Here is a 72,089-nt window from a genome sequence, read left to right as displayed (position 1 = left end):
TAAGTTTCCCTCAGGTATATGACTCTCCTACAACTGCTGGCAGTGCACTCGACTCACCCACCACTCTCTGTGTAAAGACTCTACCGTTGATATCTCCTCCAAACCTTCCTCCAATTGCCTTAAAATTATGCCACCTAGTCATAGATATTTCTGCCCTGTGAAAATGCTTCTGGCTATTCACTTTCTCTCTGCCTCTCATCATCTTGTACACCTCCAGTGAGAAAAGCCCTCGCTCCCTCATGGTTTCATCATAAGACCTGCCCTCCAGTTCAGGCAACATCCTGGTAAATCTCTTCCTGGTAAATCGCACTTAACGAGTATTAATTATGACCTCTACACTTTTTGGAGTCATTCACGGCACAAGGAAAGATGATTATCATTGGTGGGTATCAATCATCTCAGCCGTGGGACACATCTGCAGGAGATCCTCAGCGTAGCTTCCTCAACCAAGGCATCTCCAGTTTGTCACCACATAATCCCTACAGTGTGGAAGGAGGCTATTCAGCCCATTGAATCTAAACTGAGCAGATTAGATTCCCTACAGTGTGGAAACAGGCACTTCGGTCCAACCAGTCCACACCGACCCTCCGAAGAGTAACCCACCCAGACACATTTCGGTCTGACTCATGCACCTAACATAATGGACAATTTAGCATGGCCAATTTACCTGGACTGTGGGAGGAAACCGGAGCACCCGGAGGAAACTCATGCAGACAAGTGGGGAATGTGCAAACTCCACACAGACAGTTGCCCAAGGCTGGAATCGAACCTGGGACCCTGGTGCTGTGAAGCAGCAGTGTTAGCTACTGAGCCACCGTGCCAGCAGAAGAGAGGGCATTCACTGAAATTTACAAAAAAATTCCAGGACAAGTTGTCCCTCTTCAGCTCTTGAAACAGCCTGTGACCATGTACAGCAAGACGTGGACAACATTCAAGACCGTGCTGTTAAAGTCTGGGTAACATTTATGTAAAAGCACAGCACATTTCCACAGTAAAAGGAGGAGTTCAATCAGCACCTCAATTTGGTTTCACAAAAATGTGGGGAAGCCATTCATCCCACCAAAACTACTGGGCAACAGAAGCATAGACCATTCAGTCCCTCCTGCCTGTTGCACAGGAAGACAGGGAGTCTGCTCTCTCCCACATGTCACGTGCATGGGAACAGAAAGAACCATTTCATACCCGGAGTCACTTACAAAGGAACAGGAAGAGGTTATTCAGCTTGTCAAGCCACTAACACAGGAACAGGAAAGTATCAGAAATGCTCCAACATCACAAACAAATGGAGCAGGGGCTGCACAGACAGACTGCTCCAAATTGATCCACATGGCTTAATTACTCATGGTACATATGTGTTACTTCAACATGGTTTTCTGGCAGTCGGAATGAAGCCAACATTTTTTAGCCATTCTCCAAGTTATATTCCATCTCCAAGAAGGCAGTCCCATGGTGTCCGTGGAGGTCAGAAACCGGTGGGGAATAACTAACTGTTTCAGAATGATGGCATTTTGGCTGCTCACGGGATTGTGTACAAAGTGATATTCAATGCAGTGTCACAAAGTAACTGTGCATTAAACTGTTTAGAGTTCATTCAGAGTCTGTACCTCTTTGTCAATCGACATGGGGACTCTGCAGATGCATGTAAACTGCCGTGAATCAAACATCCAAAGGAAAGTATGAAATTTTCACCCTATTCAGCTGTTTGGGACATAATGAGTTTCTGTCCAGACCCATCAAGCTTCAACTTCTTATTCTCTCACAGCGCTACAGATTAAGCACATAGTTACTGCACTCTCTCCTCATGGTAACATCATGCCAGTGTTTAGTCTGGTCAAAATACTTTCCACGCTCTCAGTGACAAAGGGATCATTGTTTATAAAGCAGACTAAATCTTTACACAATGCACCAAATACTCTCTGAACAAAACACGATCAGTGGGAAAGATATTCTAACTTTTGAACTTCAATCATTTTGCATGAAGAGCCACATATCTTTTACTTCCTGCCCCTGTATGAATTCTGTCAGTGACTTATGACCAAGGACATCCAGGTCCTTTACAACAAAAGCACTCGGCAACCTCTCTACCATTTAATAAATATAAATGTATATGATGATATTTGTTGTTCACATCTGAATCATTTTTATACCTTGTGAACAGCTATTGCCCAAACACTGATCCTGCTGCCACCCATCAATTCTTCAGTCCAGAGAAAAACAGTATTCTTCTCGTATCCCCATTACTCAATTTTTAATCCATGTGGTATATATTCCACCTCTACCTACCCATGGACTCTGACATTCCCCATTCACCTGTATTCAAACATGTCAACGTCTTCTAAAAATACAAATACTCTACTCCCATTGGTTCTCAACTGTCGATGTCACAACAGACAATCTCCATAAACAGGTTTATCAAAAATCATTTCCCTTTCCTGAATCTAGGCCGAATGTACCAAATTATATAATTATTCTCCAAGTTTCTCGTTGTCACATTCCTTATAAAAGGTTCCATTTTTTTTTCTCACAGCTGACATCAAGCTATTTAGTTTTCTGTTTTCCCTCTCCATCCTGTTTTAAACAATGAAGTTTACAATAGTTGTTTTCCAGTCTGCAGCATTCTTTCCAGAATCTAACTAGCTTTGAAGAATAACCAGTAATTCTTTCATTAGCTCTGTTTTCATCTCAATCACTCTGGGATGTAGCTCATCAGATGCAGCAACTTATGAAACTTCAATTCAACTAGATTTTCAATAACATACTCTTCATTAATTCTGGTTTCCTGCAGTTTCCCATTTTTACCAGCCACTCTGTTCCCCAATATTTCTGGAAATTAGTTTCTGTACCTTCCTCTGTGGAGATGGAACCAATGCATTCCTCTCATGAGGTAGATGGCTTCAGTTAGCTCGTGAATACATTGGAGGACTGTACTTCAGAGATGGTACAGTCAGAAAGGTTCCAGAATAAATCAGTTTAATTCATCGTGAGTGTCAGCACAGTCCTGTCCCTGGTATGAGACGACAGGTTATAATGAAGGAGGGGATACAGTGACAACCTCACCTTTGAGACAAGCTGGTTTTATACTTTACGCCTGAATGGGTGCAGCTTGGACAAATGTTCCTGGAAATCCCAGAGAGTTTAGAACAGTGCCCTGCTCCTCCCAGTTTACATAGCTTCCCTTCTTTGTAGTCTCAGCTCCATTTGTTTACCATGGACCCAGACACACTGTAAATGCAGTATTCAGAGTGGGGTCCCCAGACCCTCGGGGCTCCCTGAATGATCCCAGTAGCTGACATCACAATCCTGAGAACACCATCCACAGAGCCTCCACTGGCTTTCTAGATGACAGCAGCAAGTCAATTCCCCACACCCATAGTGCATCCATTCAATGTTGAAAATGTCTCGGTCTCCTCAGTTTTGCTTCTTGGCTGAGAAAGCTGTTACATCTCCACACTGTCGCACAGTAACAGTTCCTCTCTCCAAAGAAGCAGTTGACAATGGAATATTACGTTTCTCTATATCTCAGCGACTATAAGTATTGCTGATGGAGTTGATCACTACACTCAGAGACGAGAGATAGAGGGAATATAACTCACGGTAAGCAGGGGCGTCCCATAATAAATATGATATTCAGGAATATGTGAAAAGGGGAAATGTTAGAATAACTTCCCATTCTGTTTTCCTTCCAGTCCATCATCAGCAATCCTTTAGCTTGCTTTACCTTTCTCTCTCTCTCTCTCTCTCTCTTACACACACACTCTTTCTCTCTCTCTTTCTCTCTCTCTTGCTGGACATCATCTATTCAACACAAACCTCCCGCTAACCCTTCCAACCATCCCTGATACAATATTACTTTTTCCCAGTTGCATTCAGTTTTGATAGGTTCACTGAACTCGAAACGCTATTTGTGTTTCTTCCGACAGACTGCCATACCTGCTGAGATTCTCCAACATTCTTTCAGACGGTGGAGAATTTTATTTCAGATCACCAGCATTCACATTTCCTTGTTGTTGTTACGCGGGATGCCAGCATCACTGGCAAGGGCAGCATTTGTTGTCCATCCTAACTGCCCTTGACCACGCGGCCATTTGTCAAGGCAATATGGAGGCAACCACATTGTTGTGGATCGGAGGTGACACTTAGTTCAGACAAGGCAAAAATGTTAGGTTTCTTTACCAAAGATTATCAATAAAATAAGAAAAGAAATCCTGATGTTTTGTGGTTACCATGAGTGAAATTAGGTTTCATTCCAATTTTTGTCACTGGAATTTAAATTTAGTCATCGACTATGGTAGGATTTCAGACAATGCTTCTGGAGTCATAACCCGTGCCTCTGAATTACCGTCAGTGACATTATTACTCTGATACAGTGATACAGAGTCCCTGTTGTGAAGTAACTGTAGAGACAAGAACAAGTTTGTGGTCAAACTATTTGTAACTGGAAGAGAGGTCAGTAGAGAACTGGAGCGATAAAATCTGTTGTTAACGAAGGGGTAGATGATGGCGAAGTCAGCAACAGAACTCAGGCAGAGCTGGTGATTGGGGATATTATGAAGGTGGGTGTCGGCAGGTTTGATCACAGAGAGAATATGGAGACATAAAACAGTTCACGGTAAAAAGAAGACTCAAGGTTCCGAACAGTCTTATTCCTTCTCAGTTGTTTATGAGTAAGGAGTTTGGAAATGCAGGAGAAGGAAGTGGCATTTGTGACTGAAAGTTTATGTATTTGTTAAATATAATCAACCAGAATAGCAAAACTTTCAGCACCATTTATAGAATCGACAGAGCTAGACTTACCAGGAACACCAATAATGGCGAGGGTGGGATAGTACCCAGCTTGAATAATCAACAGTACGGCTTCTATCCGCAACTCTAACCGTGGCCAATCCCGAGAAAGATAGTAAAGACCCCAGGATAAACTCCTGTCCATTGTTGGAACGTTCCAGTCTAATATTCTCAGATTCTGATCCATTGTTGGACCATTCTAATGTTCTCAGATTCTGATCTCTCTCTCTTTCTCTGTAGCTGCTGATCCCAGTCTTGTTGAGGTTGACTCTGTGCCAAATATTTTGGCATAACAAGGTGAAGTAAGTCCCTAATTATGGAAGAGGGAAATCGTCCAGTGACCCAGTTAGATCCAGGAAGACCGATATTAATCACAGTCACTGAACAAACAGTTCCAGTTAACCCATTTCACGGCAACTCTGATATATCACAATAATACTTGGTGTGGCTGGGATTTTGATATCGCTGATTATTGGGCTCATGGCACATCTCCAGTTGTAAACATAGAGGTGAGGGAGAGAGAGACAATTCTTTCTCTTCACAAGCTCGATGATTCTGCTGTGTTTTGGTAGTATTGGAATTGCTGGGCTCCCGAGGCCGTCTGTGTCTGATCACCAGGCTTGCTTCATCTTTCCGTTTTATTTATTTATGTTTAACTTTGACTTTTGTCTGTCCAGCATTAAACGGCTTAGGTGGGATTAGGCATTTTTGAGAGACACGTACAGGGCCATAGACGATGTAGATACAGTCCATTCCTTGTGTTCTTGCAGCCGCGGCCTGGTCCTGTGGAGTGATCGTCAAACTCTCACAGAATCAGGATTCTTAGTTTTACCTTTTGCCAGTTATTGCTGGAGTCTTAGCAGAATTGGAAGGCAGGAAATCTCTCCCGGGTGCTACACATTGTCTCTGTGATTTCTCTCCGAACTGTCTTTTGATGTTCTTACCTCCTGGATTGGAGAACTGCATGTGAGACAATCTGTTTCCTGTATTTCTTTTCTGACATTTGTGTGCTTATTGGATGATACCATATTGGAGCAATTACTGTATAGTAGTTAAATAAACTATTATTCTGCTAAGTTTTCCAACAGAATTATGTTATTGCAAGCTCCTCTTCCTTTTGTTGTTGTCTTTTATCAACAGTTTTCGAATAAATTGTGCTTTGCTTAATGTCGAATATTTTGACCAAATAAATTCTATCTCAAACACAGCACCTCACATATACCAGCGGAATGGGCCGAGCTGGGGGAGTGATAATCATGTCAGGAATTATATCGGATACTCAATCCACCTCTCAGATCCAGCCCAGACACGTATAAGCCCAGATGAGATACCTGCTCAGCATGAAGCACTGCGTAGACCAGGCTAGTGTACTGCTCAGCAATCCGTCGAGGATTGAACACTACTTAGAGCTCACCAGTTCACGACTTATCTGTCCAACAGTGCACTGATCTATAAACTTGTACTAGATGATCTGTTCAGCACAGGGCGCTGTACAGAACACACAAAGGCATTGTTCTATACACACGGAATGGATATCTGTGCAGCATGGGGAGCTGTGCAGTGAATAGCGGTGAATTTATCTATTAATCTGGAGCAGTTGCCTTCTCAGTATACACAGCTGTGTACACCAATCGCTGCATTGCTGAGTAACACCGTGTTAGATCACTGCCCAGCGTGGGGAAATTTGCAGCTCATGCTGGAAGAGACAGGACATGCAGTTCCCTCCATTTACAGTTCCATATCTACATTGTGGCATGACACAGGGCTGCTGTGGATGTGAAACTCACTGCCAGAGAGAGATGGGAGGAGCTTGGTTAAAAGAGAGGGGGAGATTGAGATAGAATTTCAGAGAAGGATCTGATGGTAGGTTAAAAATTATGAAAGGAAAACGTTTCGATAGCAGCTTGCAATATAGGCCACTGTTTACAGGAATGGTGGGTGAGCAGGATATTGGTGTAAGTTAAGATGATGGAGAGTTTTGGATAAGCATTTGTCCTGCAGCTTTGTAATTGGGAGTAGGGTCAGAAGAGTCTTCGACTCATTGGGCTGAATCTGACAATAGTTTGTCTCAGCGCCATTTTCATTGAGTGTGACAGAAGGATTGTCTGCACGAGGCTGAGCTAGTTTCCTGGTGTTATCATATCGAACTCACCTCATTAACTATCCACCCCACTCCATGGTGTCCCTCTCATTCAATGCCAGCCCGATTCTCCCACCCATCATGTCTGGAGGTACACACCATCTCCCGGATGCCCCTGGATATTCAGTGATCCCTGGTACTGTTGCCATCATTAAAAGGCCAATGGGCACACGGTTGAGCTTTCTCAGTTTGGAGCTGCCCTGCATAGTTTACCGAGCAAGGTAGATAAGGGGAAAGTACACCACAGGTTGTCGACAGGGCACGGAGGTGCCTGGTGAATAGTCTAGTACAGAGGGGGACAATTCTCTTCCCAGAGAGAGCTGCACCACCAGACCCACCGAGCATGGTCTGAGCACACCACCCAGCTCAGTGCAGTACCTGCGGTCCGAAGAAAAGTCCAGCAATACTGGAAAAGCACCTTCCCCGCTCTGTCAGGATACGGGACACCGTATTCTCTCTACTCTCTCACACAATCTGTATATCTGTTGGCGCCTTCACCAGAATAAGGCTCCATGACTCTCACCACTGCAATGCAGCACCTTCTGTCTGTCTCTCTCTCTCTCTCCTCAATCCTACGCAATACCTCCACATGATTATAAAATGTTCTTATGAGTACAGTTTCTAGAATTCTCTGGATGATATCATTTGTACAATGTTCCAGATAATTTTAAAAATAATTCAACTTTAGCAAAATGTTCAACCCCCAGTATGTGACACATCAGAGGAAGGAGCAGAGTTTTACTTTTTTTGTACAATCACTCAGGATGAAAGTGCATCATGAGGACATTAAGCCGCTCAAATATGCTCCACTATTCAGACAAAGGGAGAACCTAAACACTTGAAGACTCACTCTCTTCTTGAAGACAGGCGCCACATTGGAGTTTCGCCAGTTTCACTGGGGCACTCCTGTAATCCCGAGAGTTATGGAATATTTCACACAGTGTCACCAGTCACTCTGCAACCACTTCTATTAAAACAAGCTATGAATTGCTGATGAGCTGTTTACCCTGGTCTTTTCTGTTTGAGGAAAAGCCTTGTTCGTTTTGTTGGAGACAGTGCAAAACTTTCATCTGATTACAATTTTGTTTATAATACTGAAACACGTTGTGCATTCCCCTGTGAGGAAAGATGTAAAATACTGTTTTAAATTCTCTGCGTGTTCCCTGAAACCAGTTCCCCAGTCACATCCTCCAGGTGTCCCATATATTCTTTCCTGCCTTTCTTCCAAGGATCACACGCACATCATGAACGTTTTTTTATTCGATATGAGAAAACTCTTGTGGTTAGTTTTTCTTTTCATATTTCTTGCCAGTTTTGGAAATTTTTTTTGTATTTTGTTTTGTACAATCTGCTTCTGGTTCCAAAAGCAAACTTCCCAAATGTGGCCGACGCTAGAACTCACCAATTTGAATTCTTTAGTTTGTGATTGATTAGTATCCTTCACAGCCTTTGTGTATCATGGGGGCGTTCATCTTCACATCTTCATATCATCTTCTTTTTGACCAGAGTCAATAATAGCTGAGCGTTATTAAGCAGTACCTGCTTAAATGTTCCCCCACCCACCACACATCTGCTGACCTTCACCTGTGTCTATTTTCACACTCTGTATTTGATCAGATATATTACATAAATCTGCATTTGAAATGCCTGGCTCTTTTCAGTCATTCAGGGGGAATCTACGTATGTGGCTGAGCACATGGAGAGTGACTCCATTCTCTCAGTTTTTCTCGCTCTCTGATTTCTGTTCAATGATGTCACATTCCAGTGGGAAGCTTCCTACATGACATCCTTTTCTCTCAAACAATAAATCCCCTCACTCTGATGGACTGAGCCTTCAGCTGTGACGGTCCCGTCTCCCTCACTTCTGCCCTCACTCCATCCCCTCCTTCGCAGAACAATGATAGATCTCCCCTTGCCCTCACTTCCTACTATTCAACCACAATATAATCTCTCAGTCTACCATTACCATGAAGCTGATCTCTGTTTCAGTGATGAGTGTGGGTGAACCTGCCACGGTCAGGACCGTGTGTATCTAAACCTGATGACAACCCATTCAAGCTACCGCACTTACTGCTTACATTATCAAACAGTAGAACTAACATCTGATAGAGAGGGCGCAATGACCTCAAGGCTGTGACCACTTCTTTTAAAACCAGCTGTGAATTACTGCTGGCCTGTCTACTCTTGCTCTTAACTGTTCGAAAAATCCTTTTTTCTTTTGTTAAAGACGGTTCAAGAACTTCCCTCCTATTAGCATTTTGTTTACATCATTGAAATACTTAGTGTGCCTTCCCCGTGTGGAAAGATATAAAACATGGGTGTAAATTATCTGTCTGTTCCCTGTAGCCAATTCTTCAGTCACACCCTCCAATTATCTGCAATATACTCTCCTGACGTAATTTCTACCTAAGGTCACACACTCATCTTGACCTTTTTATATGCCCGGAGAAGTTCGTGCTGCTTGTTTTTGTATTTCTTGCCAATTTACTACATCATGTCTTTTCTCCCCTTTTCCTCGCTTTCTAAATTGATACAGTCACATAGCACACAAACAGACCCTTTGCTCCAACTTGTCCATGCTGACCAGATTTTCCAAACTAAACTAGTCCCATCTGTTTGCATTTGGCCCATATGCCTCTAAACTTTTCCCATTCATATGTTTGTCCTAATGAGTTTTAAATGTTGTAGCTGTACTTGCATCTCCCACTCTTCCTCTGACAGCTCATTCCATATACACACATCACCCTCTGTGTGAAAACATTGACCCTTCGTCCATTTCAAATCGTCCCTCTTTCACCTTAAATCTATGCCTTCTATGGTTGAACTCCCCCATCCCGTGGAAAAGACATTGGCTGGTCACTCTATTCATACTTCTCGTGAATTTATAAACTTCTACAATGTCATCCCTCAACCGCCTACATAATACCTGTCATAACTTTACGAACAAACATTTAAAGATTAGCACAGCACATTTCCACAGTAAAAGGATTCCCTGAAATAAACATTATAAATCTGGCCCTCCACTAATGCTCATCAATAGTATCCTTGAGAGCTTTTGTCAACCACTGGAGGAGAGGACTCCATAAATATCACCATTCTAAATAACGGGACAGCCCTGTACATCAGTGTAAAAGACATGGTTGTATTATCTGCATCATCCTCATCCAGAAGTGTTGAGTTGATGATCCACCTCACCCTCGCCATGCTGCCTGCAGAATCATAGATGCCAGTCTTTATTCAATCTGATTCACTGTATGTGACATGAAGAAACAGGTGAACACAGTAGATATGACACAGGCAATGGGCCCTGACCCCATTCCTGCAATAGGACTGAAGACTGGTGCTACACAACATGCCGTGTCCCTGGGGAAGCTGTTTCTTTCCAGCACGAACTCTGACATCTCCCTGGCAATGTGGAAAATTACTCAACTATGTCCAATCCCATAACAAGGTATTAACTATAGTCTGACCATTTACCACGCCCTGAGTCCCGTCGCGATAGTTATGTTGGTGGGAGTTATTTTTGGACAGAGCTGTCAAACAGCACAGAAATAACCAGCTCAGTGTGGTTTCAGATAAATCTCCATGAGGAGATAACGTTGTTGTGGAAAAGTCGCTGGTTTACTAATCCAGACCAGGCTAATGCTCTGGCAGCTGGTGGAAGTTATTATTAATAAAATATCGGGATGTAAAACCTGGAGTCATTAACAGTGACCTTGAAGCCAATGTCGATTGTAAACACCAATTTCCTTCCTCAATGTCCTTTCAGGAAGTGAGTCTCCCGTGCTTTCCTGGTCTGGCCTAAACGTGACTCCAGACACACAGACATGTGAAGCACTCTTCAATGGTCTCGGAAACGGCCAAGCAAGACACTCCATTGTATCAAACTGCTCCGAGGTCTTAAAAAATAAAATGGGACAGAGCACCCGGCACCAGCCTCAGTACTTGAACGGGAAACACTATCCTATTGACCCTGCGGAGACCTCCTTCCTAACATCTGAGAGCTGGTGGCTTTCCCACAGACTGCACAGAAACATTGGGAAAGGAGTAGGTCATTCAACACACTGAGCATCCTCCATTCTAGTTCATGGTGAAAATATCCTCAAATCAGTTTTCCCCACACAGTGTTCATATCCTTTAGTATGTTTAAACATCGGAACATATAAAATAGGAACTACTGTATTCGCTTTGGTCCATAAATTTGGATCCTCCATTCAATATGCAGGCAGTTATCCAATAAGGTGTGTTTATGAAACGCAATTTCGCTGCAAAACATTTAGTGAATTGCGCCCCTTTCTTTATAAAGCGAACTCCCATTCACTGTTATGGGAGTCCGTCTCTGGCACCAGCTGAACAGCAAATCCCAGCCTCAGGATCCCTCTGATTGCCAAATGCACCCTCAGTGTGTTCAGCTAAAGCAGGAATGTAATCTGCCCTGCAAGCCTTGAAACTGAGCCTGAATGTGGGATTTGTGGTCTACATTTAGAAAGAACTTTATTTCAAACCGGGAGGGGAATATCTTGGAGAGAACTGGAATTCCGCATCGGCATCACGTGGTCAGTCAGCTCGCGCGCTTTCTGGTGAAGATCTTGGTGAAAGGTACAGTGCTGTAGTCAGTGACTGTAGTGTTAAAGTGTGACATTTACTGTATTAATTCATTACAATATACGGTTTAAAGATTTATGTAGCCTGTGCTATTGTTTGTGTTATACTGACTATTATTTTTGTTTTGATTTTTACTGGTAATTTTGAGGGTTCGCACCGAAGCCTCTTTTTCCCATTGGCCCTATTATTTATATTGCTATAATAAGGTGTTCCACAGGAATACAGCTGCCACATTATTGAATAATTGCCTGTAATGATTGCTGACTCTATATCGCCACACAAAACTCCTGCACTCTCCCCATTCCTTCTGTGTCTTGAAATCCTTATTTATATTCAGTACCTCAGCTTTCACAGCCTGATCAGGGAGAGAATTCCCCAGGTTCACCAGTCTCTGAGTGCAGACATTTAGTCACATCTCAACATACTTTGGCCTGTCTGTACCTAACACTGTGACCCCGTGTTTTCGACATCCCGCCCAGGGGAATTCTCATCCCTGCTTCCAATCTGTCTCACACTGTCGGAGTTTTATATCGTTCACCCCTTTTCTTAAACCTCATGGAATGCAAGCACAGTCACCCAAAACGCTGCTCCCACACCAAACTTGTCATCCCAGTGATCAGTCTGGTCATAATTCACTGCTCTCCCTCAATGTCAGGTTTGTCCTTCATTAGATACGCAGACCAAAACTGCACACAGTACTGCACAATGGTCGAGATGGAGTGTCACCAAGGCTCTGTACAGCTGCAGTAAGACACCCTTACTCCTGGACTCAAATCCTCCTGAAATGAAGGTCAGCACACCATTTGTTTTCAACAATGTGTGTTCCCTCTGACAGCTGAGCCTACTCTAACCTGACATGGAACCTAACAGCAGGCTGGTAAAATATTGATGTTGCTATACAGGATCTTAGTGAGATGATATCTAGATAAAGTGCACAGATTTAATCTCCTCATTAAGAAAGGGTATTGGAATTAACTCAGAGATTATTCCCTCAACTGATTTCTGCAACGAAGGTGTTAATCATAGAATCCCTGCAGTGAGTAAGCAGGCCATTTGACACATCGACATGCTGATCCTCCAAAAGCCATCCCATACAAACCCCACTCCCCACCCCGCTTCCCAACTCAATCTCTGCAACCTGGCATTTTCCATGACTAATGCATCTAACAGGCACATTTTGGAACTGTGGGAGGAAACTGGAGTACCCGACAGTGACCCTTGCAGGCACAGGGAGAATGTGCAAACTCCACGCAAACAGTGACCGAGACTGAAATTGAACCCAGTTATCTGGTGCTGGGAGACAGCTGTGCTAACCACTGAGCTAACCACTGTGGGCAACGCAATTGCCTGCACAATTCAACACTCGAAATGTGGCAAAACAGCAGGGAGATTCCATAAGTCCCCAAACTTGTCATTGAGCAACAGGAGGAGGACAGCCACAGGACATGCAAGACATCGAAACTATAGTGTAGGAAGACCAGGAGGGCATTCAACCCATCGGGTGTATCCCATTCCGCACTGCTCCCACACTGGATCGCTGTTGTGCCTGGAAGACAGTGGAAAAGAGGAGGATTAGACAGAGCAGAGGGTGTTACAGTGTTTGAGGGAGCTATATGGGATGGAACAGGTTATCTGGGGAGCTAGGCAGACCTGCAGTAACTAAAGAACGTTACTGGAAGATACAGAGAGAGTTGTAGACACTGAAGAAGGCAAAGGAAATAGAGAGATGGTAGCTTGTTCATGACGGAGCTTTGTAGAGTCTAAAGGGCTTTTTCTGAACTGGTTACGGTGATGTGTGGACTTCACAAAAGCAAATTGACATCCAGCAAGTGTTGTCTGACCCTGGAGACTTGATGTGACAGACTTGGATGTAAAAGACTTGGATGTGACAGAGTGAGAAGACTTGCAGTAACTTGTGGGAGTACAAACCTTTGGGGCACTGGTGGTTTTCAAGGACCCCCAGGACACGAGGAGATGCAGAAAATGGGAGCATTCCAAATAGTGGGATTGTAGGGGCTGTAAGTCCTGTGATGTGTAAGGAGGAAGATAATGGCCAAATCTAGCACACGTAACCATTGTAATTACAGAGATATAGGAAGGGAAGCTGTGCTGTCATTGATTACAGTTATATGGAGAGTAACAGAACCTGAAGGGATTACAATTTTAAAAAGGGAGAGATTTTGGGTGATCAGAAGTTTAAACAAGAATAAAGAAATTTTAGTGATCTCTAGCACAGATGGGAATTGAGGAGGTGAGATATTGTGAGGAACTATAAGAGTTATACGTCGGGGAAGATGTCAGATATAAAAGGGAGAGCTGCATTATCTGTCTGCAGTTACAGACGTGAGGAGTGTTGTAGCGCCTGCTGGAAGGGACACAGATAACAACAGTTCCAAGGTTGGTGCAGTGGCTCAGGAAGGCAGCTCACTACCACCTCCTCAGGGACAGCTCCAAATCAACAATAAATGTTGGCTCTGCCAACACAGCTCATGTCAATGAATGAGTGAAGGAAGGAATAAAATATCTACAAGTAGCACTGAGGTCACTGAGGAAGGCTCTTTCAACAGCACTTCCCAAAATCGAAACCACTATACCCTGGAAGGACATGAGCTCCCGGTGCACAGGAACACCAGAATTTCCAAGGCACGTTCCATCCTCCCAGCACTGTGTCTGGCCCTACACACAAAGGCCTGCAGTGGGTCAGCAAGGCAGCTCACCACCACCTTTTCCAGGGAATTACTGATGGGAAGGTAATGGTGAAACTCTGCCGTTTACAGCCAGACAGAAAAATAAATCCAGCAGTGGGTGTGAAATGAAATTTCCATTTCAGAACAATATGCTGAACATGGATAGAGTATTTGTCTGATTGGCACAAGTCAGAGAGTGTGAAGAAAGGGGTCTTTTTCACGATGGGAACTGGTGATGAGGGGAGCTCCGCAGGGGTCAGTGTTGGGACTACACTCTACACACTATACATTAAGAGTCTGGACAAAGGATGTGAAGGGGTACGAGAAATGGGTTTCCAAGAAAGATCCCAGGGATGAAATTCGTGCCATATAAGGAGTCTCTGGGTCTGCACTTGATGAAGTTTCAGAAGCTGTGGCAGAATCTCATTCAAACTTACAGAATACTGAGGGGCCTGGATGGAGTGGACGGGAAGAAGACATTTCCACGAGAGGAGAGACTGGGGGTTCAGGGCACAGCTTCAGACTGAAGGGACGACCCTTTCGAATAAAGGGTGGCACAGTGGCTCAAGAGGTGGCACAGTGGCACAGTGGTTAGCACTGCTGTTTCACAGCACCAGGGGTCCCAGCTTCAATTCCAGCATCAGGCAGCAGTCTGTGTGGAGTTTGCACATTCTCCCCTTTTCTGCGTGGGTTTCCTCCGGGTGCTCTGGTCTCCTCCCACAGTCCAAAGATGTGCAGTTCAGATGAATTGGTCATGCTACAATGCACATGGAACATAGTGAGAGGGAAATGGGTCTGGGTGAGTTACTGTTCGGCGGGTCAGTGTGGACTGGTTGGGCCCAAGTGTCTTTTCCACGCTGTAGGGAATCATATTAAAAAAAAGAGATGTGAAGGAATTTATTCAGCCAGAGGGTGATGGATCTGTGGAACTGACTGCCTCATGGGGTTGTGAGTGCGAAGTGATTTAGTGTATCTAACTCAGAGATAGCTGGGTTGTTTAGGAGTAAGGAGATCAAGGTTATAGGGAATAAGTGAGAGAATGGTGTTGAGAAACAATTCAGCCATAATTGAAAAGTGGAATAGACCCGATGGAACGAATGGCCTAATTCTACTCCTATAAATGATGGTCTTATGGACTTCGCTTTTTCCATAGGTTTCTAAGTGTGCAGTTATCATTTCTGGCATATCATTTACCATATATTCCAACACTTTCCTGATTATTGCTGTCATTTCTTGGTTTCAGATCAACTGCAGAAAGCTACACCACGGAGTAACGTGGGAATCCTTGTGTATAAATCCTAGTAAGTTGGCATACAGGGCCAGCATGACATAGAGAATGTAAATGGAACGCTGGCATTGATTCCAAAGGGAATGAAAAATAAAAATAATGAATGCTTGTAACAACTATAGAGGACTCCAATCAGCCCACAGTGTGAATACTGTGAACAGGTTTGGTCCCCTATCTGGAGGGAAAATGTCCTTGCATTGGAGGCACCAGGCTGGTCTTCAAAATGGACGGATATTGATGAGAAGAGGTGGAGAAGGTTGAACTTGCAGTCGTTAAGATTTAGAACGAGACAAAAGTATTGATAAAACCGAAGATGCTTGTGTTCTTACACATTCTGTCATATTCTGTACTGAGACATTGTTTCCCAGAGCAAGCATCTGTAACCGGAGATAAAGGGGAATACAGACTCAGAGAAGCTAACAGAGAAAAGTTGGGTTGTAGAGACTGGAGGATGTAACAGAGTTCGGTGGTTTGAGATCACTATTGGTGGTTAGAGATCAGATAGGTTGTCGGGCTGAAAGATGTCAAGGTGAGTTACAGGATTATCAGTCCTGAAGGAGTTACGGAGATAGGGAGGAATATAGGGACTACAGATTACACAGATAGGGTGATCATTGGAGCTACAGAGACGCGGGTGGGGGGTTTGTCGGGACTGGAGATTACACAGATAATGGTGGTAATTGGAGCTACAGGAGATACCGAGACTGGAAGGGTTGTCGAGACTGGAGATTACACAAATAGAGGTCGTATTTTCAGCTACAGAAGTTTTCAGAATAAAGGGAGGGTTGTAGGCACTGGAGATTAGACAGATTGAATGGTATTTGAAGCTACAGGCGTTTATAAAGAAGGGAGGATTAGACAGACTAGAGATTACACAGATTGGGGTGGTAATTGGAGCTACACGAGTTTATAGAGAAAGGGAGGAATGAACGGACTGGAGATTAGACAAATTGTGTGGTATCTGGAGCTACAGGCTTTTATAGAGAAAGGGAGGATTGGACGGACTGGAGATTACACAGATTGGGGTGGTATTTAGAGCTGCAGGAGTTTATAGAGACCGGGAGGGTTGGACGGACTGGCGATTACACAGATTGGGGTGGTATTTGGAGCCGCAGGAGTTTATAGAGACCGGGAGGATTCTCGGTGCTAGGAATTACACTGACATGGACAGTGGTTGGAGTTGCAGGAGTGAGTGAGATAGGGAGGGGTGAAGGGGCTGGATTAGTTCACACAGCCAGGGAGAAGTGTAGGGATTGGAGGATCCAGAGGTACTGAGGGTTGTAGAGCTGCTGGAGTTCAGAGAGTTAGTGAGGACTGTGAAGGCAGGTTTGCAGCATTCCCATCAGTTACACAGAGATGCGAAGTGCTGTTCTGGAAGAGGTTACAGAAATCAACAGGGTTGCAGACACTGGAAGATATTACAAAGACTGTGCTGTAGTATTTGAGGAGGTTACATCGACAGGATGCATTGAGGAGTTGGAGGCTGCTACAGGTGTTAAACATGTCACAAGGGATTAATAACCTTATATCGATGGGGGGATTGGAAGCTCTGGAGATAAACAATTAGAATTGCAGTAACTGAAGAATATCACAGAGATGGGCAGTAACATATGAGTTAGAGGAGTTATACCATGAGATGAGCTGTATTCAATGGAGTCAGGAAAGATACAGGGAGATCTGAAAGGAACACAAGTGATCAAAAGGACAGTGAGGCTTCTCGTTGTAGAATTGGGGTAGTTTACACAGACAGGGAGCATTTTATGGAATGGTGCTATTTACAGAGATTATGAAGTTGTATAGAATTGAGGAACGAACAGAGATATGGAAGGCTGTAGTTAATGATGACATTTGCTGATGTCGGATGCTGACGTTCTGGAAATTATATGACCGGAATGCTGGATAATCTGTCAGAGCTTACAGAGACAGGAACAGCAATAGAGCTTGGAGACACTAACACAGATAGGGAGCATTGCACACACTGGAGGAGGTTTCTGTGTTAGGGCTGGTTGTAGGGGAGTGTAAGAGCTGGAGAAGGTTATGGAGATAATTAGATTGGTGGGGAGACTGGAGGAACTTACATTGACAGGGTGGGTGATAGCGACGGGAGGATGTTACATCGATAGTAAGTCTTGTAGAAACTGAGTGGGAGGGTCAGATGCATTGGGGTTCTTTCCACAGATCGGGGGCGTTACAGGGACCTGAGAGGATTGCGCAGATAGGGAGGATTGGAGGATGTCCACATTTTCAGAGTGTTTCAGGACTGAACAAGGTTACACAGTTAAGCAGGGATGTCAGAGCTGTCCGAGTTCACAGAGATTTGGAGGTTTGAAGGGTGTGGGGTGGGTTATGGATAGAGGGATATATTTAGGGACAGTGATATGGAACGCAGAGGGAGAGTTTAGATTAGATTCCCTACAGCATGGGAATAGGTACTTCGGCCCAACAAGTCCACACCGACCCTCTAAAGAGTAACCCACCCAGACCCACTTCTCTCTGACAATGCACCTAACACTACGGGCAATTTAGAATTGCGAATGCACCTGACCTGCACATCTGTGGACTGTGGGAGGAAACCGGAGCATCCGGAGGAAACCCACGCAGACACAGGGAGAATGTGCAAACTCCACACAGACAATCACCTAACGGTGGAATAGAACGTGGGTCCCTGGCGCTGTGAGGCACCATTGCTCACCACTGAGCCACCGTGCTGCCCCAAATTGCTGAATTACACAAGAGAGAGTGTTTGAGGTGCTGGGAGGGCTGTAGGGAGTGGAGAAGCAAACAGAGATGTGGAGTGCTATTGTGGTTTGTAAAGGGCCTGGAGGTGCTCAGAAAAGGAGCTCAGTAGGGTTGGGAGAAGGTTAATGAGGTTGTGTGATGCTATAGGCAAAGAGGCAGGTGTATTATAGGGCCTGCAGAAGGTTCCAGTGATATCATGTTCTCCTAGGGCTTGAAGAAGGTACGCAGGTGGGTATTTTGATCCAGACTGGAGGATTTTACAGTGACGGGGGCACTGTAAGTATTGTGCAAGACGACAGAAATAGGGATTATTCGACAGACTGCAGGATGTGATTATTGAGATTGGGCATGTTATTGACACTGGAGCAATTTACATTCAGGGAGAGTTGTCAGCACTGGAGTAGGTTTGAAATATACAGCGGGAATAAGGGAGGGGTGGAGGTTATAGAAGCAGGAAATTTTCTGGGAATTACAAACATACAAGATACTGTCGCAAGTGAGTTGGACAAAAAGGTATGTTTCCTTGCTGTATGACTCTATTACATGACAAGAGACAGTGTGAGAGGGGGAATACAGAACAGAAAGATCCCAGGATTCAATGCCCATCTCCTTGCGGGAGGTCTGCTTTCCCTTCTGTTGTACTGATCCTCATCAAGAGAGCACAGGCCTGGATTGATAACTGTCAACTTCCTATATTGACGTAGAAAGGCTCAGTACAGCAGAGATGAAAGTAAACAAGAGGGTGAGGATTGAGCCTGGAACCATCATGCTCTGTGTCCGTGCTACAAAACTGTATCTATGTCATATCTTCTGGACCAAAGTTCGATCCCTTAAATACACTCTGCTCTGTTCACTGTGAGTGATCTTACCTCACTGCAGGATTTACTGAAGGCTCCAGATCTCACTCTCCATCTCTCTGGCTGACCAACTGTCTTCAGTGTGGTGATGGACGAAATAGGTATTGGGAATTCTGCTGAGTCAGAAATATCCTGATAACCTACAGGAGACAGAAAAATGAATAGAATGGGAAATCAGACTGATGCAGTGATGGTTAAACATGGAGAATGGCACCAAGTCCCACAGAGATCTGGAAAATCCCAGTCTCCATCCCTGGTCTGTGCTGCTGCATCTCCCTGGAGTGGAGAATTCTGTTGGTTCAGGATCTGGAGTAACTGCAAAAGGTGCAGTCACCGGCATCAATTAAACCCTCACAGTGACATATAACACATGGAGAGAGACTGTGTGATATCACCAGAGTGCAGGAAGTTATCAGGATCAAATCATGGTCAGGAAGAAGGTGCACACGGATCAGTACTCAGGGATGAGTGAGCTATCAGTGGGCCAGGCAATGGCCTCGTGTTACTCTTACTAGACTGTTCATCCAGAATTTAATGCCAGTAGCAGGGATACCCATCTGACTACTTAATACCATTAAAGTAAGGAAATCTGTTATAGGCTGCCGGTCGAGACGACATATGAATCCAGACCCAGAGCAATGCGATTGACTCTCAAATGCCCTCTGTAATCGTCTGGCAAGCCACTCAGCTCTAAGGCTGGTCAGGGTGGGCATGCGTTGCTGGCCAGCCAGAGACAGCGAAATCTCACGAGTGATTTAAAATCAACACTGTTGGGAGCAATGTCCCGGCCAATCATGTCGGTAGGTTTATAGAGGATTCCGGGACAGGGTACAGGTGAAAGGAGCTTTTCAAATCCAAAGAGAAAACGTGAAGCCTCGGAACAGCATGGGAATGTGGCTGAAGACAAGCAGAAAAGAACAGGAAGGGACAGAGTTTAACTAAAACTGTACATCAATGAATCGGTTTCCGATAGGACATTGTGGGGAAGAGGAAATTATAATGTTTTTTTTTGGAATGGACAAAGTATCTACAATAAGGTAATAGACTTGGGACACAGAGATAAATGAGATTTAGTCACCAGACAGACGTGGTTACAGGTTGAACAAAAGGTGGAACATAAATATTCAACAGTAAACAACCTTACAGGATCTCAGGCAGAATGGAAAAGCAAGATGGGAACCCTGACACTAATGGATAACAAAGGTATTACAGAGAAATCATTTGGTCTCAGATTTTGCAGCTGAATCATCCTGAGTGCAAATTCTGGGTGCTGTGTGTCAAAAACACAAGCAGGAAGAACAGTTTTTATGCTGCCTTGCAGCATTCCCTTTCTCATCCCTGCATTAAACAGGAATTCATTACAAATTGTAGCAAAGGTGGTGTGATAATTTTTGGAGACTTCAATCTTTGTATAATCTGGGACAGACACATTGGCAAGAGTGATATTATCTGAGATCCTCCTTGAATGTTTTTGTCTGTGTTTCTTTGAATAACACATTGTGCAAATAGCTAGGGATGTAACTATCTCAGATCGACCGTTGGGTGATGAAACTGAGTGAATGAGTAATATCACACCGAGATCCTCCAAGAAATTATACTGGAATTCAATGAGATTATGACATTTTAAAGTGACCATAAAGCACACCTGAACATCAGTAACAAAGTCCATTATATGATTTTGAGAGAGAACTGACCAAGGTAAACAGGGGACACAGACTGAAATGTCAGTCTGTAAATGAACAGTGGAAAACATTTCGAGCCAGAGAGACCTAGAGACGTACAGCACATAAACGGACCCTTCGGTCCAACTCATCCACGCCGACCAGATATCATTTCCTAATCTCGTCCCATCTGCCAGCACTTGGCCCATATCCCACTAAACCCTTTTTATTCACATGCCAATCCAGATGCGTTTTGAATTATGCAATTGTATCAGCCTCCACCACTTCCTCTGGCAGTACATTCCATACATAACCACACTCTGCGTGAAAAGGTTGCCCCTTCGGTCCCTTTTAAATCTTTCATCTCTCACGTTAAAAATACGCCCTCCATTTCTGGTCTCCACTACCCCAGGCAAAAGACCTTGTCTGTATATCCTACCCATGCTCCTCATGATTTTATAAACCTCAAGAATGTCACCCCTCAGCCTCTGACGCTCCAGGGAAAACAGTCCCAGTGATTTCAGCCTCTTTCGATAGCTCAAATCCTCCAACCCTGGCAACATCCTTGCAAAACTTTTCTAAACACTTTCAGGTTTCACAACAACCTTCCAATAGGAAAAAGATCAGAACTGCACGCAATATCCCAGAAGTGCCCTAACCAGTGTGCTGTACAGCTGCAACATGACCTCCAAACTCCTATAATCAATGCCCTGACCAATAAAGGAAAGCATACCAAACACCTTCTTCACTATCCGCTTACCTGGGTAACATTACGGGGGCATGGGCGTGGACATGGATTGGACGGTGTGTGTGTTGGGCGGGTGGCGGTGTTGAACAGGTTTGGGGACGGGCTGAGGGTGATGGAGGATGTCTGGGAGATGGGGGCAGGCAGCGGGTGGAGGGTAGTGTCAGATGGTTTTGGGGGCAGGATTCGCTGTTGGGTCGGTTTGGGGGGGCGACGTTGAGAGGCGGGTGGGGACAGTGTTGGATGGGTTTGGAGGCGTGCAGGGTGTGCTTTTGGGATTTGACAGAGTGTAGGGGCTCGCTCATGGCTTGCTGCTGCCTAGTCACCTGAACAGGGAGCAGACTGGACTGAAAACTCCGAGCCCCAGAGGAAAGGTATTGAATCGATTAACCGAATAAACAATTATCTCGTTCAGATAATCGAGGTTCCTCGGTAAACCATCTGGACTATAGCCTGGTGTTGTGTGAGTTTTACCTTCACCGAATCAACCCCTGCTCGATCCTGCTGAATGGCCCCAATATTGGCTCAGTTCCAGTTTAAGACCTAAATCTGTCAACCTGTCTGATCTTTTTCCACAACTATGTTAAAACAAAGACAGTTGTGGTGACTGGATGCAATGTGCTCTTCGACTGATACTTCAGTCACTTGCCTGACCTCGTTTTCTGAGGAGAGGTCCAGTGTTGCACCCACCTGAGTAGCATAGAGCCAGCTACGTCTTGATTGAGGAAACTTTCTTTAACACATTTTACAAATTCCATCAAGTACGGGCCTTTTACACTCTTGGTGATCCAGTCAATCCAGGGGAAGTTAAAATCTCCATCCAATACTACTGTATCATTTTCATAGGTACCTGCAAACTCACTATACATTTGCTCCTCTCGTACCCGCTGGCTATTTGAGGGTCGCGAATACGATCCCAGTAGACTGACCATCCCCTCTTTGTTTCTAGCTTTTAAATTTACCGCACCATTTGATGACTGCTTAAGAGAATTGTCTCGATGCACAGGTGTTATGTCCTTCCTATTCAAAAGGACAACTCCCCCTCCTCACTTACTTGTCCTTCTGTCACTCCTGTAGTTTCTTTATCCTGGAACACTGAGCTGCCAGTCCTGCCCTTCTCTTAGCCATGTTTCTATTATGGCTATAATATCCCAGTCAGGCCTCGTGTGATGAAATAAATGCCCTTTAAACCAGATATCTTTCCCTCCCTCGACTGTGCCCCTGGATATCCTGAATAGGTAACTTGCTCTTGATGGCTGATGTATTTCCCCTGACTTTTCGATGGTCCCTCTCTCACTCAGAGTCTCAACTCCCTGCCAAACTTAGTCCTCATGGGTAACACAAGCAAATCTCCTCCCGGGGATACTTGTGCCTCTTTGCTTCAAGTGCAAACCATCCCCTTTGTACAGGTCCCCTCTACCCCAGAAGAGATCCCAATGACCCAAGAACTGAAAACCCTGCCCGCTACACCAGCTCCTCAGCCACACATCCAAACGGCCTACCTTTCTATTTCTATCCTGACTGGCACTTGGCACTGGGAGTAATCTGGAGATCATTAAGGTCAATATCCTGTTTTTTAACTTCTCACCTGACTCCCTGTACTCATTTCACATGACTCTATCCCTTTGTCTACCTCTGTCATGTGGACCGATGTGCACAATGACCTCTGGATGTTTACCCTCCCCCTTCATAATGTTCAATAATGACTCAGAGACATCCTTGACCCTGGTACCTGGGAGGCAGCACACCATCCTGGGATTTCTTCTGGAGCCGCATAGTCTCCTGTCTGCCCCCCTCACAACTGAGCCTCCTATAGTGTCACGATCATTACAGAGGATCTGGCAAACAGAAACAGGGAGGAACTCCCTGCAGTTGGGTCCATGTTAGGAAAGTGGAGTATTATAAAGTGATGCAGTGAGAACGCAGGGCCGGTGTGCTCCTTGAAGTGTGAATAGTAAAGGCAGCAAGTCCAGCGAATACTGATCAAGTAATAACGTGAGTTTGATAAAGAAAATACAGTGCAATAAAATCAGGTGAAGACCTTCACAAGTATAGAGAGTGCAAGGGAATTGTGGAAAATGAGGGACAAACAATGGTCATGAAATATATTTGGCAGACACGATTGTGGAAGAGCCACAAGTATTTTATCAGCATCGTGAGAGTAAGAGGATTCCCAGCGAAAGAGGGAGGCCCACGATGTTGTGCCGAACATTTATCCTAGCTTAAGCACCCATCCATGTATCTATCCAATTGCTGCTTAAAGGTCACCAATGATTCTGACTCTGCCACTCCCATAGGCAGCGCATTCCCTGCCCCCACCACTCTCTGGGTAAAGAACCTATCCCTGACATCCCCCCATACCTTCCACCCTTCACCTTAAATTTACGTCCCCTTGTAACACTCTGTTGTACCCGGGGAAAATGTTGCTGACTGTCTACTCTATCTATTCCTCTGATCAGCTTATAAACCTCTATCAAGTCACCCCTCATCCTTCGCCGTTCCAATAAGAAAAGGCCTAGCACTCTCAACCTATCCTCGTACGACCTATTCTCTATTCCAGGCAACATCCTGGTGAATCTCCTCTGCACCCTCTCCAAAGCTTCCACATCTTTCCTAAACTGAGGCGACCAGAACTGCACACAGTACTCTAAATGTGGCCTAACCAAAGTCCTGTACAGTTGCAACATCACCTCACGACTCTTGAATTCAATCCCTCTGCTAATGAACGCTAATACACCATAGGCCTTCTTACAAGCTCTATCCACCTGAGTGGCAACTTTCAAAGACCTATGAACGTAGACCCCAAGATCCCTCTGCTCCTCCACCTTACTAAGAACCCTACCGTTAACTCTGTATTCCGCATTTTTATTTTTCCTTCCAAAATGGACAACCTCACACTTGACAGGGTTGAACTCCATCTGCCACTCCTCAGCCCAGATCTGCATCATATCTAAGTCCATTTGCAGCCGACAACAGCCCTCCTCACTATCCACAACTCCACCAATCTTCGTATCATCTGCAAATTCACTGACCCACCCTTCGACTCCCTCTTCCAAGTCATCAATAAAAATTAAAAACAGCAGATGGCCCAGAACTGATCCCTGCGGAACTTTACTTGTAACTGGGCTCCGGGTTGAATATTTACCATCTACCTCCACTCTCTGACTTCGACCGGTTAGACAGTTTCTAGCCAACTGGCCAAATTTCCCTCTATCCCATGCCTTCTGATTTTCCGCATGAGCCTACCATGGGGAACCTTATCAAATGCCTGACTAAAATCCATGTATACTACATCCAATGCTCTACCCTCATCCACATACTTGGTCACCTCCTCAAAGAATTCAATAAGACTTGTAAGGCAAGACCTACCCCGCACAAATCCGTGCTGGCTGTCCCTAATCAAGCAGTGTCTTTCCAGATACTCATAAATCCTATCCCTCAGTACCCTTTCCATTACTTTGCCTACCACCGAAGTAAGACTAACTGGCCTGTAATTCCCGGGGTTATCCCTATTCCCTTTTTTGAACAGGGGCACAACATTCGCCACTCTCCAGTCCCCTGGTACCACCTCCGTTGACAGTGAAGACGAAAAGATCATTGCCAATTGCTCTGCAATTTCCTCTCTTGCTTCCCACATAATCCTAGGATATATCCCGTCAGGCCCGTGGGACTTGTCTATCCTCAAGTTGTTCAAAATGTCCAACACATCTTCCTTCCTAACAAGTATCTCTTCTAGCTTGCCAGTCCATTTCACACTCTCCTCTTCAACAATATGGTCCCTCTTATTTGTAAATCATGAAGAACAGTACTCATTCAAGACCTCTCCTATCTCTTCTGACTCAATACAGTCTCCCACTACTGTCCTTGATCGGACCTACTCTCGTTCTCGTCATTCTCATGTTTCTCACATACGCATAAAATGCCTTGGGTTTATCCTTGATCCTACCCGCCAAAGATTTTTCATGCCCTCTCTTAGCTGTCCTAATCCCTTTCTTCAGCTCCCTCTGGCTATCCTGTATCCCTCTAACGCTCTGTCTGAACCTTGTTTCCTCAACCTTATGTAAGCCCCCTTCTTCCTCTTTACAAGACATTCAACCTCCCTCGTCAGCCAAGGTTCCCTCACACGACCATCTCTTCCCTGCCTGACAGGTACATACATATCAAGGATACGTCGTATCTGTTCCTTGAAAGAGTTCCACATTTCCACGACATCCTTCCCTGACAGCCTATGCTCCTCTCTTACAGCATCGTATTTACCCTTCCCCCAATTGTAAAACCTACCCTGTTGCACGCACCTATATCTCTCCATAACCAAGGTGAAAGTCACAGAATTGTGGTCACCATCACCAAAATGTTTACACACGAACCAGCCCATCACTTGTCCCGGTTCGTTACCAAGTACCAAATCCAATATGGCCTCCCCTCTTGTCGGACAATCTACATACTGAGTTAGAAAAGCTTCCTGGACACACTGCACAAACACCGCTGCAGGTATCCCAGGCTGCTATGTCATTCAGAGAAGGATATCTGCCCATCCTCACGTGGTCTGAACGACATACCCACAGCAAAGTATTTGCCTCCCAATGACCCTCTTCAAAGGCCAAGCAAGTTACTCAGTTCAAGGGCAGCTAGGACTGGGCAAGAAAGGCTGGTCAGCCAGATCCCATACATGATTTAATAAATAATCCATTCGGATGGTCCCACTGGAACCGTGTTGGGACAAGGGTCCTGGTAGATCATGTCGGTAGGTTTATGGACAGGGCTTTAAACTGACAGGGAGGATGCTGGGACAGGGTTCGGGTGAAAGGAGCTTTCCAAATCCAAAGAGAAAAGGTGAAGCAATGGAACAGCATGGGGATGAGGCTGAAGACAAGCAGAAAGGAACAGGAAGGGACAGAGTTTAACTAAAATTGTACATCAGCGAAAAGATTTGTGACAGAAAATTGTGGGAAAGAGTAAGTTATGTTTTTTTTTAATGGGCAATGTCACTGTAATAATGTAGATGGATTTGGGACACAGAGATAAAAGAGATTTAGACACCAGGGAGACAGGGTGAACAAAAATATTCAATGGTTCACAATCTTGCGGAAACTCAGGAAAAATGGGTAACACTAAAAGTAATGGATAACAAAGGTATTACAGAGAAAGCATTTGGCTGCAGATCATGAAGTAGAGTCAGTCTGAATGTAAAATACTACTTGCCAAGGACACAAGCAGCAGAACAGTTTTAGCCACTGAACAGTATTCCATTGCTCATCATTGCATTACATCGGGACTTATTGGAATTTTTTAACAAATGCATTGCGATAATTTTGGAAAACTTCAATATTCGTATAATCTGGGACAACACACGGTCAACATTGATATTGGAAGAGGACTTCGGTCATTTTTTATTCAGTGTTTCTTTGAGCAAAACATTGTGCAACTGGCTAGGGACAAAACTGTCGCAGAGCGACCGTGTGATAAACTTAGTGAATGAATCATGTCACCGGGAGAGGTCCTTCGGGAAATTGTGATAAAGTGCAGTTTAAATAAATATAAAGTTTTAAAGTGATTCACAGAGGACACGCTACAATAGAAACAAAAATAGCCAATTACATGTGTTTGAGGGGAGAAATGAACAAGGTAAACTGGCTAAACAGACTGAGACATGTGTCTGTAAATGGACAGCAGAAAACATTAGAGGGAACAGTGTAAAACACTCAACAGAAGGACATTCCATTGAAACAGTATAAACCTCAGCAAGAAATTCCCACTGGTCCCGCACTCAGGACAAAAGGGATCATACTAGATTATGAGGCTGAGAAGATCCCCAAAAAGTTCTTAAAATCCTGAAGTGAGAGAGTGTTTTAGGAGTAAATGTTAAATAGATTGCAAAGGGTTTGCTAGCACGGGGGAAGGCTGTGGGAAGGGGAACCACGGTCAGGGTTTATTGACACAATAGGAACAGGGAGAGGTGAAGGTGCTGGAGGTGGTGAGAGTGTTACAGAGAGTGGTCAGAGTAAGAACGGTGTTACAAAGCCAGGACGGATTGCTGCAGCTGGAAGGGTTTGCAGAGGTAGGGAGGGATATATGTATTTTTATTTATTCATTCATGGGATGTGGGTGTCACTGCCTGGAACAACATTCTTTAACCCAACTGCTAATTACCCAGAGGGGAGCTCAGAGTCAGCCAGATTGCTGTGGGTCTGGAGTCAAATGTTGGCCAGACCAGGTTAGAATATTTAATGCCCTTCCTTAAAGGAAGTAAGTGACTAGAGGAGTTCTTCCTCCTGCTCAACAATGTTTTTATGTTGGCCCCACCAATGTCTTTTACAGCCACAACATGAGATCCCAACTCTTACTCTTAATGCTCTCCCCAATGAAGGTAACCATCCCAAAGGCCTGCGTCACTAGACGGTCTACCTGTGAAACCATATTCAAAGAACTGTGTACCTGCATCCCTGGTCTCTGATTGATAACATTACCCAGGGCCCGAACATTAACTGTACAAGTCCCACCCTGGTTTGTTTCACCAAAATGGAACACTTCACATTTATCTAATTAAACTCCATCTGCTATTCTTCAGCCCACTATCCCAGCAGTACTGTTCTTCCTGTTATATCACAGATAACCTTCTTCACTTTCCACTTTACCACCAATTTCAGTGACACCCAAAATCTTGACTTACCAGGAAACCAATACTCCCATCCAAACCATTTATCCAAATGACAAACAACAGTGGGCCCACTACACCACTGGTCACATACCTCCAGTCAGAAAAACAACATGTCTCCCACCACCCTCTGTCTAAAACCATCAAGCAAATTTTGTATCCAGTTCACCAGCTCCTCCTGAATGCCATATCCTTTTTACACTGATTTGAGCTTATTACCCAGTTCACCACACAGAACGTAGAACAACGAACCCTTCGGCCGTGATGCTATGCCAGCCTCTTATCCGACTGTAAGATCAAACTAGCCTACATACCCTTCATTTTACTACTATCCATGTGTCTGTCCAAGAGTCTATTAAATGTCCCGAATGTGTCTAATTTTACTACCAACATTGGCAGTCCATCCAACCAGTTACCATTCTCTATCCTCTTATCCGTGTTCCAATCACCTTAAATTTATGCCGCCTTGTAATAGCCATTTATGCCATAGGAGAAAAAGTCTCTCACAATTCACTCTCTCTGTGCCTCTCATCACGTTGTTCACCTCTACCAAGTCACCCCACCCCCTTCTTCACTCCAATGAGAAAAGCCTTAGCTCCCTCAAACTTTCTCCATAAGAAATGCCCTCCATTCCAGGCAGCATCCTGGTAAATCTCCTGTGTACACTCTCTAAAATGTGCACATCCTTCCTGTAAAGATGGGACGAGAACTGAACACAATATTCCAAGTGTGGTCTCACCAGGTCGCTATAAAGATGCAGTAAAACCTCACGGCCCTTGAAATCAATCCCCTTGCTAAGGAAAGCCAACACAACATATGCCTTTTTAGCAACCCTATCAACGTGCATGGCAACTTTGAGGGATCGATGGACATGGACGCCTTGATCTCTCTGTTCCTCCACAATGCCAAGTATTTTGCCTTTTAACGCTGTATTCTATATTCAGGTTCGACCTTCCAGAATGAATCACTTCACACTTTTCCAGATTGAACTCCATCTGCCACTTCTAGTCCAGCCCTGCGTCCTGTCAATGTCCCATTGCAACCTACAACAGCCCTCCACATTCCCCACCACCCAACAACCTTCATGTGATTGGCAAACTTACTAACCCACTCTCCAACATACACATCCAAGTCATTTACAAAAATCACACAGAGAGCAGGGTCCCAGAGCTGATTGTTATAGAACACCACTGGTCACTGAGCTCCAGGCTCAATACTGTCCATCTGCTGCCACCCTCTGTATTCTCTGGGCCATCCAATCCTGCATCCAGACAGACAGATTTCCCTGTATCCCAATCATCCTTCTTTTCTGAATGAGCCATCAATGTATTCTGTCATATCCTCAAAGAATTCAATAAGGTTTGTGAGGCATGACCTACTCCTCACAAACCCATGCTGTCTCTAATTTAACTATGGTTTTCCAAGTAGTCATAAATCCTTTCTTTCGAGTCCACGCCAATAATCTGCACGCCACAAACATTAGACCAAATCTGTAATTTCCAGAATTCTACCTCCGTAATATGGTTCAGATGCTACAAATCTTCTCCCCTCTGCCATGTTCCCCAGAAGGGCACTGGAGGGTGGTGGGGATTACAGAGATAGAGAGGGGCATCAGGACAGGAGGATTTTGCAGACATTAGGAAGATTGCAATGCCAAAAGGAGGCTTCAGTAATTGTGAGGTTTCATGGTGATGAAGGCATTTGAGGAGGGAGGGAGGGAGGATTGTAGGGAAATGAGAGGTTTCACGGTTTAGGTGTTTTGTTAGGACTGCAAGAGGTTACTGAGTCGGGGAGCTTTAAGCACTGGAGGTTGTTACATAAACATGGTTTTGGTTGCAATGGCAGGAAGAGGATTCAGGAAGCTGGAGAGTATGGGGTCTGAACGAGGTTACATAAATGGGAAGAGTTGTCAGGAGTGGAGGTGTTCACAGAGACAGCAATGGCCTGATCTGCAGCAGAGGACCCAGATTGGGAGGGATGTGGGGACTGGAGGTGGTTTCACAGGGAAGGAGGACCATAGACCGACAGGAGGTTACAGAAATGTGGAGAGCTGTAGGGCTGACGGGTTCATGGAGTTGGGAATGTTGGGAGGGATAGAGAAGTTTACAGGGATAAGGATGTTTGTAGGACAGGGCTGGATTACACAGACAGGGACTGTTTTAGGGAGCTGAGCAGATTACAGTGATAAAGAGGTTTATATCATCTGGCGGAACACACAGAGATATGGAGGGTCATCATGACTGAAGACGTTTATACATATAGGAAAGCTTAGGTTCTGGGGGTTATTTAGACATGGAGGCTGTGGAATCTGGATTGGTTTTTGAGAGATTGGGTAGCAAGTTTGGTTGGAGACAGTTTCACAGATAAGGGAGCATAGAACAAACAGAAAGACGTTCCTGCGGTCGGGAGGGTTCGAGTGGAGAGTGATGTTTACACAAATGGGGGTAAGAGCTGGAGAAGGTTATGGAGATGAGTAAATTCAAAGTTTGTGAGAAGATTTGTAGCTCGGGTGCTCGTTGCTGTGGTTCTGTTCGCCGAGCTGGAAGTTTTTGTTGCAAACGTTTCGTCCCCCTGTCAGTGCTTGGGAGCCTCCTGTGAGGCTAGCCACGAAACGACATGACCAGCTATCCCTAGTCGCCACACACGCAGACGACAAGCAACATGAATTCGACTGGGACAACACTACCATTATAGGGCAAGCCAAACAAAGAACAGCCAGGGAATTCCTAGAAGCATGGCACTCATCCACAAACTCCATCAACAAACACATCGACCTGGACCCAATATACCGGCCACTACAGCAGACAGCTGAAACTGACAACCGGAAGCGGCAGGGACAGGCCACTATAATTGCCGGAGGAAACACCACAGAAGCAGTTCACAGGAGGCTCCCAAGCACTGAGGATGTCACCGAGACAGGGGACGAAACGTTTGCAACAAAAACTTCCAGCTCGGCGAACAGAACCACAGCAGAAGATGACTAATTGTTTGGAGATGCAGGAGGAGCTTACATTGACAGGGTGGGTGATAGTGACGGGAGGATGTTACATTGTTAATGAGTCTTGTAGGAACAGGATCGGGAGAGGCACAGGCATTGGAGAGGGATCTACAGATCGGGAGTGTTGCAGGGACCTGAGAGGATAACACAGATAGGGCTGGTGGTACGGTCTCTAGAGAATGATGGCGTTTTAGGGACTGGAAGAGGTTTGGTAGATAGGGAGGGCTGTAAGAGCTGCAGGAGCTTATGGAGAGTTGAAGAGTTGGAGCAATTTACAGAGGGAGGGTTCTCCGACAGGAGTAGGTCACAGATAGTGAGAGATGTGTGGCGGGAGAAAGTTAAAGAGAGGGGAGTTTTCGGGTCTGGAAGAGGTTACACTGACAGGGACAGTTGAAGAGACTGTAGCAAAAATGCATGGAGAAGGTTACACAGATAGGGAGGTGAGTAGGGACTGAAGGTGAATACATAAACTTGGAGGGTTGCATTGTTAGACAGAGCTTAGAGGGATAGGGACTGGTGTAGGGATTTACACAGATAGGGAAGGTTGTGTTTTTGGTGAAGGTTACACTGATACAGACAGTGTTAGGGAGTGTTTCATGGACTACAGAGGAGCTCAGACAGAATGTATTATGGGGATAGAGATGGCTGTCGGGTTGAAAAGATGTTCTACAGATCCTCAGTGCTGTAAGGCTGAAGGCAGGTTACAGTAATAAGGGTTATCTACACTTAATTACTTTTTGGATATCGAGAAAGTCTCAGAACGGGATTGTCAAAAGTAAGTATAGACAGTCCAGATGAGTTTACAGAGATATAAATGTTTTTGGGGGTTTCAGGATGGAACAGTGATTGGGAGTGCTGTAACGAATGGCAATAGTTATAGAGAGGGTTCTAAAAGCAGGAAGAGGTGACAGTCATATCGATCTTTGTAAGGACTGGAGAAGCTTACATCGCCAAGGAGTGTTTTAGAAACTGTTGGAGATTACACATATAAGGAGAGTATTGAGGATGAGGCAAGGTTCAAGAGACGGGGATGGTTGACAGAACTGGACAATAACCTGAATAGAATCTCCAGTGTGGAAACAGGCCATTCGGCCCAACAAGTCCACACCAAACCTCTGAAGAGCATCATAACCAGACCCATCCCTTTCCCTGTCTAATAAACCCTGCATTCCTCATGGTGAACTCACCTAAACCACACTTGCCTGAATACTACAGTCAATTTATGATGGCCAATCCACATATCGTGCAAATGTTGGACTATGGCAGGAAACCAGAGCACCCGGAAGAAATCCACACAGTCGGGGGGAGAACATGCAAATTCCACACAGACAGTCAGCCAAGGCTGGAATTGAAGCCAGGTTCCAGGCACAGTGAGACTGATTATACAGAGCACTGCAGAGATTGGACTAGGTCACAAAGTTCACAAGGGTTTATTGGAACAGGAGGAAAATATAGTCAGGAACAGGAGAAGCTTACATAGATGGTGTCCATGAGAGGGACTGGAGGAGGTTAACGCAATAGGGAGGGTTGTGCATTCTCTCGACAATTAGAGGTAGGGACGGTTGGGGAGACTGGATGAAGTTAGTCATACTCAGAGTTGTACACACTCTGAGTGATGGCAGATGGAGTTTATTTCTGATCACTGTGAGGTAAGGCACTATGGGAAGTCTCATAAGCGAAGGATATACATCATGAAGGGTAGGTCCTCCGGAGAACTGAGTAACACCGGGACCTTGGTGGGCAAGTCCCTGGATGTCTGAAGGTGTCAGCATAGGTTGACAGGGTGGGGAAGGCACCTGAACTGGAAGCAGGAGGTGATGGGACGAATTGTTAGAGCTGCTTGAGAGGATATAATCTAATCTGGCAGGGTGTTGCACCTTAAACAGTCATAAGGCCAGAAAGAAGTTTGAGGTTGGTGACCAAGTTAAAGATAGCAACTTCAGCAGACAAGGCACGCAAGAACATAGCAGGAAATGGGAGAGGGGGAACTGATGATTAAACTGCATTTATTTCAATGTAAGAGGCCTGACAGCTAAGGAAGATGAACTCGGGGCATGGATTGGAACATGGGACTGGGAGATTACAGTTATTACAGAAACACAGCTGATGGAGGGACAGGACTGGCAGCTCATTGTTTCAAGGTGGAGATGCTACAGGAAGCATCGAAGGGAAGGCAAGAGAGGACGTGTGGTGGTGGGTAATGATTGCATGAATCATTACATCAGTACCTAGAGAGGATATTCCTGTAGGATCACCCAGTGAAGCTATGTTAGTGGAACTGAGAAATAAGAATGGGTCATCACTCTGACACGATTGTCCTACTGACCCCGAATAATCAGTAGCAGACTGAGGAACAAACATATCAGGAGATCTCAAACATCAATCATAATAATAGGGCTGTTATGGTTGGGGTTTTTAAACTTTCCAAACCTAGACTGGGACTGCCAGTGTTCACTGTTTGCAAGGGAGGAATTTGGTAATTGTGTTCCAGAAAACTCCCAATCAATATGTAAATGGCCTGAACAGAGAAAGGGGCAAAACCTGACCTCCCCTTGGGAAACAAGGTAGGGAAAGGGACTGAGGTGTGAGTGGGAAAGCATTTTGCCAAAGTGACTCAAATATATTAGTTTGAAAATAGCGATGGAAAAGGACAGGGCTGGTCCACAAGTTCGAGTTATAAAATGGGGCCAAACCAATCTTGATAATATTAGCCAGGAACTCTCAAAGGGTGATTAGGGAGTCTAGGGAAGTCTGGCAAGTGAGAATATTTTAAAAGTGAGATAAATTGAGTGATCACTACCAGCATGTTCCTGAAAAGGGGGCACATGTCAAGTATAGCCAGCTGGATCAAGGGAATCCCTGAGGATATACAGGGACTTTAGCAGTACACTTTGGGTAGAAATCAGGAATGCAGAAAGGGTACATGAAATAGCCTCAGCAGAGAATGATAAGGAGAATCCAAAAGTGATTGAAGAAATATATTAAAAGAGTAACTCGAGACAAAATAGTATCCCTTAAAGATTAATGAGACCATTGGTGTGTGGAACCGCAGGATATGGCTAACACCTTAAACACATTTTCTACTCCAGAACTTATTGTGGACAAAGACTAGGGAACTCAGGGAACAAGAGTAATACGTTAGACCACATTTGGAGTTCTCTGCAATTCCAGTATCCCCGCTATAGGAAGGATGTTGTGAAAGTTGAAAGTGTTCAGAAAAGATTAACAAGATGTTGCCAGGATTGTTGCTGAATAAGCTGGGGTTATTTTCCCTGGAGCATCGGAGACTGAGTGGTGACCTGACTGAGGTTTATATAAACATGAGGGGTATGGATTGGGTAAACGGTCAAGGTCTTTTCCCTGGGGTTCGAGAGTCCAAACCGAGAGAGCATAGGTTTAAGGTTGAAGGGGAAAGGTTTAAACGGCACTGAAGGGACAGCTTTTTTATGCACATGGTGATGTATGTATGGAATGAGCTGAGAGAGGAAGTAGCAGATACTGATACTATGACAACATTTAAAAGGTATCTGGATGGGTATATGAATAATAAGGGTTTAGAGGTACATGGGCCAAATGCTGGTTAATGGGATGGATTTATTTAGATCTTCTGGTCAGCATAGATGAGTTGGACTAAAGGGTCTGTTTCCATGCTGCCCATCTCTACGACTTAAAAAGAGTGCATGTTATAGAAGAGGTGGTGCTGGAGACTTTACAACACAAAGTTATGGAAAGCCCCAGGACCTGATTAAGTGTATCACAGGATATTGTGCGATGCTAGGGTAGAAATTGTGGAGCCGCGAGCAAAGATATTTGTACCGTTGACAGCCATGTGTGATGTGCTGGAAAGGCTGGAGGGTGGCATAGTGGGCAGTGAAGGAGGTTTTTTGAGATTACAAAGGGATCTTGATGAAATGGGTGAATGGGCTGAAAAACTGTAGATGGTATTCAATCTGAATAAATGCGAGGTAGTGCACTTGGTAAAACAAACAAGGGTAGAGCTTATACAATTAATGTTCGGGCCTCGGTTAGTGTTTTAGAGCAGAGGGACCTCCGGGTTCAGGTACAAAAATCTTGAAGTTTGCATCACAGGATGGATAAGACAGTGCTTCGCATGCCTGACTATTGCTCAGTCCATTGAGTGCAGGATTTGGGACGTCATGTTGAGATTGTGCAGACATTTATTAGGACTCTTCTGCACTACTCTGTTGAGTTCTGGTCGCCCAGTTATAGGGAGGATATTATTAAGCTGCAGGGTGTTCAGCAGAGATTTACCAGGACATTGTTGGATATGGAAGGCTTGAGTTCTGAAAAATGGCTGGATAGGCTGAGTCTTTTTTCACTGGAGCCTGGAGTTTGAAATGTGATGTTATAAAAGTTTATTTTAAAAAATGAGATATAGATCGATTTAATGGTAGTTGCCTTTTCCGTAGGATGGGGGAGTCTCAAGAGGAGGGACCACATTTTTAAGGTTAGAAGAGAAAGATGTTCAAAAAAAAGACATGGGGGCTATTTGTTACCCAGAGGGTGTTTTGATTGTGGAATGATCTTCCTGGGGAAGGGTGGATGTAGTTACAATTACAACGTTTAAAAGACAGAGATTTTAAAGAATATTTTGCATCAGTTTTTACTGTGGAAAAGGATATGGAAGATATAGAATGTAGGGAAATAGATGGTGATAACTTGCAAAATGTCCATATTACAGAGGAGCAAGTGCTGGATGTCTTGAAATGCATAAAGGTGGATAAATTCCCAGGACCTGATCAGGTGTACCCTCGAACTCTGTGGGAAGCTAGAGAAGTGATTACTGGGCCTTTTGTTGAGATATTTGTATCATCGATAGTCACAAGTGAGGTGCCGGAAGACTGGAAGTCGGCTAACATGGTGCCACTGTTTAAGAAGAGTGGTAAGGACAAGCGAGGGAATTATAGAGCAGTGAGCCTGACGTCGGTGGTGGGCAAGTTGTTGGAGGGAATCCTGAGGGACAGGATGTACATGTATTTGAAAAAGCAAGGACTGATTAGAGATAGAGATTTGTGCGTGGGAGATCATGTCTCACAAACTTGATTGAGTTTTTTGAAGAAGTATCAAAGAGGATTGAAGAGGGCTGAGCAGTAGATGTGATCTATATGGACTTCAGTAAGGTGTTCGACAAGGTTCCCCATGGGAGACTGATTAGCAAGATTCGAACTCACGGAATACAGGGAGAACTAGCTATTTGGATACAGAACTGGCTCAAAGGTAGAAGACAGAGGGTGGTGGTGGAAGATTGTTTTTTCGACTGGAGGCCAGTGATCAGTGGAGTGCCACAAGGATTGGGCCTAAGAATGGTGAATTGCTAAGGGTAAGGGAGTCAAAAACTCGAGAGTACAAACGGGACATGAGACAGCAAAGATTTAAAGAGGGAGCTGAGTGGCAACATTATCCACAGAGGATGGTGCACAGACTTCCAGGGGAACATGGGAGAAACAAGAACAATTACAACATGGAAAAGACATTTGGCAGGTACATGGAGGGGAGAAAGTTTGAAGAGCTAAGGGCCGAACGCAGGCAAATGAGACTCATTCATTATAGGAAATATGGAGAGCATTGATGAGTTGTACCACAGGTTCTGTTTCTGCGCTGTATCACTCTGTATCCAGTTAAAGAGGATTACAGTACCGAAATAAAGCATGTTGTAGACACTGAAGCAATTTACAGCGATAAGGATGGTAGTCTGGAATGCAGTATGTTTCAAATATCTGGAGGACTATCGGGAAGGGAGGTAGTTACAGGGACAGGAACTAATATAGGAGTTAAAAATTACTGAAGACACTGGTGCACAAACCATGCCAAAAGGCACAGAGTTGCAGAGTAGTGAGCATTAGCACAGTGATGGAGGGAGAACACAGAACTGAAAGATCCCAGGCAGCATTCCCAACATCTCGTCGGAGGCCTGCTTGCCCCTCTGTTGTCCTGATGCTCACTAAGACAGCACAGGCCTGGATTGATAACTATGAACACCCCATGCTGTCTCAGTGCAACGTAAATTAAAGTAGAGGTGGTGATTGAGTCTGGGGTGTGTCTGTACTGTACTGTGCTCCCCCTCCAGCACTGTATCTACGTCATGTCCTGTTAGCGATGTTTGGAGCCCTCTCATTGCTCCCTGCTCTGTGCACTGTAAGTGATCTTATCTCACTGCAGATTTTCAAAGACATCTTAGGAAGTGCTCAGCAAAGGCATATTCCAGTGAAAAGGAAGGACTGTACGAAAAGGTGGTGGACAAAAGATAGGGAATTCTACACCAGTTAGTTTATTCTCTGTCGTTGGAAAGATGCTTGGGTCTATTATCAAGGAAGAAATAGCAGGGAATCTCGATAGAGATTGTCCCATTGGGCAGACAGAGCATGGATTCATGAAGGGTAGGTCATGCTTGACAAATCGTTTGGAACTCTATGAAGACATTTCGAGCAAGGTGGACAACAGGGACCCAGTGGATGAGGTGTATCTGGATTTCCAAAAGGCCTTCATCAAGGTGCCATGCAAGTGGCTGTTGCATTATATAAGGGTGCATGGGATAGAGTATTAACATGGATAGAAGATTGGTTGACTAACAGGAAGCAAAGAGTGGGGATAAATAAGCCTTATTCTGGCTGGCAATCAGTAACTAGTAGTGTGCCTCTAGGATCAGTGTTGGGACTGCAATTATTTAGAATTGATACAGATGATTTGGAGTTGGGGACCACATGTCGGGTGTCAAAGTTTGCATATGAGACTAAGATGAGTAGCAGGACAAAGTGTCCGGAGGACTGGGAAACTTTGCAGAGGAACATAGATACATTGAGTGAGTGGGCAATGGTTTGGCAAGTGGAATATTATGTTCATAAATGTAAAGTCATACTCTTTGGTTGGAGAAACATTAATAAAAAGATTATTACTTGAATTTTAAAAAAGTTACATTATTTGCTATGCAGAGGAAACTGAACATCCTTCTGCAGGAGGGTTGTTCACCAGGTATAACAATCAGTTCAGAAGGCAAATGGAATTTTGTCCTTCATGGCTGAAGGGATTGTGTTTAAAAAGAAAAGGTTATGTTCTAGCTATAGTGGATGCTGGTGAGGCCACACCAGGGGTACTGCATGCATTTTTTATCTCCATACGTGCTCAAGGATGTACTGGCACTAGGGGGGAATGCAGAGGAGGTTAACTATGTTGTTTCCGGAGGTGAGGGGTTTGGTTTAACAGAGACTGAGTATATTGGGCTTATATTCATTGGAATTCAGAAGAATGGAAATATATAAAATAATGAATGGAATGAATAAAATAGACGTAGAGAGGATGTTTCCACTGGCAGGTGAAGCTAGGACAAGAGGGCATCACCACAAGGTTAGAGGCAGCAAATTTAGGAGTGAATTGAGAAGGAACGTCTTGACCTCGATGGAGTGCATTGCCCAGGGAAGTAGTTGATGCTAGTTCAATGAACGTTTTTAAAGCTAAGTTAGCTTTTTTTAAAAAAGAAATAATTAACTAAGGAATACGGTGAGAACGTGGGTAAATGGTTCTGCAGCCACAAAATGATCAGCCATGATCTTATTGAATGGAAGCACTACTTTGCTGGTCCTTCATCAGGTGGTTGTGTGATTTTTAACTTTGTCCCTCACTCTTGTAACTGAGAAACAGCAAGAAAAGCCACGAAGCAGTGCGCATGCTCCAGCCAACAGTTGGTGTTGTGGACAATGAAGAAGGTTATCTCAGAGTACAGTGGGATATTGATCAGATGGGCCAATGGGCTGAGGAGTGGTCGAAGAAGTGATTGATGTCCGCGGCGGACCAATGGAAAGGCAGGGGAGGAGCTGGAGGACCTGACGGGGCAGTTGGTCCTCCGACCAATCAGTGAATGAGGGCGGGACTAGACTATACCACGTGATCATCCTCGCGGTGGGCGCGGATGTTCGGAGTGTGTGCAGGTGGAGGGCTGTCGGTAAGGAAAGAAATAAACAGGAGGAAGCGGGAGGGAAATGGTGTTGGTATGGTCTGAGAGATTTTACAATCATTTGGTACACATCGGAAAATACAAATTTGAAACTTACAGTCCCGTTTTTGCAACAAACGGGAATATGCCTCGTTGAGTAATCGGCCCGAGTGAGCGCCGCCATCTTTATTCGGGGCAATGATTCACTGGACACGGACGCGGCCGCCAGCTTTGTAGGGGGCAAAGTTCAGAGGGGTGTATGTACAGCCTTCCCTGGTAAAAAGAGTCAGAGGGCAGGATTTACACAGTGCACATTCAAACCCAGAGAAATGTATGTTTTTCTGGATTTGTTTCGTCAAACATTTAAATGATTTGGATGTGCACAGAGGCCGTATAGTTAGTAAGTTTGCAGGTGACACCAAAATTGGAGCTATTATGGACAATGAAGAAGGTTATCTCAGAGTACAGTGGGATATTGATCAGATGGGCCAATGGGCTGAGGAGTGGCAGATAGGATATAATTTAGATAGATTAGGTTAGGATATCTGGTTGGCATAGGTTGGACCGAAGAAGTCTGTTTCTGTGCTAGACATCTTTTACTGTAGGGTCATAAAAGTGAACTCTGCTCTGGTTCACCTCTGGGTTCTCTGATGTCCACTTGTTCATTATCTCGCTTCCTCAGTCTCTCATGGGTGTATGTTTGCTCTGTATCGTATTTTACTATTGCTTTCACAGCTGTTTTGTAAATGAATTGAAAAATGGAGAGGTGGAAAAACACAGCATGCCAGGCAACATATGAGGAGCAGGAGAATCAACGTTTCAGACATAAGCCCTTCTTCAGCAATGTAAATGAATTGTCCACTGCTGCCTGGCTCCTGACCATATGCTGTTCCATTATCAGGTTATTTTTTCCACAATATCTTTGACAGTAAAGAATTCTTTTTTCCAATAAGCGAGTGTGTTTTCCTTCAATTTCTGAAAGTCAAATTCTGCACCATTTTCATTCCCTGAAACATCAACTGTGTATTTCTCCTTCCATAGAAACCAGTGATCAATGCCAAAGCCTTGTTGCCTGTGGAGAGGGTGATGTTTGACTTCCTTGTACTGCTGCAATTTGTATGGTGAAGGTGCTCCCACAACGTGGTTGGGTAAGAGACATTACAGATTATTCACTCATCGATATTGAAGAGTAGAAGATATCTGTACAAATCATCATGGTTTTAATTTCACAAAAATATTATTGAGAACTTTTGACATAAGGCTACAGATGGAGAATATTCTGTCCAGTGACCAAAACCACTGCCAAATAAGCAGTTTTTCAAGAATGCCTTAAAGGAAAAAGTAGATCTTAGAGGGTTAGAGTGGGGATTCCAGACCATGTTCCCTTGGAGTCTTTAGAAACAGTCACACAGGTGAACTCAAAAATAAACACATCCATTGAGAGTTTGAACTGAAATGAGTTATTGTGATATGAAAGGGTGTGTGGTGCAGGGAGATAGGAATGATTACAGCCAGGAATTAATTCAAAGGTGCGAAAGTAAATTGTTGTTGCTTATAAATGGGAGTCTTTTGATTGATCAGCAAGTTTTGGTACAAGTGAGCACTTCGGCAGTAGAGTTTTCAATATTCTTGAGATTATCGGGAGGGCGAATGTGGGATGCTGGCCAGGAGTGGCTTTAGATAATGAAATCTAGAGTTCACAAAAGGAATGAATGAGAGTTTCAGCAAATGAGCTGAGACTGTGGTGAGTTCAGGTGATATCACTGAAGTGGAAATAGTGGTCTTAGAGGGGGTCTGGCCTGTCATCCTCACCTCATTCAGCTGTTTGTCAGTTTGTGAATCATGTCTGTAACAAGCTCAGGAGCTGAGTGGCCCTGGCAGAACCCAAACTGGGCATCGCTGAGCAGGTTATTGCTGAGCAGGTGCTGGACAGCACTGTTGATGACCCCTTCCATCACTTCACTGCTGAGCGAGTGTGGACTGATGGAGGGGAATTGGCTGAGTTGGTTTTGCCCTGTGTTTTTGTGTTGGAACATCCCTGAGCAATGTTCCACAAAGTCAGTAGGTGCCAGTGCTGGAGCAGTACTTGCCTTGGTGGGCAGCAGGTTCTGGAGCACAGCCAACAGTATTATTGGCAGGGCCCATCCCTTTACACTGCTTATCCATTTCTTGATCTGATTTGAAATGAGTTTTCAACCAAATCGATTCATATCTGTGATGTCAGGGACCAATGGAGAAGGCTCATCCGCTAGGCACTGCTGGCTGAAAATCACTGCTAATGCTGTCCTTTATCTATTGCATGAATGTGTGAGACCCCTCCATCGGTAAGGGTGGGGATATCTGTGATACTTCCTCCAGTGAGTTGTTTAATTGTCCAACACTACTATTGACTAGGTGTGGCAGAACTGCAGAACTCAGATCTAATCTATTGGTTATGGGATCACTTAGTTCTATTTGGTGTTGCTTGTGCTGTTTGGCATGCAGGTTTGGTAGCTGCACCAGGTTGGCACCTCATTTTTAGGTATGCCTGGTACTGCTCCTGGCATGCCCTCCTGCATTCACCATTGAACCAGGTTTGATTCCCCTGGCTTGATGATAATGGTTGAGTGGGGGATATCAGGCCATGAGTTTCAGATTGGGCTGGAGTACAGTTCTGCTGCTGTTGTTGGCCCACAGTGAGGCGGAAGTTGCAGGGTCAAGAGGGCTGATTGTGTGGTTGTATTTGCTAATGCATTGGTAGATGTAATGATGTACATCCAGTTTCATTCCTTTGTTGAGACTGTGTAGTGATTAATACAATGAGTGACTTGATGGGTCGCTGTCGGGTTTCTTTCCCTCAAGGATATTGTCAATGGCAGAAAAACATCCCCAATGGTTCCATGGCAAACAGTAGATTCTTCATTCCAGTTATTTTTTTCTTGACTTCAGAGCCACTTTCAATCAATTTGGGATTGAAACCTGAACTTCAGTTATATATTTTAATATTCTTGATAAATGATAAATACGACAGGTTTGTTCACTTATTTTTAGAATCACCATCACAGGTTGTGTTTATTGTTTTGTAAATAAATAAATATCCTTTATCCTGCCTCCTCCATCCTCCCCTCCAACAACAAGAGTGAGGAGCACATGGAGTTTCTCTGTCAATAACATTGAGACAATCCGATCAGCTGCCTCTGCTTCTTCGCTCCTTCTCCACTAGCCCACCGAGCCAAACTGCCTCACAAGGGTGCTCCTCATTTTAGTCCTAAACTTGCATTTCCTAGAGTCTCTTGTCAAGCCTTATTAGAGGTCAGCTTGAACATTTACCCGAGTGTAGCTAAATCATGGACATTCCAAATCTCTGCCTCATCCTCCTGCTTGTCACCCCTTGCAATTCACAGATATTGTTCCGTGATCTGTCTGTCTGTCTTTTCTCGTAATGTCCTTCTCTCCCATTTTGCTAAAACCTAATATTTGACCTCACCATCATTGGAAAATCCTGCTCCATGGACAATTATGGGCGGCACGGTGGCACAGTGGTTAGCACTGCTGCCTCACAGTACCAGAGACCCGGCTTCAATTCCCGCCTCAGGCGACTGACTGTGTGGAGTTTGCACGTTCTCCCCGTGTCTGCGTGGGTTTCCTCCGGGTACTCCGGTTTCCTCCCACAGTCCAAAGATGTGCAGGTGAGATGAATTGGCCATGCTAAATTGTCCGTAATGTTAGGTAAGGGATAAATGTAGGGGTATGGGTGGGTTGCGCTTCGGCGGGGCGGTGTGGACTTGTTGGGCCGAAGGGCCTGTTTCCACACTGTAAGCAATCTAATCTAATCTAATCTCCACTCTCCCTTTCCTTTCTGAATTCATTGTATTTGGTGTCCCTCCAGGATCTATCCTTGGTCCGTCCTGTTTCTCACCTACAGACTGCCAGGAGGTAACATCGCCCAAAAGCACTGTGTTAGGTTTCACATGTACACTGACAGTGTCCAGCTCTCCCTCCCCATCATCTGTCTCCATTACTCCACTATTACTCAGTTATCAAACTGCTTACCACGCTTCGATTAGCTGCAATTCACTCCAATGAAACAGTATAATTGTTAAACCCATTGCCTTCAGTTGCTATTCCAAATTCATTTCCCTTACTGCTGTGTCCCTCCCTCTCATTGGGAACTGTCTGAGGCAGAACTACATTCTTCACAATATTGCTTTCATATCTGACCCCAAGGTGACCTTCTGATCAGACATCTACACAATCATAAACACCAGGAATTCCAATCTCTAAAACGTTGCTTGTCTCCTCCTCACCCCAGCTCCATTGCTACTGAAACCCCTGACCCGTGTCGGTGTTGTCTTTAACTTGACAAATCTGAAACAGAACCCTTGATTCCGCGACTGACCCAGAATCTGGTTCAAGACTCACCCGTAATGGGACACATCCTCTCCATATTTACCCTGTCAAACCTCGACAGAATCCTGTATGTTTCAAAGAGATCACCTCTCATTCTTCCGAAGTCCAGTGAGTAGATTCCCAACTTATTCAGCCTTTGCTTACAAGATAATTCCTTCAAAACAGGGATCATCCCAATGAATCTCCTCTGAATTGCCTCCAATAAACTGCTCTATTTCATGAACTAAAGCGACCAAATCTGTTCACGTTACTCCAGATGTGGTCTCACTCGCCATTTGTTCAGTTGTCCTAAGGTATATACTCCAAACTCTTATATGGCAAACTCTTTGAAATAAGGGACAGCATTCCATTCCCCTTCCTGATTTAATGTTGTAACTGTGTGCTAGCTTTCTGTGTTTCCTGCTCATTTTCCCCCAGTCCCTTTGTGGTGCAACTTTCTACAGTTTATCCCAAGTTATACTCTATTTGCCAACTTGTTGCCCACGTTTCCTGTGAATATCTCTCTGTAAGCTGTTTATAATCCTTTTGGAACTTTCCTGTTATGCCTTTTCTAGGAGGTTTCCCCCGTCATTATTCGAAACATTTACTGGAAGCACTGGGCAGTGGGAAGCATGCGCAGTTGCTATCTTTCAGGGATACTCTGTTTCATGACTGGGAGGAGCTTGCTGCCCATTGATCAGAATGGAGACATCTTGGCCATCAAGCTGCATGAGCCTTTCACACCCCATGTCTTATTGAGGAGGCACAGCGGCAGAACGGAAGGAAAGGGAAGCAAATCCTGCTCTCCATATCTCACTGAATCTTGGGACATTCTGTCCTATGTTCAGTCACATGAAGTCCCAAGGTGGAACCTCAAAGAAACCCACATAGATTTGCCCTTGACGTGCCTGCTAACCTCCACCAGGGGTAATGTGTACAGTCATCCTGGGCCAGGAGGAGGGGATTGTATGAGTTTCAAACTTGAACTGACAGTGACGGATTTTATAAACTTATATTACAGGCAGGTATTCAGATGGTAATCTTAGTCATTGTAACGCCAAACTCTGACAGAATTACTCCATTCATCAGGCCCTAGATATTCATATTGTGTGAGAGTATTGTGTTCCAGATCAATACCATTTGCTGAATAAACGTTCTCCTTTGAATCAAACCATCTTCTCAATAGATCTTCCTTAATCTTCAGCATGTGTCCTGTAATCCTTGTATAATGAGCTGATGGGTGTAAGGTTTATTATTATAACGTGTAACTTTTGTAAACCGCTTTGTCACAGCTCCCCAAATTTCCTTTGCTACAAGAAGAACAATCTGTTTTTCCAAACCCCTGATTCCCCAATGTCTGTTTGCTCTCTATAAGGTACACCTGAGGGTTGTGTTGGAACATTCTCCACTTGCCTGCATCAGTGCACCCCCCCCCCCCACCCCCACCCCACCCCAGCAATATTAAAGAAAGTGAACATCCTCCAGGATAAAGCACTGTACCTGAGTGGTTTCCCGGCACGGTGGCACAGTGGTTAGCACTGCTGCCTCACAGCGCCAGAGACCCGGGTTCAATTCCTGCCTCAGGCGACTGACTGTGTGGAGTTTGCACGTTCTCCCCGTGTCTGCGTGGGTTTCCTTCGGGTGCTCCGGTTTCCTCCCACAGTCCAAAGATGTGCAGGTCAGGTGAATTGGCCATGCTAAATTGCCCGTCGTGTTAGGTATGGGGTAAATGTAGGGGTATGGGTGGGTTGATCTTCGGCGGGTCGGTGTGGACTTGTTGGGCCGAAGGGCCTGTTTCCACACTGTAATGTAATCTAATATAATCTAAACCTTCAGTATTCCCTCTCCCCACCCTCGAGGCACAGTGGCATCACTGTGTAAAAGATCAAGTCAGCATTGTCCTCCCAGACCATAGGACTGCTCTCTCTTTCGGGAGAGATGTCTGGTAGTGGTTAACCTGAATATTACTACAGCGCAAGCAAGGGGAGAGGTTGAAAAGGAGAGTCCATTAATTGTGGATGGTTATTCTTGATGTGTATTAGCAACACACATGTCACGTGAACAATTAATGTTAAAAAAGCCCCACAAATTCTGCAACTAAAATCCCCCATTCCTTGAACCATCCTGGTAAATCTCCTGTGCCCCCCTCTCAGGGACCCTGCCATCCTTCACAATGTGTGGGCGATCTATGGTTCGCACAGACCCAGCTGCTCTGAACCCTGTGGGTGACCGCATAGAGCAACAGTTGCACTAAACCTCACTGTCTGGAAGAGAGTGAGAGACAGAAATCCCGATGGCATTTAAAATCTATTTAGGAACACACTTGCAAGGCCAAGGCTGACAGGTCTATGGGCTCTGTGCTGGAAAATGGGATTAAAATAGTTAGCTGGGAGATTTCTTTACAGCATAAACCCAATGGACCACAAAACCATTTTCTGTCATGTAGACCACAGACACGTAAAATAGGAATATGACAAGCCACAATAGAAACCAGGTCAGAGAAGGTGATATTAGAATAGATGATACGTGATTGATTAATGTTTTTTGGAGGAAAATGTGACAGAGGTTAAGCGGGACATTGTGGAGCTCTGGGTGCAGGAATCTGAAATAAAAATGGGTTATCCTGAAGGCTGGAATTAAAGAAAGGCACATCACAGAGATTTATGAGGGTGGACATGATTAAAGATAGGGTGTTGAGACTGGAGGAGATTAGAGATTGGAGGATGTTGCAGAGATTGAGATGTTTTTGATGCAGAGATAGTGATAGTTCTGAAGCTAGAGAGGAATTATAGAGATAAGGATGAGTTGTTAGCTTTCCCAACACTACCTCTTTACTAATAAATGATTGTTTCTCTGTCCTCATCTGTCATTGCCTCCATAGGCCTGTGACAATGAGAGTACACAGACAGTATGTTCCTGTTAAGGCCAAGGCTGGGAGGCGTCGAGAATGCTGCATGACCTGCGAAATTGAGGCTCTGGTCAAGAAAATGAAGGAAGGATATGGCAGGTACAGACCACTGTGTTTGTGTGAATCCCTAGAGGACTATAAGGGCAGTAGGAGTATACTCGCGGGAAACCAGGAGGCAAAAAAGGGGTCATGAGATAGCTTTGGGAAATAGGTTTAAGGAGAATCCAAAGAGATTCTACAAATACACTAAAGACAAAAGAATAACTAGGCAGAGAATAGCGACCCTCAAAGATCAACAAGAATGTCTATGGAACAGTAGGAGGTGGGAGAGATTCTCAGTTTTTACTGAAAAGGGATATGGAAGTTAGAGAAGTTGGAGAAATAAATAGTGATAACTTGGCAAGTGTACATATTACAGAGGAGGAGGTACTGGATGTCTTAAAATGCATAAAGGTGCATAAATCCCTGGAATCTGATCAGGTGAATCCCAGAACATTGTGGGTAATTAGGGAAGCTTTTGCTGGGCCCCTCGCTGCGATATTTGTATCATCGATCGCCACAGACAAGGTGCTGGAAGTCTGGTGCCATTATTTGAGAAGGGTGGTGAGGAAAAGCCAGGGAACTATCGACCGGTGAGCCTGAAGTCAGTGGCAGAGAAGTTGTTGGAAGAGATTCTCAGGGACAGGATTTACATGTCATTGGAAAAGCAAGAAATGATTAGGGAGAGTCAGCATGGCTTTGTGCATTGAAATCATTAACTTAGACTTGAGGAAGACACAAGGTTTCACATAACACACTGGTTAGCAGGTTCAACGCCATAGAATTCTGGCAGAACTAGCTGTTTGGATACGGAATTGGCTGGAAGGTCAAAGAGTCATAGATGGACAGCACAGAAACAGAGACCCGTCGGTCCAACCAGTATATGCTGATCAGATATCCCAATGCAATCTAGTCCCACCTGTCAGCACCCGGCCCATATCCTTCCTATTCATATACACATGAAGATGCCTTTTAAATGTTGCAATCGTAATGGCCTCCATCACTTCCTCTGGCAGCTCATTCCATACACGTACCACCCTCTGTGTGAAAACGTTGCCTCTCAAGTCTCTTTAAAGTCTTTTCCCTCATACCGTAAACCTATGCCCTCTAGTGCTGGGATCCCCCACGCCAGGGAAAAGACGTTGTTTATTTATCCTATCCATGCACGTCATGTTTTTATATACATAGATAAGATCACCTCTCAGCCTCCGACGCTGCAGGGAAAACAGCCCCAGTCTATTCAACCTCTATTCAACCCTCAGCCGAGCTCGAATTCTCCAACCCTGGCAACGTTCTTGTAAATCTTTTCTGAACCCTTTCAAGTTTCACAACATCCTTCCAATAGGAGGGAGACCAGATTTGTACGCAGCGTTCCAAACGTGGCCTACCCAATGACCTATATAGCTGCAACATGATCTCATAACTCCTGTACTCAATACTTTGTCCGATAAAGGAAAGCATACCAAATGCCGCCTTCACTATCCTATCTACCTGCACTCCAAAGTCTCTTTGTTCAGTAACACTCCTCAGGACCTTACCATTAAGTGTATAAGTCCTGCTAAGATTTGCTTTCCCAAAATGCCACTCCTCAGCCCATTCACCCATCTGATCAAGATCCCATTGTACTCTGAGGTAATCTTTTTCACTGTCCACGACATCTCCAGTTTCGGTGTCATCTCACTAACTATACCTCCTATGTTCACATCCAAGTCATTGATATAAATGACGAAAGGTAGTGGATCCAGCAGTGATCATTGTAACACTCCACTAGTCACAGGCCTCCAGTCTGAAAAGCAACCCTCCATCACCACCCTCTGTCTTCTGCCTTTGAGCCAGTTCTGTATCCAAATGGTTAATTCTCCCTGTGTGCCATGAGCTCTAATCTTGATGAGCAGTCAATGTCATAGTGGAGGGCGCTTTTTGGACTGGAAGCCTGCGATGAGCTGTCAGGCTGGGTGCTGTGTCCACTGCTTTTTGCCATTTATGTAAATGATTTCTATGTGAATATAGGAGCTATGCTGAGTAGGTTTACAATAGACACCAAAACTGGAGGTGCAGTGGACAGCAAAGTTACCTGAGAGTACAATGAGACTCCGATCAAATGAGCTGAGGAGTGGCAGATGAAGTTTAATTTAGATATATGTGAGGTTCTGCATTTTGGAAAAGCAAATTAGGGTGGGACTTATACACTTAATGGGAATGTCCTGGGGAGTGTTGCTGAACAAAGACACCTTGGAGTGCAGTTTCATATTTCCTTGAAAATGGAATCATAGATAGGCAGGGTAGTGGAGAAAGTGTTTGGTGTACTTGCCTTTATTGGTCTGTGCATTGAGTACAGGAGTTGTGACGACATTTTGCAGTTGTACAGGACATTCATTCAGCCACTTCTGGAACTCTGCTTTCAGTCCTGGTCTCCCCACTATTGGAATGATATTGTGAATCTTGAAAGGATTCAGAAAAGATGCTAAGATGTTGCCAGGGTTGAGGGATTGAGCTATAGGGAGAGGCTGAATAGACTGAGACTGTTTTCACTGGAGAATCGGATGCTGACAGGTGACCACAGAGGTTGATAAAATCGTTAGGGGCATGGATAGGATAAATAGCCAGGGTCTTATTCCTGTATAGGTGAGTCCAAAACTAGAAAGCACAGGCGTGAGGGAAAAGATTGAAAAGGATTATTAGGTGCAAAGTTTCAAGCTGAACGTGGTGTGTGTATGGAATGAGCTGCCAGAGAAAGTGTGGAGGCTGGTACAGTTACAACATTTAAAAGGCATCTCATTGGATATGTGATTGGGAAAGGTTTAGAAGGCTATGGGCCAAGTGCTGGCATATGGGACGAGATTAATTTAGGATATCTGGTCGGCATGGACAAGTTGGACTGAAGGGTCTGTTTCTGTGCTGTAAATCTCTATGGCACTAATAAATTAAAATTAAGATAGGTTTCTCTTTTATGGAGAGTTAGCAGAAGGCCAGACAATTCTCCTTGGAGCTGAGAAGGTTAATCAGTGATTTCGAACAGGAGTTGATTAGTTTCCAGGGTATTTCATTTACAGAGAGACAGAGTGAGAAATTTTTAACGTCACAATTTTTAGTAACTATTTTCAGGTAACTGGCAAATAATTCAAAGAAAAATGTGAAGATTATTTTACTCACTAAGTTCTGAGCATCTGGGATAGTTTGAAAGACAGCTGGATGCAGATTCAATAGTTATTGTCAAAACAAATTTGAAATTTAACATTTTTAAGGAAAGATTTGGAGGGCTATGTCCAAATGGGAGGTGAGTTGGGACTGACTGGCACCATCTTCAGAGGGAGAGACTACAGGCCCAATGGGCGGAATAGCCCCCAGCCCCTGTGCTCTGTGATACTGACCCATTCACTGTGAATGATGAAGCTCATCACAGGGCAGAGCTGTAGAGATGTACAGCATGATAATAAACCCTTTGGTTAAACTGGTCCATGCTGACCAGATATCCCAACCTAATCTAGACTCATTTGCCAACACTTGGCACATATCACTCTGCACCCTTCCTATTCATAAACCCATCCTGATGCCAAATGGTATAATTGTACCAACATCCTTCACTTCCTGACAGAAGATTCCATACACGCACCAACCTCAGAGGGAAAGAAAATTGCCCCTCAAATCCATTTTAAATTCTTCCCCTCTCATCTTAAACCTATGCCCTCTCATTCTGGACTCCCCCACCCCAGGGAAACGACCTTGTCTGTTTATCCTACCCATGCCCCTCATGATTTTATGAACCTCTATGAGGTCACTCCTCAGCCTTTGAGGCACCTGGGAGGATCCCACCACTCAGGTCACAATGGGGCCTGGCTGATTGACACAGCTTCAGACCAATAGGAGAGTCGGCGTGGTCCTCCAGCCAATGGGAATGAATGAGGGGTGGGTCCAGCAGGCCAACACATGACCATCAGCTTTGCAGGGGCAGAGTCACTGTGAGGGGGGACTGAATGTGAAGGAGTGGGAGAGACCAGCAGATACTGGGAGAGAGATGGAGTTAGTGTGGACTAGGAAGGTTGATAAACACTTTCAGTCTGCTGGACCTGAATTAGATACTCCGAGTAAATTAGAACCAAAAGAACTGCGGATGCTGTAAATCACACACAACAACCAGAAGGCACTGGAAAAGCTCAGCAGATCTGCAGCATCTGTGAAGAGAAATCGGTTCGCATTTTCGATCCAGTGACGCTTCCTCAGGAACTGACGTTACTGAGAAAAAATGTCGGCTTTCATGCAGATGGTAGGGGTTAAGGAGTAAATGATAGGTGGGGATGGAGTCCAAAGAGAGAGATAAGAGCAGTTGGACAAAGGAGTGGATAACGATCTGAGGGGGAGGGTGAATAGCTGTTTATGGGGACTGTTAGTGGCTAACCATAGGTAATGTGTAATGGAAGGCTACGTAATAACAATGCCTGGTATGTGGGGTAGGGGGCAAAGACACTAGGACGTGGAAGAGTTCAGGACCTAAAATTATTAAATTTGATGTTGAAGCCAGAGGATTGCAGGGTCCCCGAATGGAAGATGAGGTTTTGTTCTTCCAGCTTATATTAAAGTGTGGTGCTGGAAAAGCACCGCAGGTCAGGCAGCATCCAAGGAGCAGGAGAATTGACGTATTGGGCATGTCAGCACTTCATCAGAAATGTGGGTGGTGGAATACGGCTGAGAGATAAATAGGGAGGTGTGTTTGGAGTTGGGGAAAGGGAGCTAGAGAGGCAATAGGTCGTTGTAGATGGGGGTAGTGGTGAGAGGGTGTAATGGATAATTGGAAAGGAAGATGGACAGGTGGGACTGTTCAAGAGGGTTGTGCCGAGTTGGAGGGTTGAATCTGAGATAAGGTGGGGAGGGGAGATGAGGAAACCTTGATACCGTGTAGTTGAAAGTTCCCAAGGTGTTCTTCCTCCAGGTGTCGGGTGGCTCGGATTTTGCGGCGGGGTTGGGGGGGGGTGTGGGCGGGTAGCTGAAGTGGTCGGCCACAGGGCGATGGGGTTGGTTGGTGCATGTGTCCCAGAAATGTTCCCTGAAATATTCCACAATTTGGCATCCTGAGAGCAAAGGACACAATAGATGAGGTGTTTAGGTGGGCAGGGAAATCTATGCTGGATGTGGGAGGATTCTGTGGTGCCTTGGATGGAGGTGAGGGGAAGGTGTGGGCACAGGTTTTCCACCTCTTGCAGTGGCAAGGGAAGGTGCCTGGAGTGGAGGATGGGTTGGTGGGGAGCGTGATCTAACGTGGAAGTCACAGAGGGGATTGTCTTTGTGGAATGCTGATAGGAGCGGGGAGGGAAATATATCTCAGGTGGTTTGATCTGGTGGTGGAAATAGCAGAGGATGATGAGTTGTATCTGGGAGGAAGGTGAGGATGGTCGAATTCCAACTTTGTTGCATTTGGAGGGATGGGGTTCAAGGGTAGTGGTGTGGGAAGTGGAGGAGATACACTGGAGGGCATTGTTGACCACATCTGAGGGGAAATTTCAGTCCTTGAAATAGGAAGCCATTTGGTATGTTCTGAAGTGTTCTTCCAGCTTGTATCAAGCTTCATTGGAACACCGCAGTAAGCATGAGACAGAGATGTTGGACAGGGAACAGTCTTGTGTGTTAAAGAGCAGGCAACTGGAAGCTCAGGGTCTTTTTTGCGGCACAATGTAGATCATCAGCCACCATTTCCACCACCGCCACGGAGATGCTCGAAGGTTCCTGTCTCCTCCATTAACAGCTTTCCAACTTCCCACTCCTTTGCCTTTCCAAATGTTCCTGTCTCTCTTTGGACTCTGTCCCCACCTATTAGTTACTCTTTAACCCCTAACTCCTGCAGTCCAAAGATGTGTAGGTCAAGTGAGTTAGTCCAGCAAAATTTCCCGTAGTGTTCAGGGATGTGCATTAGTCTGGGGAAATGGAGAGTAATAGGATAGGGGAATGGGTCTGGGTGGGATTAACTTCGGAGGGTGGGTGTGGAATTGTTGTGCCGAAGGGCCTGTTTCCTGAAGAGATTCTAATTTTCCCAGCTGTCATCGGTTCTGAGGAAGGGTCCCTGGACCCATGATGACCCTTGGTGTGTGCAGGAGGCGGGAAGGGGAGAGTGCAGCAGAAACCGGATGAAATGTATCAATGTAGACTGGGAGGGTTTAGTTACACTCTGTGCAGGTCGTTAGTCTGAATTAGAAACTCTTGGTCCCACGTTTGCAACAAAGGGGAAGATGGCTTGGGCCTCAGGCAGTGAGAGGACCTGGGTTATGGCCGCCATCTTTATTTGGGGTAAGGTACCGCAAGGAGCATGCACGTGTCCCCGTCCTGGGTGGGGGCGGGGTGATTTGAAGAGGAACATTTACACATCAAACACATACCAAGAGAAGTGTTTGCCTTCACGATTCATCCTGCATTGACTGTGAGCTTTGTTTTGTGAATTCATTTTATAGGATATTAATTGAGAATAATTGAGACTGGGATCTCAAAAAACATGTTTTTATATTTAGCGGAGTCATCAGGATCTGAATATCATTGGCATTAAACTGTGGAACGAGAAAGGTTTGTCTGTACTGTCTGTGGGAAATTATCTTCAATATTTTTGTCAAGCCAAAATCAGAAAGATGTTCAAGTCCATGGTTGTATCACCCTTGGGGTATGTGTTCAATTATTGGCCCTGCAGCTGTGGAAGGAGATATTGGCCTGAGAGAGAGCACAGATTTATCCAAATTGCACCTCGTCTTTTTGCAGGAACTGTCAGATTTAGTCTCAATCATCCATTTTATAATGTAAATCTGTAAACTCCCTACTTCCAATTCTCTGCACGTTTCTCTTTGAAATTCTTTGTGGACTCAAATTCCATCACCATTTCAGATGGAACGTTCCAGATTCTATTCATTCAGAAACTGCTGAAGACCATTTAACTCTGGGGTTACAAAGGGCTAAATTGAAAGATGCAATGCTGGTCCTGAGCTCCCATTGAGGTGCATTGGAACAGTACAGGAGGCTGAGGGCAGTGTAGGTGTGAACAGACAATGAAAATGGCAGGGCTGCACTAATAGTGCTGCTTGGCTCAATGAGATTGTTTTGGAGTTTGGTGTAAATAGTGAGATGAGACACGGAGAAGTTGAAGCTGAAACTCAGTTTTAGTTCAGGCCTTTCAGAAATTCACAGTCCCAATGGGAATAGCCAATTTGTCAGTGATACCTGTGGAGTATTTAAGTTTTTAAAGTATGACATATCAGCTTAAGTAAAGATTTTTTTTGTTATTATAATGGACATGCTTAAAGTGAAAGAAGATTGCTCACTCTTTTAAATTCGCTTAATGGGAGTAACTAGACGAATGTAGAGAGATATTGTGAAAGGGCACCTCAGAGCCGTGGTGTGCTCGTCTTGCACAATGTGGGAAATAAGGGACGCTTCCAGTGTCCCTGACGGCTGTGTGTGCAGGAAGTGCGTCCATCTGCTGGGAAACTGCTTTTCAGAGTTGGAGCTGAGAGTGGACTCACTGTGGAGCATCTGCGATACTGAGAATGTTATGGACAGCACGTTTTGTGAGTCCGTCACACTGCAGGCGAGGGTTACACAGGCAGAAAGGGAATGGATGACCACCAGATCAAGTAAAAGGCTCAGGAAGGGAGTGCAGGAGTTCCCAGTGGTCATCCCCTTCTCAAACAGATACTGTATACTGCTTGGGATTCTGTAAGGGTGGAAATGGGTGGGGTGACTTCTCGGGAAATCAGCAACAGCCAGGTTCATGACACCACACAGAGCTCTGCTGCACAGAGCGGGAGGAAAGAGAGGAAACACGGCTATAGTGACAGGGGATTCAATGGTCAGGGTTAGGGTGGGCACTGCTGCAGCCTTGAAGAAGTCACACCAAGCACTACAATATCAGTTACACGCTGAGTGCTAGAACGTGGGACAACAATAAATAGGAGCTTGATAACCAGTATGAATATGATGGGGTTGGAAAGTTGACGTTTCGGGTCAGAACTATTCATCGAGACTGACAAAGGGTCCTGACCAAATCATCAACCTTTCTGCTCCTCTGATGCTGCCTGACGTGCTGCACCTTTCCAGATCCACATTGTATTGACCCTGGCTTCCAGGATCTGCAACCCTCAACTATCTTCACATCCCAGGAGTCAGGCTGATGACCCACCTTTACTCTCTCACAATAACCAGGATAGCTCTCCTTGGGAAAGGGGAACAAAGGTACACACAGGTGTGGTCTCACCAAGGCCCTTCCAACAAGGGATCCCTGCTCCTGTACTCAAATCCTCTCACTAGGAAGGTCACACATCATTTACATTCTCCACTGCTTCCCACTCCTGCCTGCTTCTGAGAAGAGGGAATCTCGGAGAAATACAGAATTAACTGGTGTCAGAGTCTCTGGTAGAAAATTGTTGAATACAATGCCTCCATCTTCTCCATACTGGTCATCAAGCACACATGCCTGGTGTTATCATCTAAACACTTCAAGGCTGCAATGTTTCCTGCATCTGTCACCATTTCAGATGCTGCCAGACCTGCTGAGGATCTCCAGCACTTTCTGTTTTCTCTGTTGTAGAGTACTGAAAGGGAGGATTTGTAGTTGAGAAATTCAAATTGAACTTCATGTTCTGGATCCGTGCCGATCTGAATATCATTGGCCTTTTCGTCTGGAATGAAAGGTGTGCATTCTGTCTGTGGGCGAATATTTCAAATGTCAGTGTGGCTGGAAAAAAGTACTGAGACAGCGAAGTCCATGTTAGCGTGGGGACTGAGGAGAGAAATTTCATTGGTTTTTGAAAGTCTAAAAAATCATGGCACATTTCCCAGGAACAGTTCAGCCCCAGATTGGTTTTGTATGAGGACAATTTACCATGAAACCAGAAAGACAAAAGGATTCCTGCATCATGAAAATAGCTGTGAAAATGGGATTGTTGTAACGGAGTGAATTATCGATCATGGATTGTAATCCATTGGCGTTGTCACATCGGTTCCAGTGCCCCGTGGGGAAACACGGGAAATGTGATGAGTGCAGTGTAGGTTTCAGTTATTCAACTGGGAAGGTGCAGAAGAAATTTACAAGGATAATGCCAGGTCTCAGGGGTCTGAGTTACAGGGAGAGGGTGGACAAGCGAGGACCTTTTTGTTTAGAGCAGAGGAAACCGAGGGGGAATATTTTACAGAAGTGTATAAGATCATGAGAGGCATGGGTAAGGTGAATGCACTCAGTCTTTTTTCCCAGGGAACCAAGGACTGGAGGGCATCAGTTTAAGGTTAGTGGAGAAAGAATCAAAGGGAAGCTGAGGGGCAACTCTTTTACACAGAGGGTGGTATGTATATGGAATGAGCTGCCAGTGGAAGTGGTTGAGGTGGGTACATTAACAACATGTGAAAGGCATTTGGACAAATACATGGATAGAAAAGGGTCAGAAGCAGATGGACCAAGTGCAGGGAAATGGGGTTAGCGTGGATGGGCATTCTGGTCGGCATGGGCCAGTTTGGGCCAAAGCGCCTGTCTCTGCTGTAGGATTCTACAGCCCTAAGTGTATTTGCTATTTCTCCCACTAACTCTGTTGGTATACTGGAATGTATTCCATCAGGGCAAGGAGACTTGTGTACCTTTAGCTCCATTAACTTGCCCAGCTCTAACTCTTTCATGATAATGATTGTTTTAAAGTCCTCACCTTCCTCAGTTTCCTTATCAATTACTTGCATGTTCTTCGTGTTCTCCACTGTAAAGACTGACTGCTGTGTCCTCATATTCATGAACCCTGCTGGATAGGAATAACTAGGCACAGACTCTGTGAGGTCTTCTTTGAGACTTTATTGATGAGTCATGGTAGTTACCTGGATATTTTACGTGCAAAATGCCTTTCGGCAGCATCAGGTCCAATGTACGGCTCCCATTCTTCTACCTTTGTGGTTTGTGACTTTGAATACAGACTGTCTCTCAATATTATCTACATGACAATGGCAGTTCAAAAGGCTAGTTCAGTTCAGCGCTTTGTGGTTAAACCACACATCCGTCCCCCCACGACCCCGTGGCTCCCTCAATACCTGACAGTCGCTTCAGTTTCAGAGGGGCTGTCTATCGGGATTCTGATGTGGAGGAGCTGGGGTTGGGGTGGGGTGGACAAAGTTATAAACCACACATCACCAGGTTATAGTCCAACAGGGTTATTTGGAAGTACAAGCTTTTGGGGTGTGCTGTGATTTTTAACTTGATCAGGATTATCTCAGTGGTAACAGTTAAGTGCTTCAACAATTACAGAGGCCATATGTTCCCCACACAATAGGCTCCCCTCTATTGGGGAGAGGGGTAAACTGCTATTCCGGCCCTGGGATAGCTACTCATCACTTTTTATCCCCAATCCCATCAAGCTGTCTGTTGATCTTTGAAGTTTTCTAATCTCCTAATTTTTTTCTTGGTGTCTTTGCCAATTTGTATGCCTTCTATTTCACTTTAATAGCTTCTCTTATTTCGTTAGACACCCATGGCAGATTACTCCTTTTCCGACAGTCCTTCCTTTTCACTGATATATACTTTTGCTGAGCACTTCGAAAAATTCTTTGATATTCCTCCACTGTCTGTCAACTGTCCCACCGTAAAGTCTTTACTTCCAGTCTACATTAACCAACTCCTGCCTCATCCTATTGTAGTCTCCTTTGTTTAAGCATAGGATCCTGGGATTGGATTTAATCTTCTCGCTTTCCATCTGTGTTCTAAATTCAACCAGACTTATCACAAGTCTTTTATCCGATTACGAGGTGAGGCGATGCTTCTTGGGTGTTTTGGGTTTCATTGTCAGAGACCTTGGCTTTGTAATAAAGTACAGGATAGATATTCACAACGGAGTATTCTGGACGCTGTGAATGTCCTTCACAATCTAAAACCACAAATCACTGTCTCCCCTCAGTTTAAAATTGCAAAATCATTATCTCCTACATGCTTCCTCACTATCTAAGTTTGGAACTCTAATCCACCTAACTATTCTGCTTTTTCCGAAAACTTTGGTGATGGTGGTGAGTTTTGGATTCAGCTTTCCAGTTATTACCGTAAGAAGGGAAGCACTGGGCACAGCAGAGGCAATGCAGCCCTTCGAACCAGCTCCACCATTCAATACCATGAGGATTGAGCTCACCTCAGTCAGCTGGATTTTCCCGCCTGCTCTCCCTCACCCTTCAACTCATTGCAAATTAAAAATCTGTATCTCTTCGTTAAATTTGCTCATGTCCTGGCATCTACCGCATTTTGAATAGCGAATTCCACAGGGTCAAACACATCGAGACAGATACATTCTTCTTCATGAGAATAGAATAGTCCCCAAAATACAGAAACAGGGTATTCACCCATCGAGTCCACACCCTATGATGAGCATTCCATTTAGACCCATCCATTCCCTGTAACCCTGCATTTCCCATTTTTAATTGCCTAACCGGCTCATGCATGGACCCAGTGGGCAATTTGGCATGACTAATCCACCTCACCTGCACATCTTTGGACTGTGGGAGGAAACTGGAGCACCGAACAAAACCATGCAGACTTGGGGAGAATGTGTAAACTCCACATAGTTGCCTAAGGCTGGAATCAAACCCGGGTCCCTGACGCTGTGAGGTAGCAGTGCGAGCCACTAAGCCACCTCTGCTTAAAATCTGCTGCCCATTATTAACCTCCCCACCCCGCAATTGGCTGAATGTGTATTTCGTACGTCAGAAATCGGGTTGTCTAAACGGATGTCTCAGTAAAACCCAATGACAGCCCACATGTCCTGTGTGTCTGAACGGATATCCTATACACAACACCCTCCAGCCCACACTTTCTTTCACTTTTCAGAGACAGATCTCCAGAGGCTTCATGGGGACTACAACTCCCACAGTCCCTGAGGCAGGGACCACACGTGTGCGGGGAAAACCAGTACTGTACACGGACAGAATGTCGGAGGGTTTTGGAGCATGTGCTTCGGGGTAACTAAAGGAAAGCATTTCGCACTTTGGCTGGCGAAGGGATTCATCTGCTTGTAGTATTGGATTTGTTGGGTCAAAGTATGACTACACCCACATGGGACCAAGTTCCATTCCCAACTTGTCATAACACTGGGAATCGACCAATGGGAAACAAAGAAGGATCTGACCCATTCTCCCAAACTGAAGGTTCCTCTTCTGTCCAGGATCTGCCACCTCCCTTTCTGTTCCCTTTTGTTTCATTCTGCTGTTACATTATTGACTTGCAGCAACTGAAGGGAAAGGAAGTGGACCCAGAAAGGGTGCAGAGTCTAACCAGGGACGGGAAGTGGTGGCATGGATCTGTTTAACAGTAACTCCATGAGAATGGGGAGGGTGCACTTTAGGGGGTAGCAGAGTCAGAATGTGGGAGAGAGTAAGTGGGCTGGAGGGTTACAGCTTCGGGGGAACAAAGGGGAAAAATATTCCAGAGAAACTAGAATTATCTGTTCTGAATTTCTAATCTGTACCTATTCCTTTATATAGGGTGCTAGATGGTGAAGATTTGCAGACTGAAATCTCAAAATCCTGTGCCAATCGTGATTGAGTTATCCAGAATTTGACAAACCAAAGATGGCGAATTACTCGGCCAAAGTCCTGCAACATTCTACCTCCCAGCATTGTCGGTCTATCTGCACCAAATGGACTGCAATTGGTTCAAGACAGCAGCTCAGTACCATCTTCTTAAGGGTACCTAGAGATAGGGAATAAATGCTGGCTGAGCCAGTGATGCCCATATCCTAGAAATGGTTTCTATCTCGAGTTGCTGAAACCCGGTTGATGTTACTGCAGGATGATGAGGGGTGTTGAGTGCATCCTTCAGGAGGCAGCACCATCACATTACTCCTGCCTACACCCACACAGTAACACCGCAACATCACTCGAACAAAAGGCAGTGAAGCCAAAGGAGGACTTAGATATAGTTCTTCGAGGTAAAGTCATCAAAGGGGATTGGAACACAGCAGGAACAGGAGACTGAGCTGGATGGTCAGCTGTTTGCCATTGAATGGTGGAGCACAATCGAATGGCCGCCTCCTGCTGCTATCTCCCAGGTATGTATATAGCCATGGAGCCTGGGTAGAAAGAAGTAGGCAGGGCAGGGATTCTCCAGGAGATTGCACGTCCACATCAGTTTTCAGTGAGGGTTGGTTTGATGGATTTTATTTAACATTTGTCTTTTACATTTAAAAAAAAAACAAATTTGCTAACCTTGTCTTAAAGTTTATTCCACAATAAATAAAAGTAAAAGAATTTAAAATATCTGAATATAACAGTTTTTAAAATTTCAAATGCCCTTTAGAAGAAAATCCTGTCTCTTCCCGGACACCATCACTTTCCAGTTACCCAAACTCCAGGGAAATATTCCCTCCCTGTCTGAACCTTTGGTTTGATTTAACTGCTTTTCAGTTCTTGTTCCGTGAGCTGTGAAGCTTTCTTTATTCCCCATTTCTCCGACCCAGAAGTGTTATCACATACAGCTGAGCAACCTTGCCACCATCAAAATCATTATTACATCATTTTTCTTTTTGTTAACCTATTACCTATAATCACCAGCAGTAAACCATTTGTGTAATCAATTGAATATTTATAAACAAAGCCCATTATGGGCAAAGCAAACCATTACAAGTGACAGAGTGGGAAGGGACTAAATCAAAGTAGAGTTGGGGGGAGGAGGGGGCAGCGGTGGAGATAAAGCACTGTATCCCCTGTGGTGCCCACCTCTATCTAAAGGCTTCGAGAGCATTGATACACACCACATGCTCCTTCTCCAAGGACACCCTGCCGTGAAGCCTTTATCCTCAATCATAGAATAGAATCCCGACAGTAAGGAAGGAGAGCATTGGCCCATCAAGCCCCACCGACCATCCGAAGAACATCACGCCCAGAACACTCCATCCCTGTAATACTGCATTTCCTATGGCTGATCTGCCTAGTCTGCACATTCCTGGTCACTGTGGGCAATTTCGCATGACTGATCCACCTAACCTGCACATCTTTGGACTGTGGGAGGAAACCAGAGCACCTGGAGGGGACCCACACTATAATGGGGAGAATGTGGGAACTCCACACAGGCTGTTGACCAAGGCTGGACTCCAACCTTGTACCTGATGCTGTGAAACAGCCGTGCTACAGTCACAATTTAAATCAAAACAGATGATCCCTGCTCCTTGTCACATTGGTTTTTGTGGAGACTTACTGCCCAGAGAGACATCCTGAGGTTCAGAAAGTGGCAATGTAAGTTCAGTCAACTCCAGCTCAGTTAATGTGGTAAACAACAACAACATCAATACTCCAACAGTGTCATCATGTACAAGGTCCACTCCTGACTCTGATGGACAGTAACATCAGAATCAGAGTCCTGCAGTCCACACGGAGCAGGGGGATGACCACTTCCCTGTGAGGACTCACTGGTCTCTCAATCGTGTTGAAGACGCAGCAAATCCCTTGTCATACAGAGGGGTGAACAGCTCCTACCCAGTGTGAACCCGCTGGGGTCTCGGAGGCAGGATGAATCACTGAAACCCTTCTCCCACACTGAGCATCTGAATGGTCTCTCCCCTGTGTTGGCTCACTGCGGTCTCAGTGGGCAAGATGAATCGCTGAATCCCTTCTCCCACACAGACCATCTGAATGACCTCTTCCCCCTGTGTGGGCTCACTGGGGACTTCGCAGGTGTTGCATTTGAGTGAATCTCCCCCCACACTGGAAACAAGTGAACGACCTTTTCCCCAGAGTGAGCTCGCTGGTGATTAAGTAGGTCAGAGGACTGAGTGAATGCTTTCCCACACACTGAGCAGGTGAATGGCCTCTCCCTGGTGGGAATGCACTAATGTCTCCGCAGGTGGGAGGTTTGAATGAATCCTTTCTCACACATGGAGTAGGTGAAGTGTCTAAATCCTCTGTTCCATCCCTGGTGCCTCAGCAGATTGTAAGATCAAGTAAATCCCTTCCCATACGTGGGGCAGGTGAATGGCCTCTCCGCAGTGTGACTGTGTTGGTGAGTGTCCCACTGGGAGGGGTAAGTGAATTCATAATTCTGATTGAGTACGTCCTCCTGTTTCCTCAGTTGTTATTGACAATCTCATTCTCCTCGCACCAGAACCCGTTCCAGTATTACAGAAACAGCAGAATGGTCAGCTGCAGCTGGTCACCTGACTGATCACTGGACACGAACGGTTCACTCTCCACAGATGCTGCCAGACCTGCTGAATTTTTCCAGCAATTTCTGATTTTGTTTCTTTTGTCCCAGCATTTGCAGATGTTTAGTTTTACAATACTCACCTTGTCTGTTGCAGAGGAGTTTATTGATGAAATTAGAGGGTTTTGAAAGTTGTATGTGAGGTCACACATCAGCTATGATCATCATGAATGGCAGAACAGAGTTGAGGGGCTGAATGGCCTCCTCCTGTTCCAATGCAAGTTATCCATCGGCAGCTTGTGATAACATTTCCCCTCATTGCTCACTTAACCTCCATGTCGAACACACTGTTACTGACTGAACAAACCTCCTGTGTTTGAACTAAACCTGCTCATGTTCAGTGGCTCCCTCTCCTGCCACCCGGATTTAACTCTCATCATGGAATGCTGTCTTGTATTACTGCGGGAATGCTCACAAGGACAAATCCTGGAGTCTGTATCCCCTGGGATCCACAATCACCGTTTATTTCCTTCTTCCTCTCTCATTCTGGCTATTGTACTCTCGGTTTCAATCCTTTCTCCTGTCATGCTATTCAATATGCCCATGTGGGAGGACTAGAGATAGCTGGAAATTAAACAAGGGAAGTGGGGATGAGGCGGAAGCACGAGGAGCGGTGACAGCTCTCATTGTATCGGCAGAGTTTCTCCATGACCCAGTGAGTGGTGAGGCAACCGAGATTGTGGGGGAGACAGATTCAATCAGGGATTTGGTAAGACACTCAGACATTGACCTGTCAATCTGATTGTTAACTCAGATAGAAAGAAAGATGCACATTTAGATAGCACCTTTGATGATCTGGGGCAATGAAAAATCCTTCCAACCCAATGATTTCAACCACAAATCTCTGGAAACACAGACACAAAGCTTTCTACTTGTACCAGGCTGTCTCTGAGCCGCCTCTTTTCTTGAGAAAAGCGTTTTGTGCTGTTCAGCCTTTCCTGGTGATTATAACCGCTATGTTCCTGTAAGAATTGTGACTGAACCTTTATTTTCCTGTTCCTTGGGAGTGATGAAAGTAGCAGAAACATTTCCGGACCTGTGAGGGGTTTCGCTTGCTGTATTAATATTTAGAAATCCATTCCCACCCTCACACACACTGTGAAATTGATGTACAACTGAAGGGAAGGAGTGAGTGAGCACCCACAGAATCATATGTATCTGAGTTGAATGAACCTGGCATGAGGAAAATGGGACAACAATCACAACTAGTTGGAATCACAGAATCCGGTGGGTGCAGAAAGAGTCTATTCGGCCCATCGAGTCTGCAATGTCCTGCTCACCCACCCTACCCAGATAACCCTACATTGAACATGCCGAGCCCAACCCATCTAAATTGCACACTGCGCCCATGTTAGCATAGCTAATCCAGTAACGTTACACATCTGTGGGAGGGTCACAAATTCCATCCAAATGCTCGGAATTGTGGATGAAGGCTCACAAATACTTGACTCTGAAACAAATGCACTGCTTTTCAAAATAAAATCTGGGGAAACTGCAATCGGAAAGATTTCGGATTATCGAAGGAGGAAGAGAATTCAAACTCGCGCCATTGACCCAGGGGACGCAGTGAAAGTTACAGAGGTCTGGGAACCAACAGAAATGTAACAGGTTGCGAGCAAGGTGGGAGTGAGACAAGGACAAAAAGACAGTCTGTCAAACGTGGGAAGGCAGGAGAGATTAAACAGCAGAAATGGTCGTCCCGCAAGGCCACGGGGAATGGCGTTAGGGCTGGGAAAGAAACCAGGAAACAAGGTGTGCAGCTGTCAAAGAAATACATTTATAAAACAGATTATAAAAGCATATTTGGCAGAGATCACAGTCTGAAATTGTTGCTTTCAATGGTGAGTACAAAAAGCTGTAAAGCCTGGGGAGTTCTATTACAGCCAACACATACAGGATGGGCCAAGTGGCCTCGACCTGTGCTGTAACTTCCTGATAATTTTTTTTCTGACATTTGTAGTTCAATACTGATGATGCTATTAACTTTTCAAATTGTACTGGAGTTTAATATTCTGGAGAAAAGTCAAATAAATCACATTGATCAAATTCTACAGATCTTAGTCCATAACCCTGCATGTTCCAGCATTTCAGTTGCATCCATGTCCTGCCGGTGGGAAAGGACATACAGGGATAGTGACGGTGGTGTCTAGGACATTGTAAGCTACGATTCTGTGTGTATGACTGTGTTAGGTTGTTGCTTGACTCGTCTGCATTCAAGCTCACCCAATAAGATGTTAGCAGGGTGAGACACTACAGTTGGAGCTCCTCTGCTCGCCAGTTCCTTTCCTTTCTGCTTTTTAAAAATTTCTTTCTCTCTCACTCTCCCCTTTGCAGACTCTGACACAAGTGTCTCAAAATTGAATCATAACAAAACTTTTGAAAAAAATATCCCTACAAGAAAATCAATGGAGGAAAATATATTATTCTTGCATCAACTGCATTTTTAAACAAAAACAATCCTGTTCAATAAACGCTCTCTTTTTTTCCTTAAATTCTATCAAGCGAGTTATTATATTTTGTCCCTCAGTTTACCGATCTTAATAAATATCCAATCAATTTCAGAGCAACATGCTGACAAAGTATTGAACCAATTTACCTGTTTAGGTTTTAGCATTAGTTATTAAGTCATTACCATTACAATAATTGCATAATAATTGGTCTGGGTAACAAGTATACTGAGGTTCACAATTTAATTTATTGACTATTTGAAAAATGGTACAATATATCTTTTTTTTTCAGAATTCTAACAGTAATTATTAAGGCATTTGCATGGTAATAATTATTATATGCTTTAGTTAAGTCTTGCTAACAACTACAGTGAATTTTATATCTGAATTTAATCCAATCTCTCCTAGTACCTATACAGGAATATAAAAATCAATTTTATTTCCAATCAACACACCTACAAAAGAATCCATTATTTCTGATGCAACACGCACTGTTAAAAATATGACTTTTGCTCATTTGAATGATCTGTGTAATCCCAGCCTTATAAATTTAGAAAAACCTCATTACTTTTCCCTGCAACAATTCCTGTTCATTTTTGCAGATAGCACAGTCAAATAGCAAGATCAAATTTCTCATTATACTTAAGTATGCGAATAGAATTTTGAAAATATATATTGCTCATATATTATTGTTCATTTCAGTCCATAGACTATAGAACAGTATAGCACAGTACAGGCCCTTTGGCCATGATGTTGTTCCGATCTTTTATCCTACTCTAAGATCAAACTAACCAACATGCCCTTCATTTACTGTCATCCATGTGCGTTTCCAAGAGTCGCTTAGATGTCTCTGATGGATCTGAATCCACTACCACCACTGGCAGTGCATTCCACGCACCCATCACTATCTACAAATAAACTATCTCTGACATCTCCCCACGACTTCCCCATTCACCTTAAAATTATGCCACTTTGTGGGGAAATGTCTTTTATTATCCACTCTATTTATGCCTCTCATCATCTTACACAAAGCTATCAAGTAAACTCTCATCCTCTTTCACTGCAATGAACAAAGCCCCAGCTCCCTCAACCTTTTTTCATAAGACTTGCCTTTCAATCCAGATAGCATCTTGATAAATCTCATCTGCACCCTCTCTAAAGCTTCCGCGTCCGACATATAATGAGGTGATCAGAACCGAACACAATATTCCAAGTGTAGTCTCACCAGGGATCCATAGAGCTGCAGCATAACCTCGTGGCTCTTAAAATCAATCTCCCTGCTAATGAAAGCCAACACACTATACACCGTCTTAATAACCCTATCACCTTGAATGTCAGTTATGAGGGATCTATGGACGTGGACCCTGCGAAGCCTGTGTTCCTCCACATTGTCAAGAATCCTGCATTTAGTTCGAAAATATGCATTAAAATTTGAAGTTCCAAAATGAATAACTTCACACTTTCCCAGGTTGAACTCCATCTGCCATTGCTCTCCATCCTGTCATTGTCCTCCAGCAACCTACAAAAGCGCTCCATACTATTCACAACTCCACCAACCCTCGTGTCATTGGCAAACTTCCTAACCCACTCTTCCACTTCCTCATCCAAGTCATTTATTAAAATCACAAAGAGCAGAGGTCCAGAACTGATCGCTTCAGAACACCATTGGTCATCGTGCTCCAAGCTGAAAACTATCTATGTAATCTCACCCTGTCTTCTATGGGCCGGCCAATTTATTATCTAAACAAGCTGGTTTCTCTATATCCCATTCCTCATTACTTTCTAAATGAGCCTACAATGGGGAACCTTATCAAATACATTGCTAAAATCCAGTTACACCACATCCACTGCTCTGTCCTCACCAATGGGTTTGTCACATCCTCAAATAATTCAATAAGGTTTGTGAGGCATAACCTGCCGCTCCCAAAGCCATGATGACCATCTCTAAGCAATCTATGAATTTCCAAATAATCATCAATCCTGTCTCTCAGAATCCTCTCCAATAATTTGCCCACAACTGATGTAAGACTGACTCATCGATGATTCCCAGGATTATCCCAATTGCCTTTCTTGAATAAGGGAATAACGTTTGCCACCCTCCAATCATCTGGTATAAATCTAGCGGACAGTGAGGATGCAAAGATCATTCCCAAAACACAGTAATCCCTTGCCTCCCTTCCCATAACAACCTAAGTTATATCCTTTCTGGCTCAGGGGACTTATCTATCCCCATGATTTCTCAATATTTTCAGCACATTCTCAGCCTTAACATCGACCTGTTAGACCATATTAGCCTGTTTCACGCTGTCTTCGCAAAGGACAACGTCCCACTCACTCATGAATACTGAAGCAAAGTACTCATTAACGACCTCCCTACCTGCTCTCACTCCTGGCACAAGTTTGCTTCACTATACGGGATATAAATGTGGAATTATGTCTCAGCACTGAATTAATGTAAAGATATTGCAGTGTACAATCACTAGATTACTTTGAATATTGAACTGTATTTTAACGGAGAAAACACAGTTGAATTGATTTGATTATATTTCACTTCATGCTAACATTTATTGTATTTCGAACCACAATAAGAGATTCCTTTTTATGTATATAAAACATACTTAAAATTCATCGCACGTTTATGTGCAGAAAATAGAATTAACATCTGCTTGTTCCTTCCTTTATCGATGGCCGTTCAGTTTGAATTTGTGGAAGTTGTACATTGTTGAAAGGAAGGGAAATTGTCTTCAACTGAATATTCACATTGAATGACTGATGCATTTTTTAAAATCAAAGTACAATGAGTACGCAGTTTTGTCAATTTGTCTTTCAAAGAATTGTCATGAGATTCCTGTTTATTTAAGGCCACCATTCCTTTATTCTATTGTTATTGCAAAATATTGTTTAATTTCCAGTCCATAACACACAGAAAGTGTCTAATTAATTCCCATTCAAATTACTACAATAAACAGCTGATTAGTTTTCATTTGAGTAACCACATTAAACATAATATTACAGTCCTGCCCGTCGTGAGTGGGGAAATTATGAAAGGAGCTTGAGTAGCTGTGGTAGTGTCTCTATTACTAGACCCGAGGGAAGGTTTCAAATCACACCTTCAACAAAAATATATCAAGAGCCGCACTGAATGTTAATTAGAAAGTACCAAAGCACAGATTGAATTGCTTATTAATCCAACATCAAATCTGCTTCTATCTTTTATATCAATGATCACAAAATCTGATACTTATTCGTGTCAGGTTACCAAGAAATATATGTACAGGTATTCTCCCACTCTTGGAAAGTTCGGTTTCGCCATTTTGCTTTTACAAAATACTTACATTTGTCCCCATTTTCTCTAACTGAAAGGAATCCGGAGAGAATTTTCACTTTTATGGAGAAAGGGGAGATGTTTCCCATATAAATTAATGATTCTTCGATTTACGCATTTTCAGCTTATGAAAAGCTTTACTTTCGGATAGTGTAGATACCTGTAACTAATTTTGTTGCTTATAAATTCCTGGGGAATATTTGAAAATGTTGCAGAATTAAAGATTACAATGTCTAAGTAATGAGATTAATTTTTTGTTGCAAAGGGGCAAGTCCAAACAATTGAAACACATTAAACATTATTCCCTCGTGCTATTAATTTGAAATAAAGTTGATATCATCTTCAGTAAACTAATAAATGCTACCACCTATTACTTGTCAGTCAGCTGGTTAGCTACTTTGTAACTAAATGGTGTGATTCATCTAACTATTACTCTGTCGTTTGATCAAAGTGAATTTGTAATTGTTGTCCAATTTATGAATTGTCAGAAAATTATTTTTATTTTTCCATTCACCTGTTCATTTCGACCGTAAGGTTGAAATGCTTTGACAATATTGGAGTGTGTTCATTTAAAAATAGGTTCTGCACATCTGTCAAATATCTCACTTCTTGCATTATAATTCAAGAATGTTTCCTGGTGGAATTCTAGTAAATTCCAAACATTTGTTGACTTCAAATAAGATCTTTCACACCTAATTATCAATCTGTTGTTAATTTTCCAGCTGTTTACATTGACATTTATTCGGAACTCATTCAGAGAGATCAACTGACAATTATAAACTATTTGCAGGATTATTTAATTGAAAGAAAGATACAAACGTGCAAACATTTTTTGGAAGGAATTGCTTTTTCATTCAAATACGTCGGCTGCTCAAGAATTCTATATCGCCTTCCATTGGTTTACTTGTCGAGAATGCAAATTTGTAATTCACGTGAATTTTAATCTGTTCTGTATTTTGAGATTTGTATCTGATGTAAGAAGAAAGCGAGGATCAATTAATAAGAGAACTTCAGTGAATAGAAAGCATAGTAAATTAAAATGACAGAGGCAACCTTGAGTATTATCTCTGAATATTCAGTCAAATATTTCTAATGTCAAGAGCGTGGTGCCGGAAAAGCACAGCAGGTCAGGCAGCATTTGACGAGAAGCAGAATCGACGTTTTGGGCATAACCCCTTGATCAGGAATCTTTTCTGATGATGGCCTAATGCCGACAGGTCGGTACTCCTGCTCTTTGGATATGCCTCGCCTTTTCCAAAGCCACACTCGTGGCTCTGATCTTCAGCTTCAGCTTTCCTTACTTTCTCCAAATATGTTTAATTAACATGAACTGAAAATGTTAGCATCAGCAGTTAAACAAGAACAAATTAACACATTTGTTTGCAATATTTATAGTGAAAACTGGTTTGAGAACATTCAACAAATCAGATCGAACAACATCTCTTGCCTCTAGAACCCTTGGCCATTCATACTAAAGAATAACCATGCTTTGAACAACCAGTATGGTGTATAACTACTGAACTGAAATACCAGAGGGACAACGATAGCATTTATTGGAGGGAATAATAACCAGATCCTTACTGTGATAGTGGTGATCGATCTCAGGAAAAATAAGATATTCAAAGTTTGTGAGAAGATTTGTAGCTCGGGTGCTCGTTGCTGTGGTTGTGTTCGCCGAGCTGAAAGTTTTTGTTGCAAACGTTTCGTCCCCTGTCTAGGTGACATCCTCAGTGCTTGGGAGCCTCCTGTGAAGCGCTTCTGTGGTGTTTTCTCCGGCATTTATAGTGGCCTGTTCCTGCCGCTTCCGGTTGTCAGTTTCAACTGTCCACTGTAGTGGCCGGTATATTGGATCCAGGTCTATGTGTTGTTGATGGAGTTTGTGGATGAGTGCCATGCTTCTAGGAATTCCCTGGCTGTGCTTTGTTTCGCTTGCCCTATAATGGTAGTGTTGTCCCAGTCAAATTCATGTTGTTTGTCGTCTGCGTGTGTGGCTACTACTGGACTTGTGCCTCACAACACACTTCACATTCAAAAACCAGATATACGAACAAATCAACGGAACACCCATGGGCTCACCGATCTCGAGACTCATAGCAGAAGCAGTAATGCAAAGGTTAGAACAAACAGTCTTACCACAAATTCAACCCAAACTCTGGGTCAGATACGTTGATGACACCTTTGTAATAATTAAAAACACGGATATAGAGAAAACACCCCGGATCATCAGCTCCACACTCACAGGAATCCGATTCACGAGAGAGGAAGAAAAGGACAACCAACTCCCCATTCCTCGACGTGAGGGTACAGAGAACACCAAATGGAGAATTCACCACTAAGGTACACAGGAAAGACACACACACAGACCAAGTCCTGAACTATGAAAGCAACCACCCCAATACACACAAACGAAGTTGCATCAAGACACTATTCAAAAGGGCCACAACACACTGCAGCACACCAGAACTGCAGAAAGAGGAAGAGGAACACCTATACAAGGTATTCACCAAAAACGGATATCCTCGCAATTTCATCAGCAGATGCCTAAGGGAAAGACAACAGAATGAGGATATGCCGCAACCCAAAGGACTAGCCACACTACCATACATCAAGAAGATCTCTGAAATGACAGCCAGAGTACTGCGACCACTAGGACTTATAACAGCACACAAACCAACAGCCACTCAGACAACAACTCACCAGAACGAAGGACCCGATACCCAGCATGAACAAAACTAATGTAGTGTACAAAATCCCATGCAAGGACTGCACAAAACACTATATAGGACAAACAGGAAGACAGCTAACACACATGGAGCAGGTGGTGTCTAAATCCTCTGTGCCATCTCTGGTGCCTCAGCAGATTGTAAGATCGAGTAAATCCCTTCCCATACGTGGGGCAGGTGAATGGCCTCTCCGCAGTGTGACTGTGTTGGTGAGTGTCCCACTGGGAGGGGTAAGTGAATTCATAATTCTGATTGAGTACGTCCTCCTGTTTTCTCAGTTGTTATTGACAATCTCATTCCCCTCGCACCAGAACCCGTTCCAGTATTACAAAAACAGCAGAATGGTCAGCTGCAGCTGGTCACCTGACTGATCACTGGACACGAACGGTTCATTCTCCACAGATGCTGCCAGACCTGCTGAATTTTTCCAGCAATTTCTGATTTTGTTTCTGATTTCCCAGCATTTGCAGATGTTTAGTTTTCTAATACTCATCTTGTCTGTTGCAGAGGAGTTTATTGATGAAATTAGAGGGTTTTGAAAGTTGTACGTGAGGTCACACATCAGCTGTGATCATCATGAATGGCAGAACAGAGTTGAGGGGCTGAATGGCCTCCTCCTGTTCCAATGCAAGTTATCCAGCGGCAGCTTGTGATAACATTTCCCCTCACTGCTCACTTAACCTCCATGTCGAACACACTGTTACTGACTGAACAAACCTCCTGTGTTTGAACTAAACCTGCTCATGTTCAGTGGCTCCCTCTCCTGCCACCCGGGTTTAACTCTCATCATGGAATGCTGTCTTGTATTACTGCGGGAATGCTCACAAGGACAAATCCTGGAGTCTGTATCCCCTGGGATCCACAATCACCGTTTATTTCCTTCTTCCTCTCTCATTCTGGCTATTGAACTCTCGGTTTCAATCCTTTCTCCTGTCATGCTATTCAATATGCCCATGTGGGAGGACTAGAGGTAGCTGGAAATTAACGAAGGGAAGTGGGGATTAGGCGGAAGCACGAGGAGCGGTGACAGCAAAGACAGTTGTCATTGTATCGGCAGAGTTTCTCCATGACCCAGTGAGTGGTGAGACACCTTAGTTTGTGGGCGGAGACAGATTCAATCAGGGATTTGGTAAGACACTCAGACATTGACCTGTCAATCTGATTGTTAACTCAGATAGAAAGAAAGATGCACATTTAGATAGCACCTTTGATGATCTGGGGCAATGAAACATGTTTCCAACCCAATGATTTCAACCACAAATCTCTGAAAACACAGACACAAAGCTTTCTACTTGTACCAGGCTGACTCTGAGCCTCCTCCTTTCTTGAGAAAAGCGTTTTGAGCTGTTCAGCCTTTCCTGGTGATTATAACCGCTATGTTCCTGTAAGATTTGTGATTGAATCTTTATTTTCCTGTTCCTTGTGAGTGATGAAAGTAGCAGAAACATTTCCGGACCTGTGAGGGGTTTCGCTTGCTGTATTAATATTTAGAAATCCATTCCCACCCTCACATACAGTGTGAAATTGATGTAAAACTGAAGGGAAGGAGTGAGTGAGCACCCACAGAATCATATGTATCTGAGTTGAATGAACCTGGCATGAGGAAAATGGGACAACAATCACAACTAGTTAGAATCACAGAATCCGGTGGGTGCAGAAAGAGTCTATTCGGCTCATCGAGTCTGCAATGACCTGCTCACCCACCCTACCCAGATAATCCTACATTAACCATGGCTAGCCCAACCCATCTAAATTGCACACTGCGCCCATGTTAGCATAGCTAATCCAGTAACGTTACACATCTGTGGGAGGGTCACAAATTACATCCAAATGCTCGGAATTGTGGATGAAGGCTCACAAATACTTGACTCTGAAACAAATGCACTGCTTTTCAAAATAAAATCTGGGAGAAACTGCAACTGGAAAGATTTCCGATTATCGAAGGAGGAAGAGAATTCAAACTCGCGCCATTGACCCAGGGGACGTAGTGAAAGTT

At 44.3% G+C, this 72,089-nt stretch overlaps 1 long non-coding RNA gene across 1 annotated transcript; it reads left to right on the top strand.

Annotated features, from left to right (window-relative positions):
* Nucleotides 1–40,145: 40,145 nt before the first annotated feature.
* Nucleotides 40,146–59,205, top strand: LOC122547724 (uncharacterized). Its single transcript, XR_015755934.1, has 3 exons — nucleotides 40,146–40,253; nucleotides 46,355–46,480; nucleotides 58,886–59,205. It is a non-coding gene; the product is annotated as an uncharacterized LOC122547724 (long non-coding RNA).
* Nucleotides 59,206–72,089: the final 12,884 nt, after the last annotated feature.

The sequence above is a fragment of the Chiloscyllium plagiosum genome, unplaced genomic scaffold, assembly GCF_037043375.1.
Source record: "Chiloscyllium plagiosum isolate Xiang-an unplaced genomic scaffold, Cpla_swu_hap1 HiC_scaffold_114, whole genome shotgun sequence".
In the NCBI taxonomy this organism is placed as follows: Eukaryota; Metazoa; Chordata; class Chondrichthyes; order Orectolobiformes; family Hemiscylliidae; genus Chiloscyllium; species Chiloscyllium plagiosum.
The sequence above is the reverse complement of the archived record's forward strand: the minus strand, read 5'-3'. Positions and strand labels throughout refer to the sequence as shown.